Source organism: Mya arenaria, chromosome 5, assembly GCF_026914265.1.
Source record: "Mya arenaria isolate MELC-2E11 chromosome 5, ASM2691426v1".
NCBI classification, from domain to species: domain Eukaryota; kingdom Metazoa; phylum Mollusca; class Bivalvia; order Myida; family Myidae; genus Mya; species Mya arenaria.
Genome location: NC_069126.1, coordinates 72074800 through 72146888, shown reverse-complemented (window position 1 = coordinate 72146888; position 72089 = coordinate 72074800). Strand labels below are relative to the sequence as shown.

At 34.5% G+C, this 72089-nt stretch overlaps 3 protein-coding genes and 2 long non-coding RNA genes across 7 annotated transcripts in view; 2 read left to right on the top strand and 3 right to left on the bottom strand.

The window, feature by feature from the left end:
* Positions 1–1432: 1432 nt before the first annotated feature.
* On the top strand, positions 1433–10100 carry LOC128235934 (uncharacterized). The gene is made up of 5 exons (XM_052950721.1): positions 1433–1559; positions 2123–2194; positions 3729–3877; positions 8105–8339; positions 9656–10100. Exons 1-5 carry the CDS (start codon positions 1433–1435, stop codon positions 9694–9696), a joined length of 624 nt encoding a protein of 207 aa, XP_052806681.1. The 3' UTR covers positions 9697–10100.
* A 16616-nt stretch (positions 10101–26716) lies between these two features.
* LOC128233398 (uncharacterized) lies at positions 26717–33735 on the bottom strand. Its single transcript, XR_008260672.1, has 5 exons — positions 33595–33735; positions 31152–31245; positions 29508–29634; positions 28438–28567; positions 26717–27294 (listed from the first exon to the last, which is right to left on the bottom strand). It is a non-coding gene; the product is annotated as an uncharacterized LOC128233398 (long non-coding RNA).
* A 5792-nt stretch (positions 33736–39527) lies between these two features.
* Positions 39528–49450, top strand: LOC128233792 (uncharacterized). Of its 2 annotated transcripts, none has more exons than XM_052947644.1 (12): positions 39528–39738; positions 41127–41273; positions 42292–42377; positions 42584–42673; positions 43947–44234; positions 44862–45147; positions 45891–46127; positions 46444–46604; positions 46823–46927; positions 47168–47325; positions 47919–48083; positions 48325–49450. In XM_052947644.1, the coding sequence occupies exons 8-12, from the start codon at positions 46533–46535 to the stop codon at positions 48599–48601; spliced, it is 777 nt and encodes a 258-aa protein (XP_052803604.1). In that variant the 5' UTR covers positions 39528–39738; positions 41127–41273; positions 42292–42377; positions 42584–42673; positions 43947–44234; positions 44862–45147; positions 45891–46127; positions 46444–46532; the 3' UTR covers positions 48602–49450. The 2 variants fall into 2 exon arrangements, with proteins under 2 accessions (XP_052803604.1, XP_052803605.1); XM_052947645.1 differs by having other exon boundaries at positions 46320–46604.
* Positions 49451–49582: 132 nt separating this feature from the next.
* LOC128235933 (uncharacterized) lies at positions 49583–60273 on the bottom strand. The gene is made up of 5 exons (XM_052950720.1): positions 59993–60273; positions 58542–58617; positions 57752–57851; positions 51244–51392; positions 49583–50996 (listed from the first exon to the last, which is right to left on the bottom strand). The coding sequence occupies exons 1-5, from the start codon at positions 60271–60273 to the stop codon at positions 50670–50672; spliced, it is 933 nt and encodes a 310-aa protein (XP_052806680.1). The 3' UTR covers positions 49583–50669.
* Positions 60274–67551: 7278 nt separating this feature from the next.
* Positions 67552–72089, bottom strand: part of LOC128234154 (uncharacterized) — a 10562-nt gene continuing 6024 nt past the window's right edge. For both annotated transcript variants that reach the window (XR_008260890.1, XR_008260891.1), the window contains exons 4-8: positions 71889–72051; positions 70232–70946; positions 69641–69746; positions 68848–69018; positions 67552–68012 (exon numbers count right to left, since the gene is read on the bottom strand). This is a non-coding gene — a long non-coding RNA (uncharacterized LOC128234154). The remainder of the gene's footprint in view (positions 68013–68847; positions 69019–69640; positions 69747–70231; positions 70947–71888; positions 72052–72089) is intronic.

Below are 72089 nucleotides of genomic sequence, written 5' to 3'. Positions count from 1 at the left end.
TTTAACCGCTTTACTGCAGATTACAGGTTTGCATGTTGCCAATAATTTTACTACGATTTCATTAAAAAAATAGTAGTAAATATGCCGCGCCGCTTGGTATTATTGCGCCCAATGACAGAAGTATCGAACAAACGCACGCGATATCGATGGGAAATGCCATTGCACTTTATACAGAAATAAAGTGCAATTGATAAACAACAACCATCGTTAAGGAATGAAGTTTGAATGTAAATATTAAGCAATGTTGTTTGTGATACTGGTATTGTATTTCCATTTCAGATCACCATGAAAGCAATGACGATATATTGTTTGTGTCTTGTGGTCTTGGAACTGTCAGCTTATCTTTTTGGTAAGTAAACTTGTTGTTATATTAATCAAAGTACCAAAAGTATTGCAAGAGACCGTTGATAACATCAAACTGTACTTTGTCATGTTGCCTATTGAGACATATTGAAATGTTTCCATGGTAAAGATAACATTTTCAGAGCTTACGATATGTTCCATTATTTATATAAGGTGAAGCTCTAAGTTTTCACAATTCCGCTAATGACGATATCAAGGATAACACAAAAATCTGACTTTCTCTTCGGTCGACATTCTTATATTGAGTGAATTTTAATACAAATACGGTATAACTGACCCGAAACTTGAAAATAACTATTTATTAAAGATATATAATTATGTATACAATAATGAGAAAAAGACATTATACAATTGAATTTGAAAAAAAACTAATACAAAAGTTAGGGGGAAATATGAATACAAAATATTGAGCAAAAACCGTTATTTAAAAGAATGAGAAAAAAATCAATATACAAAATAATGAGAAAAGTCATTGCACAACAGATCGATCAATAAAAATAACGAACAAATACACATTCAACACGACGAATGAATGTGCAATAATCGATATATTTGAAACCAAGTAGTACAAATGATTAACGGATGTATACAAGTGACTAGGGATTGCCCTTAGTATTTTTTTTTCAAATGGGTATAAAATATCGAAACGTATTGGTATGATTGGTATGAAATATCCTTAATATATCGAATATTTATCAATATCCATACGAAACTGCCAAAGTTCGAAATGTCAAGGTTTCGCTAACAAATACATTATTCTTGTAAACTTTAAGTTTCGCGAATATATTATATTTGTTAATATTGTGTATGCTCAAAACCAACCTCATTCCATTGCATTGCCAATACATAAATACGTTAATTGTCATTAAATTGGTATATATATATATATATATATATATGTTTTTACAATGTTAACATTCCGGCCCAATAACATCATCAACAATAGACTTAGTACCTAACTTCCTTTTTTTACATGTTTTACTTGTTGTTGACTTCTTTCAACGCTTAGTACTAGAAAATTGGATTTTTAAAACCTCTGACAACGGATATAGACCAATTGCGTACAGCCATGATAGATGACACAGAACCGCTACATTTAAAGGTCTACGTCCACATCCTGGTGGTAGTCAACAGTGATGCCAGTGATAGCCTTACAAATGAAGCCTCATGGGTCTTGAACCTTGGACACTATTTTGGTTGCTGTGTCATTTGAGGACAGAGTTCAGACACTCATGGTGTGTGTTGCCCTGAACCACGTCACTTCGCTCTCAGGTCTCGTCTACACCTGCTGGACCATGGCATTAAAAATAAATCAGTTTATAAGCAGGTGGTTGAGAAAAAGCCAGGCAGGTGCCGGTCCCTCCAAGTCCCTGCACAAACACATTAACAAACACTACATGACATGCTAGTTTACTCCGGGCTGATGATCTGGTTCTCTAATAGACTTGGTATATGTCAATTGATGCGTTTGAATTTGATATCTTGGCCAGTTTTGATGAACTTATTAGGTGCTTTACTAACACAAAACCCCTAGTTACAGTCTACCTTAAGGTTAATGGTCTCTTAGACCTCCTCAACAACTTTCAGCCAATACATTGGGGTTATTGGCCTTGATTTGCCAAATATCGCTCTATTTAATAACTCTCCATTCCAAAACAATGCAAGCTTCGTGCAGGCGGCATTTGCGGAATTATGTTACAAGTGTTGCAACATCATGCCTTTTGTTCCTGTTTTTAAAATGCATTTCTGTTATTTTCAGACACGCTACAAATTAGTCACACTTCAACAAAGGTTGGCCTATCTTCTGTTATTCAGTGCACAAGTGACAGCGGTAATAATATGGTTTGGATTGTAGATGGCAATAATATTGGAATATGCTCTGGAATTACCGCCAACGTCTGTTTGCCTCCTTGTAGTGAGTGTTCATCAGTCATTGCAAGTCCAGCTGCAATCTTTTCATACTCTATTAATTCTGTTGGTCTCACAAACTGTATAAAATATGGATGCCAAGAAGGAAACACCGGCTTTCTCTCAGAATTTACAATGAAAAGAACAGGAAATTAAAACTTGAATATTTATGCCCTTTCAATTTATCTGATTTTGGTAACGCTTTCTGTTGCAAAATATTAATTAAGATTGTTGTTAATTTTTCATAAAAAAACAACATTTTTTATATAGGTTGATGTCAGTCAGTCAGTTCAGATGCTTGAGTTGAAAATGACTTTAGAAATTGGAACTAGTTGTACATTCGGATTGCTATTGTGATCAGATGGACCAAGGTGAAAATCACTATTACTACAACTATTTCAACTAGGACCGTGAAACTTTACTGCTAGTTTTTCCTTGACCAGCAGATGACCCCTTTTTCCGGTTTGGTTCATAACGTCAAAGGTACAGGTCAACAATTTTTGAAAAGGTTCAACCATTTCTCGCACAATGACTCGAAAATGGTTTGACTTATGACCATGAAACTTCAGTGATAATTTGCCCTTAAAAAGTTGATGATTCTTACTGTTTTGGGAGTCAAGTTCATACTCAACAGACTCATACACTTTTTATCGCAGCTCTTAATTTGAAGGTTTTTCTTCTCTTTCAAAGAAAATTTATGTAACCAAGTATAATAAATGCATTTTTTTTAAACTGCTTTTATCAATCAACCACAAATTTATGAAAGCGGCGTTCAGAAAGCATTATGTTTGACAAACATCTCTTGGTTCGATATAGCAACACATAAAAACATTAGCAAATTATACTACGAAAAAAGTCATATTATTACAAATAGTAAAAAGAAATTTATAGGATACCGTCTCAATTTAAATATTGATGATTTAAGAGCAACACTTTAACTGTATGGCCCATATTTGCATAGTTGCCTCACTTTACTTTCAACATGCCCCCAAAGTTCTCCCTCCGTCACATACGCTATAATTCAGAGTCATTATCACATCATGTGATGGCTTTAATCGTCTTTTCCTTTCTTTAAAACTGGTTTACTTTTATTCAGATAAAGGGTTTATGCAAGGCTGTAGTGGGGTGCTGCACCCTGACCCTTTGTAGTAACACCCTTCTGCCTTCGTGGATACTAGCATCTCTACCTTTCTACCTTCAAATACTTAAATGGGAATGATAAACAAAGTCATCGTTCGATTTGATATCAAACTTGCTATAATTTTACAAATGATAAAATTTGGAATTGAACTTGAAATAATGTCGATTAAAAGGGTAAAAATTATTTTTTCTCATCTTGATAAGATGTGAAATTTTCTTTCTTACTAGCATTTTGCCCTTTTTCTCCAGCACCCTTTTTAAATCCAGCTAAAAACCTATACTAGAATGATAATGTTACCTTCCTCCTGTTTTTTTAGACTTCAGTGCAGATAATTCAACTGCTGTTTTGAATCCACAAGAACCTACTGCAAACACGGATGGGAATGTCAGTATTACAACACCTTGCATATTTCCTACAAATTCAGACGCTATTACAATCAACTGGTATAAGGTTTTTGTTAATAAGGTAAAACATTAAGATATATTGTATGAATTATTTTCGTTTAGTTTGAATGATTTATATGACCTTGACCTTAATTAAAGATGTATCCTTTACAATCTAATACATAGCATACGGAATAAAAAATGTGAGGTTGGTTAAGGTAGGATTTAAAAATAATAACTGAGAATCCAGTAGGGTGTAAGCAGTGGTTTGTGGATAGTAGAGCAATTTAGGGTCTTCATTGTTTACTTGGAACACGCGACAACAACATGTAAGAGACTATGGTGAACTCGACACAACCAAACGCATATTTTAAATGTTCTTTCTTAACAAAGATAAACAGCATAATCCCTAGCCCATGGCATGCCACTAATTTCGGTTTGCATGTAGTATATTATCTGTACTTTGTGATGTTGTACTTTTGGCGAACATTCATAAACAAAATTGACATCGGCAATGCAGACGACCAGACATTTTATAGACTTAAATGGAAATCTACAACTGATTATTCACGAAAAACATATCTAATTATCTCAAATACCATAATATGCAAGACAAAATAATGTTTTTGAAGAAAATCGTGCCCTATCAACCATGTGTACTTTTACATTGAAACAATTTTAGGTGAACGACCACTAAACGTCCATCTATTTCTATCAATATTGAGGGGGTGCAATATATTTTTTGCAATGCTTCAAGGTTTTTAATTTGTGTTTCGCATAATTTTTGTTCAGATTTTTTTCATTATTATTACATGTTTTGCAATGTCTCAGTATATCATTCTTTTATATATGTGCTGATGGTCATTCCATTTTTACTCATGGATTTTTTAAAAAAATATATCAAACTATATTATTGGGTAACCAGGAACCAGTAACCTTCACATATTTGGGTATCGCAACTTAAACGAAAATGGTTGATTCATTTGTAATATTGTTTAAATGTAAAAGGTTAACCACGAACAAAGCGGAATGACATGTCGCAGTATGCATATGCATGCACAAGCCAGTTTGTATGGTCAAACAAGTAGCAATGCACCTATTTATATAAGATAATATATAACACATACAATTACCAGCAAAGCAAGCCAAAACAGAACGGATATAGTCTTGCTGAAACAAATATTTTTGTTCCAAGCTGGATTATATAAAATAAATTGAATATCATCACATCATCATTTGCGATAAAATTAATTATGTCCGATGTATTCGAGTGTGATTTGATTGAGTAAGCCTTATCTGAAAAACATGCTTGCATAACACTAGTGACATTCGAATAAAAACGTTGTTAAGTGAAATACTCAACTATATATTACTGCAATAGATACAAAATTGAATTTAAAAAACTGGCTTAAAAAGTTCATGGTCGTGCTTTTGAGGGATTTGACAGCAGTGATCAAAATTGCATTCCAGACCTATTTGGTCAGGCTTGTGAACTATACTGATTTGTGATTTACATAAAAGAAAATTAATCTGGGCTAGTGCTCTAAATCGAATTGATTAAGACTGATTGAACAGGTCTTCTAAACCCAAATTTCAGGGTATTGCATATTGAGTAAGCAACATTCGGAGAGTTGGTATAATAGAGCAACTTTTATGTGTGTCCGGCTAACATATATTACGAACTATTGATAATAGAAAACTTTTTTTTTCGATGTAAATGTTACTTTAATACTAATTAAAACGATTATTTGTGTAAATATAAAGTCTATATAATTATTACACAAAATCAATAATTCTAGCGAACTATAATACTACATGTACTGTTTTGTCGCGAATAAAAAAATGATTTCATTTTTCAAAGTTAATAGATAGATACATAGGGGATATTATGACAGAACGCTTTTCTGGTGACCTTTATCACGTCGAGTTCAGTGTGTGAACACGTATCCGTCGAGACGGCAGGTCGAGGCGGATGCATGTTAACTCATCGAACGAGACGTGATGCAGGTTACCAGAAAAGCGTTTTATCGTAATATTCCATCTATTATATACATTCCTATTTAATTATTCTTTTTTATGTTTCGGTTTCAATTTGATTTAAATTTACCGCCAGTTGTCAAATGCGCGTACGATCCGAATGTGTTATGTTGTTTTGTGTATTGAAATTAAGGGAGGCTAATACAGCGAAACGAAGTCAATGGTTACAGAATTCACTTTATTGAGCAAAATAAGTACAAAAAAGTTTGTGTTTAGGAAAAATTAACAAAGTGATAATACGAAAACAGTTATCAAATGTCACAGCTCAAAAAACAGTATATACATACATAGAGAACAGTTGTGTCCGAGCTGTAACGTTTTCATGAACTGTGAGGTCTTAAACACATCGGCACATGTTATTGGTACACAAAACGATGTGTCGCGTGCAAGACCCACGTCCCCATTCCAAATGCCAAGGTCACATTTACAGTCTATTACCTAAGAACGCTGCTTAAATGCTAATATAAAATAGTTGGTCGTGCTTGGGCTGTAACTTTGTCATGTACAGAGGGATATTAAAAATGAATTGGCAAACATGTTTGGTAAATATAGACTCGTTAATATATGTGTCTCGTTCAATACCCAAGACCCGACCTCAAAGTCAAAGGTCACACTTATGCTGCATATATGCACATAGGGTATAGTTAGTCGTGTGCGAGATGTAATTTTGCCATGCAGAGAGGGATTTATAAATTACTTAACATGTTTTGCATGCAACACCCGCGTCCCTACCTCAAATGTGATCGCTACACTTATAATATATGTTAATATATGTTAAATTCGCGGTAATGAGCCGAGTACAATTAAGACTTAAGGTCATCTTAAACTAAGACCAAAAGTCCCATTGATTATTGTAGCCGAATATCTTAAGGCGTATCGGAAACGAGCACTTCAGATCTGTTTAAAACTTGACGAATTTTCTACCCCGCGAACGATTTTTTCAGAAAAGTTAGACAGATCACCTTTTTAAGATGCACTCTTACTCCAAAATAAGATTTACCACAACTAATAATATTGTTCAAAATGGATGAATAAATGTCGAAAACAATGGTTCTTATGAAGGTTACCGAATTTGGAAGAAATGAGCAAACAACATGGTATCTCTATCTTATAAAAGTATGGTAGACAACAGTAAATATTTTAGCATTCATCAATCATTTAATAATTTTTGCGCTTTCTGCTATAAAATACAAGGTTATAATCTTGATATCAGTAATTAATATTTTCCATAAATGTATTATTTAGTAAGTAGTTAAAGGTTTATCATTCAAAATGTATGTTTGTTATACGTGTGTATGTATTGATTTTGAATAAGAGTGTCACTTTAAAGGTAAAGACAACGCTTTATAAGCTAAAAATAGTATACACACTGTTGTCGGACTTGATTGGTTTTGGTGTATTACAGTACTGCTTTGTTTTCCTTCCTTGCGTTGAGACCTACTTAACGTTATTTTGTGTCGTACTAAAATGCTGACCGATGAGCTGACGATATAGAAATAGGGGGATACTGCTGACTATAAAGATAAAGAAGGACATTCTTACTAGTGAAATGAAAGTAGTAAAAAGAGGTTTGAGTGTAATATTAGTGTGTTTCTTATTAATTTTTGCAAAAGGAAACCGGCTAACTATCTTCTTTGTCGTTCGTTATAGTTTCAACGAATGTTCTCAAAAACTCTGTTCCTGTTGGTCATATATTGATGCCCTGCGCTAAATCTTACAATACAGCACATGGCGTTTTGTTACCTTTTTAGCGGTAAAATATAACACATGTTTAGTTAAACTTTGCCAAACTCAGTTATATTTTGTACGGTTATGATATTCCTTTCAAAAAACTGCACTGACTCAGGAAATACCAAACAACATATAAATCAAAAACAATATCTCAATCATTCAAACTCTGAGGACACTTGTCTACCATGGCCGAGTATCTTTTTTAAGACATTTTTTGTTAAATTTTGGTCAATAATAGTTTTTGCACGCTGTCGCCAAGATATTGACAATATTTCAATGATTTTTTCGACATACAAAGTATTTCTATGAGGACAAACTGTGTCAAACAAACAAGAACTTTTGTTCATGTTGTCGTCTGGCAAATCTTATTTGCAAGAGCATATAACTAGATCTAGTGTAAATTCATTTGACCAATAGAAAAGGTTTCGAATTAAATATTAAATAAAAAGTAATTGATGCACTCTAAAATTGATGACTCTGAGAATTGTAATTTATTTTAATAATAATGGCATGTCTTACTGCAGTCTTTCTTATATTTTAGGCCAACCAGGCCGAGTTGCTAGACGCTAGTAACGCAGACATCCAGTCTTACAGTGAAACAGATGCTACTGGGTGCAGCACTTGCGGTACTAAGTCGGCTGGTAAAATGACTGTTGGGGTGACATACAAAGCCCCTTCTTCAAATGGAGATGAAATCAAACTGCAAGTTGAGATAATTCATGCAGATTATACTGATCACTTATACTACACTTTTGACCAGTCATATTACCTCGCTGGTAAGTTGTCATTAGATTCATTCTCAACGTGAGATCAAATAATAATTAAATTCAAAACTGTTCAAAGTGTTTGTCTTTTTATATATGAGGAGTATAGCTTGCCCTTTATAAATTTTACATATAATTTACTATGTTAAAATGTGTAAAATCATAAAGCAATTTGACCGTCTATCCGTCATTTCTCTCCACCACCGCCCCCCCCCCGCCTGCGTTTTTCGACCAAATACTTGCAAATGCTTATGCCAAGGGATCTCAAACTTGGTAGCCAACTTTTGCATTACCAGCAGATGAACACTGGGTACTGGGAGGCAAGTTTGTCAACGGTCGATGTCGTGTTGACCTTGAAATCCGTTTCCGATTAATTACTGACGAGCACTAGGGCCCAGGGAACTTTAACTTGGTAGGCATGTTTGAAATGACCAGTAGATGAACCCTACTGGTTTTCATTTAAGTGGATGAAAGGTCATGGTCTTGGTTACCTGACATGACAACAGTTTCCAATCAATAACTGATAAACGGTGGAGCCCCGGGACCTCAACCTTGGTTTATCATTAATCAAAACTTAATATCATTAAAAGATAAAAAAGAATTGGGCATAGAAAAGCTCATGTCTATAGGCAAAGGTCTAGGCCACTCTTCATTGGTCATTTTTTAATATTTTGTTTTTACTTGCCTCTAATAAAAAATGCCAGCAGTGATTGTTTAATGTCATGAAGATAATTGCATTATGATAATCATGACAGTCCCAAACATAAAACTTCTGAATATATTAAGTTTTTACAAAAACATATCCTTGTCTTCCTTCTTAAAGCGGAAATGCTGGTTTTTATTGATAAACTTCATGTTGTAAAATTTGTAGTATCTGTCTTTGTGGCATGGAATGTATGTCTTGTATTGATTGTCTGTAAGGTTGGATCATTTTGCCTTTAATATTTATATGAAAAACTACAGAAACAAGCTCAGTAGCCAAACAGAACATATTGCTAACATGAACGACATTTGAAATGGTCATTCAATAAATGGTGGCGTAGTAATTTGGTCATGTATCCATGCTGTGTTTAATTTAAAAGTGTTTTCATTTTTTTTTGGAACATAATTGCATTAATAGAAGTTCATTTGTTAATGTTAAAAAATGTCTACACTTATAGAATTTATTTAATAATAGAATTTTACAGCTACGTCATTAGCTATAATTTTGCGCGAGGGGCGACCAACGGGTAGCGGCGTATAAAACACCATTGTTGTGCAAATGGTGTTCTTAATTTTGTTTTGTAGTTTTGGATCTGCGGTTTTGAAGACTGATTATATCTTTCTAGCCAAAGACTACGACCCCAATTGGTGGACAGCAAGGACATAGAAGAGGGTTCTCTGCATAAACAATTGGCATTGTGTAAATGCATATTTGTTGTATTGACTGTGCATGAGCATATTTTTTATATCGCTTAGGCACAGAATTCCATGTGTATATTTGTTTTTATTTCTTATACAGACATTCGTGTTTTCTTATAGAAAGCGTGTATTTTAAATTATGTTGCTGTACAGCAAGAATAGTTTATATACAGAGCAGATTATTTATTATAGTAACTCTATGTAACTACTTTATTTTACTACATGCCCAAACCTCTAAGTTTGCGGGTATATGGGAGTGATCTTGTCTGTCCGTCGGTTGGTTGGTCGGTCGATGTGTCGGTTGTTGTTGTTTTTATTTTGACACAGAAGGGTCAACGGATTCAAATAGTTTTGTTAATATGTTTAACTCCATAAAATACAGTCAGCTTTGTCCATCTATGCCCCTTCTCCGATTGAAAAAGAACAGACCAGCGTCGATGTTCGCTATGCTGAGCTCTTGTTGAGCATTAGTCTGTCTGAAATGTTCATGTTTCCGTCAATAAGATCTTAAGGTTGTGTATGCTTGTTTTTTGTACTATACTTGAACGTATTACTAAGTTTTAATTTAAATTATGATTACTTTTGCTTAATTAATTTGTATAACGAGGATGGTACAATCATGTACAGATTAAGATAAGTCATTCATGAATTATTGTTCATAATTTACATTACTTTGAAATAAGCTAAAAATGTGATGTAGATAATAAATAAAAAGTACTATTGTTAATGATTATCCAAAATAGAAATTGCTTTACTTGCATCTAACCAGGAATTCCAGCATATGCATAAAAGGTATGTTGATTAACAAGCTGTCTCTTCATACATTATTGTAAGTGTGTTGTTAAAAGGATTTAAGGAAGATACAGATTTCTCATGAACGAGAAATTGCTTTTCTTATTGTCATTATTAAGACAGCCAAGCACAATTTATAACAGCCCTTATAGTTTTGTCTTTATTTGTTGTGCCTAAATTGGTTTACGATATGTGTGTAGTATATTGTTTATCATTGATAAAGATAAAATTTTGTAAACAGTTGTGGAGAGCAAAAATGATAAACTTTAAATTCAATAAAAGCTTGTCAGAAATCATTTTAATATATGCACAAATTCTTCAGATAATCTCATTTTTTATCTTAATAAAAATAATATGTTTATTTATTATATCAAAGTGTTTGTATTTTCAAAATGGTAGTAATTGTAAATATTTAGGACGGACTGTTCCTTACAAATGCATTAAACCATTTTATCTTAATATGTTAACAAAGCGTTTGAATGGTATTTACATAATGTTTTCCTAAACTATTACTTAGTAATAAAACGTCTGCATGTAGGATGAAAATGTATGTACCTTATATCTGCGTACCATTAATATGTGATACAAAATGATACGGCAAATAAATAATGTTAATGGGAAATATTGAATGGTAACTGATATTTAATCAGCTGCTCACAGCCCATTTTATCCAAGAGCCATAAATATTTACACAGTGTCTTGATAACATGGACAAAAAAAAACTCCCCTATGAATAGAAAAGGTAGCTTAAGTGTGGTCATCATATGAAATATTTAACCTTTAACATAACACTTAAAATCATTTGCCCTGTAGTAAATATTGGCCCTAATGAGTGTATGACATTTCAAATGCTGTGCTGTAACCAGGGTTGGATCCAGGAATACACGTTACATGGGGCGTCAATTAGGGGCGTAACCTTTTGAAAAGCGCCCCTCCCTCAAAAACCGAAATTACTTGGTTTAAAGTGTTTGCAGGGGGGTTGGGGTTACTCGCTCAAGAAAATTTGAACAATTTCTAGTCCGAAATGGTGCATTTTGGGCGCATTTTATTACATGTTTCTCCTTTTTTGAAATGACAAGTAAACTTTGACGTCGGGTGCGCCCCCCTCCCCCCCCCCCCCGGATCCGCTCTTGGTAACCAGTGATAGGGATCATAATTATTATGGTTTGGATGTTTTAAACCGACATCAAGACACAATTTAAATTGATAACTCATATTGATAACCAGTATACAGTGTGACATACTTAGAGTTCATTGCGCTAGACGTATATCATAAACAAATAAAATGAGATAAGTCAGTCTTTCGTTATGCCCTCGACGTGAACTTGACAGATGTATAACACCCTTATCTGACTTAAATGAAGTCATATCTGTACGAGCATATTTTATACGAAACAAATGTTTCCATGCTGTTATGCATGGGTTAAAATGGAATGCCCTTTTGTTTTCTGAATAAATATGTTACATTTATTTATGCACTGCATGCATTTAAAGATATTAAAGTTACAAAAATTGTATATATGGTCAAGTTTCCCTGTTTATATCATTCAAAAAGAAGTTTGATATGCTTACCATCTGTAGTAGACTACGCATTCATTGTGGACTATTGAAATCCAATTGCTTGTGCTTGTAGGATTGTTAGCGGGGGTTTCCCTCGATAAGAAGAAGTTATGAAAAAAGCTTATTCAATCAAGGTTTATTTTGGCAGGTTTACTGCAACTTAAAGGTTTTATATTGAAATACAATGTTTGAATACCTTATCATCGAATTATAGAGGTTAACATTTTGGTACTCGTTTGGTATGTAATAAGCTGTTTATCAAAAGACATGAGAATGCATGTAGACATTCCTTTTGCACTAATATCAAATATGAATGTATGTAGTTGCGGTTTTTTATGTCGTTGTTAAATGTTAAATACATGTCCGTTTTGTGCTCTATTAAGAGCCTTTTACTTCTTTTAAGTTCATAATTCCTGTTTTGTATGTTTTCATACGTATTGAGTTGTTATTTGCATTAGAAGATTTAATGCCTAGAGACAAAGCAACGTGATGCCATCCTGATTGCAAAATATATTTTATTTTAAGATCTAATGGTGTACACATTTTGGTAATCCAAAGATTACACATTGCATATCATCTGTTTGTGATGTTGTTGGTTTTTGCTTGCATGTTTTGGGGTAGGTGGCGTATTTGCAGGGCAGTTAGGATTTTACTTGTTGTTATAATCATTACGCTGGCTGTATGTCAAAACTGTATTTTGTCTGATTGATTTGAATGACCCTGAATAAACGTCGTCTATATCTTTAGTCGTGTTCTATAAATATATATATATATATATATATATATATATATATATATATAATGTGTGTGTGTGTGTGTGTGTGTGTGTGTGTGTAACAATAGCATAGTATCTAACATGCATTTACTGTATCTACACCACCATGGCAATAACGTAATTATAGCTTAAGCCTAATTGTTAAATTCTTTTTCAGTTAGTTTTTGTTCACATGATGCATTTATAAATCTAGCGTTTGGAGTTTGAATATTGGCACCTGTAAAATTATATTGAAGTGCATATGTAGTTTACCGTACCAAATTCGGTTGAAATTAATTCTTGAAACGGACGGCAATTTTTTTTTAATTGAAACCAAATTACATTATTTAATCTCTCAATAACTTATTATTTGTTGGCTCGATTTTCCGCTACTCATTTTCAAATGATAAGCAATTACGAAGTAAAAAGCTCTCACAAACAAAATGATTACCGCAAAAAAACTCTTATCTCAAGCATACACTTACAATGATATCTTAAACCTGGTATATGACCTGTCAACAATGAAGTAGCACTTTAAATCGGGAAGTAAATATTTTAAACCATCTCAATGCAAATGTTAACATAAAATAACTCATATTTCAGACTAGGGGTTAGTTCAAACGGCTGATTGCGAGTAGAAGTCATATTTTGGTCAAACAATTCCATAGTTAAACGATGTATAACAAAACATTTAAACACATTATATCAGATTTTCATTGGTGTTTACAATGCACCGAGTCATTTCATTTAGAGTTCATGAACACAAAAATTGATTTCAGCTATTTTGTAATGGTCCCCTTTACGATTTTTTCTTCCTGATCGATGCTAGATAATGTTCACACATCAAGCGTGATTGCTGAACGGGACAAAACTCTTATGACGTCGACCAAAACATGTTTTTGATTTATGTCCCATAGCAAAAGTTGTATTGCTAAGCGTGTCTATGCTACCCAGACAGTTACCATATTTTCAATATGTCCATCAGACCACTTATGATTCCTCTTGACATCACTCGAAGGATTTAAAAATATAATGGTGATATTTTTACCACTTTGATGTTATATTTAGAGTGCGTGATCCGGACCCGTATCTTCAAGGTTTATGCCTAATTACTAAAGGGGTCATTGCGATTCGGATTGCATCAACCGATCAAATGATCCCAAAGTAATTTGTTACAAATATTTAGCACATCGGTGGAACGTTCAAATAACATGTTTCCCCCATCGCATACCTTTGATGTCAAGGTCACACTTAGTCGTACATAGAGCAAAGCTGGACAGCTGCTGCTTTCTTTCTTCTCCTTAACACCCAAGATAATTAAAGAATTTCAAAATAAATCTTCACAATTTTTCCCAGTCCCATGACAGAACAGAACCCAGCAATGTTACTCTCCTTATTATGACCTGTTTGTTATTCAATATCTTCGAGCATTGGTGTTCATTTAAGGATAGGTGGCATTTTTTTCTTGTATTTATGCTGTATGAATGCAGCAGGGCAGGCGAGCAAATTCCATGAAGCACGCTAGCGCTTCTTGGTCATTTGCTCGCTTTGCCTAATGCGTCTATACAGCACAAACGCAAGAACAAAATGCGATCAATACTTTACATTAAATTTACATTTTAAATAATTATTCATTGCCCTACTGCGTTCATACAGCATACACGCAATAAAAATGCGATCAATACTTATATTAACATTTTATATCATTATGCATTACGATTCCAAACTAGCAGTACCTCCTGTAATTGAGTATTTGTTCATAGAGAAATTTAATCGACAACAAACGCTTGTATGAAGGAATAGCGGATTTTGTAACGTCGTATATCATTTGTTAAATGACGTCGCGCTAATCCAATTGGAGCGCAATATTGAAATGAACAATGACGTCATAACACCTTGCGTGTAATACAATATAAACGTCAAGATTTATCTACACAAAGGACTAGGCAAGAGTAAATACAAAACGTATAATGAAAAGATTCTATATTAATGAAAATGACAACATCATATTAAATAAAAGCTTAGTGATAGCTTTCACCGTAATTGAAATTGTGAATTATAACAGAACACAAAGCACAACTCATACTGCTGCTTTGCCTACGCATGACATATATTATTACGTTATATACTACATTTTTACGTCTAATGCAATTTAATTTTCACGCTTTACTGCAAGTGCAGAGAGACACATAGTTAATGACCTTCCACAAAATGTTTTTATTGGGTAAGTCAACAATATAATTATTTCAAAATTGTGTATTCCATTTTGTTTTAAGGGGCAATTGTTTTCTAGAGTTAAACCAGTGCTACATCAAATGAAACAATATTCAGTATAAGATAGACAAAGGAATATTGGATAACATCGATATTTGAACATCGGCAGTGGATATTTGGGTAAAAATATGAAATTATTAAACTATGACCATTATTCATATTTCAAACTTTTGGACATTTTCAGGTAAAAATTCATTAAACCATTTTGTTCTGTCAAAAAATGGTTCGTGTCTCATGATTCCATTGATAGAATATCATTTTAATTGGCATGATTTGTTACTACCATAATATAAATATAAATAAATCAAATCCTCGTCATGTAGTTGATAATAAAGTGAATAATATAAATGAAACTGATACAAAAAAAGAATACCGAACTTATATATTGGTTTGGAGGAAGATACACATTTCCAAATTCAACTGATTTAAGTATTATAATGGTTAATCTCGTCATGTTTCTTTTAACCTGATATCCTTTGAATGCATGTACCTAAATGCAAAGAACCAAGGAACATATACACATTTTGAAAAGATTTTACTCTCCATGGCTGTCATCAAATTAGAGATGATATCTGCGCTAATTACGATTGGTTTTCTTCTGTAATACTTAGAATAGGGACTAATCGAAATACATGTTGTGTTTATTTGCGAAATGGCCTTGCTTTATCTTGCGCGTTAGCAAACGATATTTATAAACGTGTTATATGCCGTTAAAAACCTATCCCAATGCTATGGATCCTATGACATTCAAGCTCTAAAAGTGACATTGATCGTTGAGCTGTGACAAATCGTATGTTTAGGGTTAGCACTTGTACCAGGTACCAAATTACTTTTACATCCCTTAAAGATTCACAAGGTTGGAGGCGTGACGTGACCATTGACACTATAAACATATCTATATGCAGAAGCTCATTACCTTTTACGTTTTTATTCACCTTTAATGGAACTCGTTCATGGTTTGTTAAATGTTTTTGTACGTAAGAAAGAAATACGAAATGAATTATTGAAAATCAGGAGTGTCCAAACTAAGATACTGACAGCTGGAACCTATATATCTAGATATTAGCTCAAATATTGTCTTTGAAGACTACAATTTTGGATACCGTTACTAATGCGACTCAGCAAAAGTTTATAGCGAGATTTGTTTATGGATATAATTAGATGATATTACCAATGTAATCGATAAAGGTTAAAATAACCATCATGTACTGTATAAGTGTAAAAGTTACTATTAAATAAATGTGTCCAGGTACATAACCGGAAAAAAACAAAACATTTTGGTCCAAAACTATGAGCGACCTCATTTGAGCTATGACCGACTGCGTTGAACTGATGTGTCTTCTCTTAACAGGGTAAAAAAGTGCCAACTAACATTATAATCTCCAATGAAACCAAAACAAGTTGCAGCATAAAAACCTATATACTTTTAATGACACTATATCGTAACCCTCATAAACTTGTGAGCTTCACAGTAGATGTGCAGACCATCCACTCTCGTGTATTTTCTTAATATGGTGAACATGTTAATGGAAATTAGTCTTAAAGCAACATAATCTATATATTAACATACTTTTACAATGTACATGTTTTTCATTTCCAAAATAAAAGTCAAATTTTGTACAAGACTTGATTGAATAAAGTGGGCGAATGTAGATATTTTGCGGAGGTAAACTGAAAAAGGATAGTTTGTAATCCACATAAATTGTGTCGTGTAGTAAAGCGGTAAAATAAGTTAAAAACCTTTATTTTCATTATGTTGCTTAAGTGTTAATTCTTTATAAATATCACACTGTAGTTATTGTTCACAAGCACCTATTTCAACCGCGACCATGATTCTTTTGTGTAATTAAGCTTTTTGAAAGCTGCAGTTTAATCTTATTTCATATTCCTAAGCAGTGACAGTTTTTGAGTATTGTTTTGTAACGGGAAATAACCGATACATTGATTGTTATATATGAAACTGGTTGGCATTGGTACCAATCATTTCCAACAAAATTGCGGGTTCCTGTTAACATGTTTTATAATTTTCAAACTGATGTTATATCATGTTTTCCGACGAGTGGCATCCTCAACTGGAAGCTGAGCTGAGTGTTGAGCTTGTGAGTCATATACGGCAGACCCATTTTACACCAAGAGCAAAGGGCTCGGCAGCTTCACGACATAGGCCCAGCCATAAACTGTTGACACTTAATTTCCATTATATTTCCGTTTATTTCAAGATTATGTTTATGAAACAACAAACTCCATCTCAGTACATTTGGATGATTTCTTTTTTCAATTTGTGGAAGAAACTGAAAGGCGTATGATCACTGAAGACAAGAATTGTTGAATGTGAAACAGTTATATATATTTTGAAATGTTGAAAAGCAAAAACAAGCGCAAAGCACTCTTTTTATTGTGAAGTATTTTTTCTGATATTTGATAAACTATTTTTGTTTTATATTATAAGTACAACACCTTCACCAATGTCAATGGCTCTACAGCAAACTTCAAATATTTGTCAAAAGCTTATGCCGATGCCTATCAAAAGCAATATGTCGGGTGTCACTTCAAAAGATCCTTTTTGTATTATATACGTCAATGGTACTACAAATACTGAAATAATTTCCGATAATAACCAGCAATACCAAGACATTGCATCCGTTGTCATGGGACATTTACATCCAGTTCTGACCTTTGCATTTATAGGTTTAATATGATTCTTTCGTATAACACGTTAAATTAGCATGACAAAATTCACTTTAACAAGAGTGATAGTTAACCATTCTTTTATTAGTCGATCGAAGAATGCTCTGATTTTCTGAAGATGGGCATTCCATGTGCCGGAGTAGATGATCACCATATTTACAAGCAGCTAAAATGTAACTGGCCAATTCTTCTTCCCAAATGGTATAACATGTACTGGTACAAGCCATCAATTGTTACAAAGGCTGAAATCTACTTAGCTTGGTCAGTAAGTGGAACTTGCCATAAGCATTTTAGGAGGTCAAAGTTATTGACATATTTCTCTCTTCCCACTTTCTCGATACAAATATCAATCCGCGGTATGGGAAATGAGACCGATTCGGTCACATTAATGTATCAACACTACTCACTGTATTAGGACATTCGGAACTCCTCGGCCATTTTATCGAATACAACCTCGGATGTATGCCGATATATCAGTTGAAGTAGTTCGTAAATTTTTGAATTATATCATTAATTAAATGTAGTGTTTTAGAGTTGCATTTATTGATCTAAGTTTAAATTGATTGCCAATGAAGTAAATTATTTCAAACGTCATTAAGATTCTCAAGAGTTAAGTCATAAAGTTTACATGCTAAATAAAATTACTACGCGATCTACTTGCAGCGGACTTAAACGTACCACTTTTTGAGTATGTAAACCGTCCAAATACATCCGAGGTTGTTTTCGATAAAATGGCCGAGGAGTTCCGAATGTGTATTAGGACACTCATTTCGGAAAAAATGTACGGGGGAAAAGGGCCGATAAACTGCTACATAAGAGTTTAAGAAGCCGCTCCTATACCTATTATTAGTATTTTAGTACGGTTAGGTGGGCAAGTATTACCCTAAAGTGACACAAAACAATCAACAACAAAGCTTAGAAAATGGTAAGATTTTTTTAATGATATACTAGTATGAATTAAAAACAATCTATGTGTATGAGTCAAACGAACATTGAAAATTCAGAAGGGGGCTTACCCATGTTTCGCACTACTTCTTGACCATAATTTATATATGGACACTAGCTATAACAATCTACTCAATGTTTTCCTCTACCAGTTCAGTTAATTCCCGCTCTTGGGTGACCGCCACAACTCTGATCTATAGTTTCCTCCTTTTGATATAACGCTAGGCAATTATAAAGTATGTACCAGTTCTAACTCCGTAATGAAGACAGCTTGTAAGTTTTACCGTTTAAAAAAACTTTAATTACAATTAGAAAATATATTAAGTGAAACCAGACTTAAACTGAGTTTAATTATTCATACAGTATTACATCATCCAGTTAAACCATATCTTGTATTTAAGATCACTACAAATATTTCTTTCGCTGGTGAGCACGTTCCGTAACAAATGAGGTTCAGCTTTCAGACGGAGACACCCTGCTAACGAAAACCGTGGCGCTTTAACACTCAGCCGTAGGGTTGCGAAACGCTTCTGACGCAACCAATGATAGAGCCACCCAAAACGTTCGCGGATGGCAGAACCAAAAAGTTGAGTGGCAGTCTTGTGACGGCCACAAAAATACCATTACAAAATAAAAGCTGTCATCTTGAATAATAAAACTACTGGCGTAAAGAAAGGCTGTGAACAAAGCTTTAAATTTTGCAATATTAAACTATTCGAAACGACGGGCCACCTATACATGACTGATCTTGACCTTAAAACAGTGGAAGTTGCGCAGAATTACAAAATGGTTGAATCATTCGAATACAGAAAACTTAAGACGAAAAAAGGCAGGAAAAAACGGATATAACGTCGCACCAGCGGTGGGGAAATCAAATACATCGAAGAAAGCTACGCATGTTTAAAGTTAGTAAAGGTTCAATTATGTCATTACCAATCTGAATTGCACTTTCGACAAATGCAAATCTAGGGTCAATTATGACATTTCTACCCATCCTAATGTCAACATACTGATTATGGAATTGGGAAGGTATATAGGTGGCATTTGATAGTTTACGAGATATGCCACGGACAAAACCTAAGCAAGAAAATTAACAAAGGGCAATAACTCTAAAAATATGGCAGCAAGAGTAACGGTTCTTGTGCACTGCACTTGCCCTCAATGAGATCTATCTAGCTATGAAGTTTAAAGTTGATACCTCTTATATTCTTCAATATATGCCCCGGACAAAACTAACAAAGGGCAATAACTCTAAAAATATGGCAGCAAGAGTTACGGTTCTTGTGCACGGCACTTGCCCTCAATAAGATCTATCTAGCTATGAAGTTTCAAGTTGATACCTCTTATATTCTTCAAGATATGCCCCGGACAAAACTTTAAGCATGAAAATTAACAAAGGGCAATAACTCTAAACATATAGATGCAAGAGTTACGGTTTTTGTGCACTGCACTTTCCCTCAATCAGATATACCAACGGAATAAGTTTCAGGTTGATACCTCCTATAGTTTACGAGATATGCCACGGACAAAACCTAAGCAAGACAATTAACAAAGGGCAATAACTCTAAAAATATGGCAGCAAGAGTAACGGTTCTTGTGCACTGCACTTGCCCTCAATGAGATCTATCTAGCTATGAAGTTTCAAGTTGATATCCCTTATGTTCTTCAAGATATGCCCCCGACAAAACTTTAAGCATGAAATTTAAAAAAGGGCAATAACTTTAAAACTAAGAAAGCAAGAGTTACTGTTATTGTGCACTGCACTTGCCCTCCATGAGATCTATCTACATACATGTATGAAGTTTCAAGTTGATAACTCTTATATTCTACAAGATATGCCCCGGACAAAACTTTAAGCATGAAAAATAACAAAGGGCAATAACTCTAAAAATATGGAAGCAAGAGTAACAGTTTTTGTGCACTGCACTTGCCCTCAATAAGATCTATCTACATATGAAATTTCAAGTTGATACCACTAATAGTTTAGGAGATATACCCCGGACAAGCGAAAATGGGACGCGGACGCCGCCGCCGACAAAAGTAACCCCTATATGTCGTCTTTTCGGGCGACACAAAAATGGTGTCAATAGGTCTTATGTATTTAAGTTTCCCCCCTTTTATATTTTTACCATTTGTAGAAAGCAGGAAGTTTACCAATGACACTTAAAGCAGTTGAAATAATCTCTTAAATCAAGCCTATGGCCTGTCAATATTGAAGTAGTACAAAAGAAGCACTTTAAATCAGGAAGTTGAAACATTATAAATCACCTCAAATCGACAAACGAACAAGTATAAACTCAAATTTTATAACAGGGGTTAGCTCAAACAAGTGAATGTGAATACAATTTGCCATTTTGTCAAATAAGTTCATAACCGACTTGTGAGTTACAACATTATTTAACACAAAAAAGTCGGGTTTAGTAAAGGTTTACAATACACCTAATCATTTCGATTAGAGAGAATGAACAATAAGAGTTGATATCATGCATTTCGTCATGGTCCCCTGTTATCAATTGTACTGGATAATGTACACATATATTTAGCGTGAATCTTTAAAGGGACAAAACTCAAACTATGTCACTCTGTAAATATGTTTCCACTTATGTCCCATTGCAAATGTTTGTAAGCTTGTATGTGCCCCCGTAAGTCTAATACGGGTCGGGTACAATTCGTATCTGCTTGTATCAACTCTTGAAAACGCACAAAGGATTACAAAATACCATGGAAAAATCCTAACCACATCGAAATGACTTTAAGAGTTAATTGTCTGGCCAGGTACCATCAGAATCAATGTTACACTTCATTTAGGGGTTAAGCATCAAGCTCTCCTTTACAAGATAAATCATATGCCCGCTCAATAACAGCTTAAATGTTTGGGAAAAAGGTTTTGTTTAATAATAACTAATAAACTTGATATTTAATGATAATCTTGGAAGCACATGTACATGACAAGGGTCTCTGTGACCAGTGCTGGACAAATCAGTATTCCACCCCGATGGGGTATAATTCACGCGCAACAACGGGCAAGCTTAAATAATATTATGATAAATTATATGCAGTTTAAATGACGACAAGTAAAACACACCTAGTTTGTTAACATACATGTAGTAAATATATGAACTGTGTTGTGCTGTTGCTCCACGTTTCTGGTTTGTGATTGTTTGTTTTTGTGTTCTATGTCTTTGGCTTTTTTCCCGTGCCATTAAAATGGGTTTATGTTAAAAACTTTAGGCTACTAAGCTTGTTTCTGTAGTTTTTCATATAAATAATGTAAAAAGCTAACTTTATCCCAAAATTATGATTTGAACAAACAACAATAAACGCCGCAGTGCAACGAAACCAGGTTTTCAATGATTGACAGAAGAACTTCAGCCTGTGTTGGGAGAATTATAATTAAGTTGATTTGTTGTGTGTTTTGTGTATGTACAAGAACATGCCAAATTGGTAAGAGGATATACACAGAAGACAGGACGCATGCATAAGAATGGAAATGAATATTAAAGGGAAAGGTTAATCAATTAATAAAGATGAGTATGTTACTTTGTCATGGCACATCTAGATATTGTTATAATCAGTGATTTTAGTAAATCATCAAACTCTGTTGCTGGAAAATGAAAATGATTTTAAAGGAACTTGTTCACAAACTCTTCCTAGACCAAGTATGGTCAAGATATTTCGACCCTTACTTAAACTATTCAGTTTCATAGGTGAGTTTGACGCCTCCCATACCAACCTTGGTCAAGGTATTTCAACCCTGACTAAAGTTATTCAGTTTAAACCATTCTTTTATATTTAGAAACAGTGACCTTGACCCTAGAAGCCCTATATGCAATCCCATGAAAGGTCTCTATAAACTCTTCCAATATACCAAGTTTAGTAAAGATATGTGAACCCTGACTAAAGTTATTTAGTTTCAACCATTCTTATATTTTTTAGAAACAGTGACCTTGACCCTAGGGAACCCAAACGCAATCCCATGGAAGGTCTCCATAAACTCTTCCTTTATACTAAGTTGGGTCAAGATATGTCAACCCTTACTTAAGTTATTCAGTTTCAACTGTTTTTCTATTTTTAGTAACAGTGACCTTGACCTTGACCCTAGGGACCCCTAACACAATGCCATGTAAGGTGTCCAGTAACTCTTCCTTTATACCAAGTTGGGTCAAGATATGTGAACCCTAACTAAATTTATTCAGTTTCAACTGTTTTTCTATTTTTAGTAACAGTGACCTTGACCCTAGGGACCCAAAAAGTAATCCCATGAAAGGTATCCATAAACTCGTCCTTAACACCAAGTTGGGTCAAGATATGTCAACCCTAACTTAAGTTATTCAGTTTCAACCATTTCTCTATTTTAAGTAACAGTGACCATGACCTTGATCCAAGGGACCCCAAACGCAATCCAATGAAAAGTCTCCATTAACTCTTTATTTATATTAAGTCTGGTCAAGTATGTGAACCCTGACTAATGTTATTCAGTTTCAACTGTTTTTCTATTTTTAGTAAAAGTGACCTTGACCCTGACCCTAGGGAGCCCAAATGCAATCCAATGAAAGGTATCCAAAAATCTTCCTTTATACCAAGTTGGGTCAAGATATGTCAACCCTAACTAAAGTTATTCAGTTTCAACCGTTTTCTATTTTTAGTAGCAGTGACCTTGACTCTAGGACCCCAAACGCAATCCCATGAAAGGTATCCATAAACTCTTCCAATAGACCAAGTTTGGTCAAGATAGGTCAACCCTTAATGAAATTATTCAGTTTCATAGGTGAGTTTGACGCCGCCTGGCTGCCCCCCCCCCCCGAACAACGACATTCGTCATCCTATTAACCTGTTAACAAAGGACATAACTATTTAAGATCTGTAGAACTACAATGTTCTAGGAATGTCAATAAAGTATTTAAATTACTGCAAGCAATGAAGTCAGTTATAAAACAATGCACGGGATTTTTTATACCATGTGCTTTCGATAGGGATGAACAATCCAACCCTCGGGCACACTGCTGGATACACATTCTATATACTTATTGTACATTAAATTGTCAACAGTAATATTTTTCTGTTTACTCTTTTCTTCCTTTTTGGAGTATTCATCGTTTGAGTTATAGCTATGTTTTCTCTTTCGTAATAGCCAGCAGGGTATAATATTGTTTTTGCTCATAAAATTTATCTACCAATCAAATTGTCTGTACATTCACCCATCCGCACGTCTGTCTGTCTGCATACAACAAGCAAATATGTGTATGCATTACCATCAAACTGTATAATGTCAGAGATTTACCCAAATGGAAGATACTAATGTTTCTCACTTATGTCCCTATGAGCAACAAGGACACCGGTATGAAATTATACAAACATAAAAACAACAAACTAACACAATATAAACAATAACCAAATGAGTCCATAAGCGGATGTTTTGAGATAATGGGTTTTCTACAAAAAGGGAAGGATTCAATTGTATAAACATTCAGCTGGTGTTTGACTCATTTGGCAAGATAACTATCAGAGTTGCCCGCTGGCCTCAAGGTTCTGCACATGACAACAGAATGGAATAAGAACCTTATCATCAAGTGACATGCCCCCAGTGGCAAGAAACATCTTCAGGGATAAATGTAAATACATATTTGTACAAGTATCATCTTCAGGTGTTAACGTTAATATCTATACAAGAGGGACCCATCAGTAAAAGTATAAGTTTGTTAAGCCAACTTTTGATACATTTTGTCGGCAACAACAAGCCATGTCCTCATCACTGCCTCTTAGAGCTGCCGGCTGTGGGCAAAACGTATAAGGTAGTTAACCACAAACTAACATCTTCATATATAAACATCTTCATATATAAATGCAATGTGCGGTTTTATTCCAATGTTCTATGAACTATCCGGAGGGGCCCATTTTCATTCAGATGCTACGGTGATGTTTAATGGTTGTATACATGTTAAGAGTTCATTTTGGCAATCATCAGAAAATGGAGCGAGCACCAACTTTTTCGTAATAAGTTGAATCAGTAGTTCCACCCTTTGGGTAGTCATGTTGTACTTTCGCGCTAAAGTTAAACCCCCCAGGCATTAGTTTTACTGAAAGAGCTTTCAATGGTAAATTGTTGTGGCTTGATTGAATTTCTTATAAAAGCAAATAAAATCTATTAATGTTTGTAAAACAAGAGCCGTCTTAAGACAGCGCGCTCGACTACGCCGCTTTGACTTAGAATACAATAACGAAGTAATAATACCAAGTTTGATTTCTTTATGTCAAACCTAACTAAAATTATTTGATACATAAAGTGACTTTGATGCAGCCCTCCCACCAGCCCACCCAAACAATGACGCAAGTCATTCAAATAACTTGATTTCCCATTATGAAAATGTGGTTAAGAATATACAAATATGCCTTTCAAATGGAATTAAAAAAAAAATCAAAAAAACTCAAGGGCCATAATTTGTATTTAGGCTTAAAACGGAGTTATGTTTCTTGTTGTAAGATAGTTGTAAATAATTTTGAATTTTATTAAGTGCATTTAATGAACATTATAGAAGTTTTTTTTATTAAAATCCCAACTTGCCCTTAACTTTTACTTGCCTAAAACTTTAACCTAAGTCAATCAGGGGCCATAACTTGTATTAAGGATATGGAGTTATGTTACCTCATTGGGTGATGGTCCTAAACAACTGTGTGAATGTTTAAGTCAATTGAATGAAGGGTAAAGAAGTTATTAAACAATATCCCAACCTGCCCTAAAACTTTAACCTAAGTTCTGTAGTCAATCAGGGGCCATAATTTGTATAAAAGATAATATGGAGTTATGTGATGGCTCTGAACATCTGTGTGAAGTATTAAGTCAATTGAATGAATGGTATTGAAAATCCAACATGCCCTAAAACTTTAACCTGCCCTAAAACTTTAACCTAAGTCAATCAGGGGCGATAACTTGTATTTAGGATAATATGGAGTTATGTAACCTCATTGTGTGATGGTCCAGAACAACTGTGTGAAGTATTAAGTCAATTGAACAAAGGATATAAAACTTTAAAAAGTTATTAATAAATATTCCAACTTGCCCTAAAACTTTTAACCTAAGTTCCATAGTCAATCAGGGGCCATAATCTGTGTAAAGAATAATATGGAGTTATCTAACCTCATCATGTGATGGCCCTGAACAACTGCGTGAAGTATTAAGTCAATTGAATGTAGGGTATTGGAGTTTTAAGTGAAAATCCCAACTTGCCCTAAAACTTTAACCGGACGCCGACACTGAAACATGAACGTTTCTGGTACTTTTCTTTAAAAGACTGTTGATATTTTGATTATTAGAATTACCGTGGTATGTTTGCATAGTACAGCACTTTACTGGGATGACCTCGTTAAGTTTTTTTTATTTATAATGATCAACACAAAAGTGCAACTTTTGTTACTGACTTTGTTTCATTGGTTGTATATTATAAAAAACATTTAACGGAAAGAAATGCAACTGAGATTTGTATTTGAATATTGTCACATAAATATTATAACTGTGCACTGAATAGATGTCAATATGATTTGTAAGCTGATTACACTGTATTTTCAAATTCAGATTGTGCTATTAGCTTCAACTGCCTTCAGAAAATGGCAGCCTTAACTGTCAAAGGATAAAGGAATTTGATACAGGGTAACTTGAAATTATGTTGAAATCGGGCGAGCAGTTTCTGAGAAGAAGAATTTCAGATTTACCTTTCGGTTGCCATGGCAACCAGAGTTCTGCATGTAACCATTTTTATTGAAGGGAATCAGGACAAGGACCACCTAAGGAACATTCCTGTGAAATTTGGTTAAATTGACCCAGTGGTTTAGGAGAAGTTGTATGAAGGTAAATGTTGATGACTGACGGATGAACAACGGACAATCACCCTATCACAATAGCTCACGCAGAGCACTTGGTACCCAGGTGAGCTAAAAAGAAACACAAAGAAATTACAAACAGTCCACTTGTACATTCAATTATTGTTTAATCTGTTTCAGTGCTAGGATCAAGTATGTAATTATGGTTTACGCAATTAGGTCCTTTAACTTTTCATCTGTCACTTATTTTTACATTTTACATAATTTTATATATTAAAGTAACAGACTTGTAATCAATTATGTATACATGTATATATATGTCAGCAATTCACCACATCCTTCAAGGCCGCTTGATGTCTGCATTAACACTAATTTAGTTTATTTAAAGCAATGTTTAAGAGGTTTACTTTGATGATTGCGTATGTGAGGTTTTCCGATAAAGAATGATCTGCTCATCCAGTAAGGCTCTGAAATTAAACCTCTTTAAGCTTAATGAGGCAAAACTCAGTTTATAACTTAACCACAGCACACCTGCCTTCATTTCTGTCAGAGCAATTGGAGGTACATTGTTAATTGTCTATGTGCAATCACAGATGAAAGTTGGTCTCCCTCACTGGTTGTGTAGAAGCTGTTGTCTTAAAGATGGTCACTAGGACTGTCCATCTGTCCATGAACTGCTGTAAGGTGTGGTCATCTACAGTCACCCAGGAGACACAGTTCTGGCTGGGCTCTAACCACCTGGTATAGAAAACATGGTCTATCACATTTCACAGTTGATAGTAATGTATAAACATGTAAGTTGTAATATAACGCCAAAAAGAAATGGTACTGTATTTTAATGCTCTTTAAATACTGGCAAAAATAGCTCATAACAGCATACTGATCTGTGCATGAAGTTGATATTGTTTGTTTAACAGTAAGGTTAAAGCACCTATTTCAATTTTCTTTTTTCGAATTGTTTTAACCTCATAAGACATTGAAACCTAGCAGAAGGTTACAGCAAACATCACATAACCATCAGGCGTTTTAATGCTTTTATCTAGGAATTAATATTCAGCCAAGACTGTACTTCTGTATGGCAGTAAAAAATAAATTAAGTGCTCTGAAAAACATAGGTTTTCATAGCAACACTTCTCCCATTCTAGTGATTTAATCCATTTAAAAATCAGAATTTAAGACATGAATGGTAATCAAGAGCTGAATATTCTTAATTGTTTTCTTATTTAGCATGTGTAAAGATACATACTCAGTATCAAACATTCCAAACAGTCAATGTACATTCAGTTACATAGGAAGAAACATAAGTTTAAAGTTTATGACAATTCCAACAATATATAAATAAAATTAATGCATGGTGATGTCAGTAACGCCAAGTCTACTTGTAGATTAACTTGTTTGAGTTATTTGCAATAAGCTGTGACCATGGATAAATAAAAAACGATACCTGGATAATTCAACTATGAGGGTCTCAAATTTGAATCAGTGATGGGTGAAATATAGCTAATACATGAGACTGTCTTTAAGCCTTGTGACAACAGGGGTCCTTGCCTTTAAAGTGTGTTAAGCAAGAATATATAACTCCATGGTATTAGCAGGATAGCTCCCCCAACCAGAAGTATTATATTGGTGATAATAACAGACAAAATATTCCAATCAAGAAAATACAATTAAAGTATTTAGTTCATAATAAGTTCTGTTGAGTTCATTGGTCACAAAAGCTCATACCTGGTAACTTAAAAAAGCATTGCCAAGTACATTATCTGGGTAGAAACCAACACTGGGGCCATGAGAAATTACACTTGTTGAGGATCAAACCAACATTCACCCTCTCATCTTCCTTTGACACAATACTCAGCCTGTATATAAAAAACTATTCTATACCAGTCGTCCGCTGCCTGCCTGGCATGTGTACAGTTGTCTAGGGCCTGGTCGCTGCAGGAAATCTCCTGTAACCATGGTAATGTCTGTTGGAGCTGTTAACTGTCACTCTCACATGCACGATCATATAAATCTGCAGGAGATGTATTATTGTAATCACTCACATCTTAAGTTCATAAAACTTTGTTTACAAACAAGAGCACTAGAGTGGATCAATATTCAACTTATTAATATTTATTACAGAGAGTCCAACTTATCACTATATCTGTTAAAACATATATTTAGAGTTTCCTCATTATCCTTTATTTGTATAGCTGTTTCACTGAAATGGGATAATTCCTCATTATCTACTTATTTTTACGTACTGTACACATGCATGCAAATATTTTTCTCTTTTTGTTCCTCACATTATATTTACCTTCAGGAATGGAATTATCATATTAAACTAGACGGTTGTTTTTGTAATGAAAGACAAATAAACAAATGATCCCCCTCCCCCAACCTGCACATCATCTCAATATGGTGAAAAATTTGACAATTTATTTCAAAGACTTCAAGAGGATATGGAGCAGACACAAAATGATGTCATATCACCTTTGACCTCTAGTGTGACCTTGAACTTGAACTAAGCAAGTTGTAACATGCGCTCTGCACATTATCTTTATATGGTGAACATTTTGTGGCGAGTTATTTCAAAATCCTTCAAGGCTTTGAGGCTTTGAAGAGACATAGAGCGAACACGAAACGCAGTCTTATGACCTTTGACCTCTTAGTGTGACCTTGACCTTGAACCACACTGGTTTTAAAATATGATTAGCACATTGTCTAAATATGGTGAACATCAGACAGAAATTAAGTCATATGATAGTCATGTGACCTTTGATCTCTAAGGGTGACCTTAAACTGAGTTGGTTGTAACATACGCTCGGCACATCGTCTCAATATGGTGAACATCTGTGTCAGGTTAATTCAAAATCCTTCAAGCAGTTCAAGAGATACGGAGCGACACCAAATGTAGTCATATTGCCTTTGAACTTCATCTGAGATGGTTGTAACATCAGAAGCAATTCTACCTGAGATACAGGTGACCACATCATCTTCTGTTGTTCCATCAGCTAGATTCGCTTCCCTTTTTATCCTGTGTAGAATGTCCCCTACATTGTATATCATCCTGTACTTGGACAGAATAGACTCTGGAGCCTAGGAAAAGGATCAAATTCATATTTTATATAATATGAGGATATTTGTTGACTTACGTATAAGACCATAATGCCTGTTACACAGAATAATGAAAGAAAGCAATATTTTCATGGAGATAAAGTGTATTGCAGAAAATTAGTGTAAGCATTTGTATTTCATAAAGATACATTAAAACAGCAAATAAACAGCAAATATGATGTATATATATTATAAGTTACGGGGCTAGTAGGTGACCCGATATGGGAAATACAGGGTAAAGGAAACCATATCAGTTTGGAGTGAAGCTTGAACCCGAATATATGGTTTCCTTTGCCCCGTATATCCCAATTCGGGTCACCTACTAACCCTGTAACATATATGTCACGTCGACAACATGTTAACATGTATATGTTTCCTTTATTCATCGGAATATTCAATCGGAATCGGAAAATAGACGCCATTTTGGTACAATATAAATTTGGTGACCCAATATGGAAAAATATGGGGTCACCACGTGATCAGTCCTGAACCAATGGCGTTGCGTCATTTATGTTGGAGGCATGATATATATATGAGGCAGCTGGATGCTAATATTAATACACCTATCCTTTTTCCTTCTTTTAAAATGAACATAACACAAGGTTGTTTATTGGTCCTAATTGTTATTGCCATCTGGTGTCTGTTCTCTGTTTAAGGAATACTGATCAGCCAAAGCACAACCAATCCAGCCCTTTTTCTATGAACAATTCCCTTAGTTAGCGATTAGCGATGTTTGAGCAAACATGCTATCACTTTAATTTTGGTCTTTAATTGGCAAGAGTACATACGTCAAAAGTATGTCACTTCATGTATAATTCTCAATACATTTTGATAAGGCGTCTTCACATAAAAATACTGCGCTGAAAGTTTCTCCAAATGGAAGAATTCATACAAATATCAAACGCTGAGCAATCTAGAGAAGAACCAAATACAACCTAAGCTATTCGTATGTGTTCCTAACTCAGTGTAAAGATTGCTTGTTTATTGTTCTCATATGGATGGGTTTATATTTTATTAAGTAAATAAATAAAAAAATAAATGATTTCATAGTATCAAATGCGGCATGTTGTGAACTGTTGTAAGTGTGTACGGCAATAAATACTCTTGCAGATATAACGTACCGGGGGTAGTAAATAACAAACGAGGTTAACATGTCTTTCTTTAACGCATTAAAAAATACACATTTAATAAGCAATCCCGCTTGGCTCAATATTCTCGAGGCTCAAAGTATTTTTGCCGGTCCCTCGAATATCGAGCCAACGGATTTCGACTGTACATATATTGTGTATTTATGTATACTGCAATATGTATGTGGCAATGGAATAAATGTTGGTCATTGCATTGTCACTGAAACATGTGTACTCAATTCATGTGAACATCTTGAATATATTTTAGCTGTGTCAAGGTTAAAAGACTTGGACAAAAATGCCAATGACAACAATTTAAAAAAAAAATGAAGCTTATAAACCACAAATCGTTTCTGACAGCTGATAAATTACCTGGAATATTTTAAAGTTGAGGCACTGTTACACAAAGCAGGATAATATGGACAGAAGAGGTCTGGTGTATAGACGTTAAGCTATGTTCAGGACACTGTAACAGAAGAACAGGGCATTATCAAACATTATTAATCAACTATTACATATTTGAAGCAACACTGGGACAATTGTAATACTAATACTTGACAATTGACGACAATATATGCCAAAAGTAGCCCAATTTCGACAAAGTCGGCCAATAAGAGCTTCTGCTGTTTTTATTGGCAACTAAACTCGCTACATAAAAAATAGGAAAAACAGACCGTTTTCATTTGCTGTCAAACCTGCCCTAATATGAGATTGCTGTAAATAATTTTACAAGGCAGCCATTTTTTTTCAGTTTAACTGACTGTTTGGTGATGAATTTCACTACTTACTTGAATGTAACCATTTTTCAATCGTATGTAAAAAAACTTATTGTTCCTTATTACATTTGTCACCCAAACTTTTTTAAATAGGATTAACTTATGGATTGTAACAATAGATCTAAATTAATTAAGTTGGCATTGTTCTGTAAAACTATCTTAAAATACTGAAATTCAGATGTCTCATTCTCCATACTCCGATTAACTACAAGAACTGTTCATACCGGTAATAACAATACCATTCCATTGTGTTTTAATACTTCATATTTTCACTAATATTATTTAGTAAAGGTTTTTTCTTTTCTTATTTTTGTGTTTGATATGTTTGTTAACTGTTTTATTTGATAGATATTAATTAATATATGTTTCATTGTTTTGTGATATCACATGCATATTTTATGTCATGATGAAAATAAAACTTGAAACTTATTTTAAAAATTGTGTGCCTTGTTTGAAACAAATTTGGAATTACTAACCTAAATACTTCAACTACTTTGTACGGTTTGATATTACTGTTGTATTAAACCTGTTGGTGGATTTTATGACAATTATTTTTTTAGGTACCGACAGATTGGATAATGAAGGTGAAAACAATTTTGAGCCTTTGGCAAATGATTTACGAAATAATCACAGAAAGATTGATTTCCGTAGACTATACAATGCAATTGATTTTATTTATAAGTCTGTACAATGTCACTTTAAACAATACACAGGAAAGTCATGTCTAAAAAAAGAAGAATCCATGAATAAAAAATGGAAATAATAAGGTAAGGTCTCAGAATGTTTTAAACCAAAATGGCGCAGTATATATATATGTATATGTAATAGTTAATTAATTAAATACTCATTAATTAGGTGATTTCATATTGGCTGAGTTATTTGCCCCAAGTCAGCAGTATTTGCCTTCCCCTTCGGGCTTAAGCCAATACAGCTGACCTTGTACAAATAACTGGGCTAATATTAAATCACCTAATTAATAACATTATAGTACCATGGTGTATTCATACCTAAGGAATGTTCTAGCAGAATGGACACACTCTGGAGGTCTGATATGGACAGGAGATGTCCAATACAACTTCCTTCAGGGTACTAACATCATGCACTTGTCACTTTTGATAAGTCAATCAAGGGGCATAACTTAACAATTAATAAAAGATTGCTAAACATGTCCATATTGCCACTTGTAGGCTTTTAGCCAGGTTTTGGAAAGGACAGGGTTCTACATTGTATCGGGCTGTTCAACATCATGATTTTTTATAGAAAATAATAGTAATGTTTTTCATTGGAAGTAATATTAGGTTTCAACAAGCAAATATGTTAAGTTTGTTTGTGTTATCATATTAAAGTTTTAATCAAAACAAAATAGTTTCTTGACAGTCTTACAGCTGCACTTTCACAGATTGACCGTTTTGACAACATTTTTTTATTTTTTGTCTTGGAATGAGCCAATTTTTGTGAAAATGTTTGGAAACAAGTGATAGAAGACTGCTGACAAAAGAACAGATTGCAGTTTTCATATTTTCATTTGAAAATTGATGTTTTTATGACTACAAGCGTTATTAATGCTTTAAGAAAATGAGATTTTCTACAGTCTACCTCACAATTGAGATCTATTCTATTGTGCGTTATCTTATATGACCAAAATCAGCTGATTGTGAATCTGTGAAAGTGCAGCTGTAAGCTTTTACCTCTATAAAGGCAGAAGAGAACCCATGCTGTAAAAAAAAGTCTCCATGAAAGCAGAAGGGTGTTACCAATAAAGGACCCTTCCACTACTCTTCAGCTAAAACTCTACCACTAGCAAAACATGTCGAAGTTTCATGTGAAAATTTTAAACAGTTTTTGAGTTACAGTCCAGGTTTAAGAATATTTGTCAAAACAGCAAAGTAAAACGGGTGAATGGTCGGTGCTTCTAAAACCCATACACCAAGCTTGTAACAATATGAGAATCTGAATTTTGAGGACTGAATCATGAAGGGAATCATAATTCTGATTGAATTAGATAATGTCAATCAAAACATGTTTTTAACATCAACTACCTGGCCAGTTTCAGGTCTGTAGATTTCTGTGAGAAGAGTTTGTGGAGTTTCTACTCAATACGTGACTTCACCATGGAAACAGACTGCTCTAAATTCCGGGCATCGTTGACAGACTTCTGACACTGGACGAAACTGAGGAAGTATTCCTTGTTCCTCTCCTGAATATGTACATTGTGAAACATTGGTTAATAGATTCTCGACATGTGAATTTGTAACCTGTAAAAACTGTAAGTGAGCAATTCTCTAATTAAGAAATGAAGTTACACAATTCTGTTATAAGATCCTTGAAAACATGCAGAGAACAAAATTCATTTTCAGAAAAGGCTAAAATTCATTTTAGGTCCGACAGGCTACACCCCAAGAACCCCTTAGCACCCATTGAGGGAGGACCCCAACACTCCCACACTCTTTAGGGGATATACTCTCCTACTCCTAAACATTTCTGCAACCCTGATTGTGCATCTAGAAACACAATTAAAAATGATGAAAAAAGTTTCATGTGAATATCTTGGTTACCTAAGTTTTGAACATGTGATATTTTTTGCATGACTTTTTCCAACTATTTAGTGACATTACTTTGCAATAACTGAAGGAAGAGTTATAGGACTTGCTATACATGTGTCTAGTGTCTCCTGCAAAATATGTGCCAAGTTTCATTTGAATATCTTGAACATTTTTTTAAGTTATGGCAAATATTTAAAAAAAAATCACAACAATGCCAATGACACCAAGGTAATGACAATAACTTGACTTTTTGTTTTTCAAAACACAGTTGAGCTGATAATTATACCAATAATGATAACAGGTTATAAATTCTACAGTCAAAGGGAAGTCACTAAGATTTGCATTTTTACCATTTCTCATGATAGATTTGCCTCCCTTGCCTTAAATGTTGAAATTCTCACTAAATTATCTTTTTTTACACTTCTGTATTTAAACACAATGTTGATATGGTTATTTCTATTTTAAATATTAAAAAAATAATGAGTTGGTTTATTTCATATAATTAGATTGCCAACTTATTTTGTCGTCAGATTCTGAAGTGGTAGTTATACTTCCTCTTTATTTCCTGGATGGGCCTCAAATCTGTGCATATGCATTATGACATAAACAACGAAGATGCCCGTTAAAATGTTGAAGGTAAAAACTTCTGAGTCTTTAAAGGAAGTTTGGGTCGAAGTATTTCTCCCTAAAAATGGGCTAAAACTTCCTTCTTGCAAAATATTTATTTGTTACACAGCATGTGGAAAATAGTGGATTTTTTTCAGGGTTGAGACTTAATCTTTACACAGAGATAATCTTCCAAAATTGACGGCAAGCAAATTCAAACTTTCAGTTTCAAATTTAAAATATTTCTGCAGGTATATATTTTTGACAAGATTAAAAACTATACACCTGATCTTGGTGAAAATGTGTCTGCATCAGTAAATGAACTGATCTGTATTGATAAGTGATAACAAATAAAATATCAGTATGGTGCAAACTCTTATTTATTGGTCAAATAACTATGCTTTGTCCGAACTTACAAACTTTACCATAATTAGAATAAATCTTGTTTGTTAAAAGTCAGGTCATTAACCTTGTACATTCATAAGGAATGCAAAAATCCTTGGAAGTATTTGTAGCTTAATACTTTTCTGATAGATACCTGCAAAAACTGATGTACCCTATTGTATAAGGACAGCTGTCTGGCCAGATCCCTCACTTCTCCACCATCATACTTGAACCTGTAAACACAGTATTACAGTTACCAATGTTAGATGACAACTGATGTACACTCTTGTACAAGGAGGGCTGTCTGGCAAGATCCCTGACTTCACCACCATCATACTTGAACCTGTAAACACAATATTACAGTTACCAATGATAGATGACATCTGATGTACACTCTTGTACAAGGACGGCTGACTGGCCAGATCCCTGACTTCACCACCATCATACTTGAACCTGTAAACACAGTATTACAGTTACCAATGTTAGATGACAACTGATGTACACTCTTGTACAAGGACAGCTATCTGGCCAGATCCCTGACTTCACCACCATCATACTTGAACCTGTAAACACAATATAACAGTTACCAATGTTAGATGACAACTGATGTACACTCTTGTACAAGGACAGCTGTCTGGCCAGATCCCTGACTTCACCAACATATATTATTTGTTTGGATTTATTTTTTTAAATAAAGCTTATACCAGTACGGTAGGTTTTTTTCTTACAACTCACTGTGGATGCAGTTTTTCCAGTGTAGATGTTCACTTCCTAAAGTCCTCTATTTCTATAACCAACCTGGCCGCTACAATTCAAGCCCCCCCCCCCTTCCCACTCCACCACAACTCACTGTGGATGCAGTTTTTCCAGTGTAGATGTTCACTTCCTTAAGTCCTCTATTTCTCTAACCAACCTGGCCGCTACAATTCAACCACCCCCCCCTTCCCACTCCACCGCAACTCACAGTGGAAGCAGGCCCTCCTTCTCCAGCTCCCAATATTTATATGCACTCAATCCCGCCAACTGTCAACTAAAAAACTTTAATAGAAATACCTTTACCCTTAATCCACACTTACCATGGAATCAATCTCTAGTGCAGGTGTCTTTCCCTCTGTTTCCTCCTCCCTGTCACTTTCTCTACCCATCCTGGCCAACAATCCACTATAATACACACCCCTACCCTGTTTCTCCCCACTTACCGTGGAAGCAGACTCCAGTGCGGGTGTATTTTCTTCAGTTATTTCCTCCCTGTCACATTCTCCACCCATCCTGGCCAACTATCCAATAAAGTGACCAACCCTTTACCTTGTTTCTCTCCACTCAGTCAATACAGTCTCCAGTGTAGGTGTCTATCCCCTCCATTTCTTCCTCCCCGTCACATTCTCCACCCATCCTGGCCAACTATCTACTATAACACAAACTACTTTACCTGGTTTCGCCCTACTTAGCATGGCAGCAGTCTCCAGTGCCGTTGTCTTTTCCTCTGTAAGGCCCTCTTAGTCACATTCTCCACCCATCCTGGCCAACTATCTACTATAATACACGCTACTTTACCTGGTTTCCCCCTACTTAGCATGGCAGCAGTCTCCAGTGCCGCTGTCTTTTCCTCTGTTAGGCACTCTCAGTCACATTATCCACCCATCCTGGCCAACTATCTACTATAGTACACGCTACTTTACCTGGTTTCCCCCAACTTAGCATGGCAGCAGACTCCAGTGCCGCTGTCTTTTCCTCTGTTAGGCCCTCTCAGTCACATACTCCACCCATCCTGGCAAACTATCTACTATAGTACACGCTACTTTACCTGGTTTCCCCCAACTTAGCATGGCAGCAGACTCCAGTGCCCCTGTCTTTTCCTCTGTAAGGCCCTCTTAGTCACATTCTCCACCCATCCTGGCCAACTATCTACTATAATACACGCTACTTTACCTGGTTTCCCCCTACTTAGCATGGCAGCAGACTCCAGTGCCGCTGTCTTTTCCTCTGTAAGGCCCTCTTAGTCACATTCTCCACCCATCCTGGCCAACTATCCACTATAGTACACGCTACTTTACCTGGTTTCCCCCAACTTAGCATGGAAGCAGACTCCAGTGCTGCTGTCTTTTCCTCTGTTAGGCACTCTCAGTCATATTCTTTAAACATCCTGGCAAACTATCCACTTACCATGGAAGTAATCTCCAGTGCAGGTGTCTTTTCCTCCTATTCCTCTTCATCATCATCACCATCTCCACCCGCTGCCTCTCGACTATGATACTCCTCTGTCTCCAAGCCTTTCCTGATAAAACAGACTTTGTACATGAGTTAAAGCAAGATGATAAGAGTTAGATTCATTTTGGTTTAGTTTAACTGTTGCCAGGCTTTATTGACTAATGATGTTTTATGTAACTTCCACTTACTGTCATCTAAAAGAGTTAGTCCTGTATGTGTTCAGAAACAGGATGTAATTGGGTATTATCAAAGAATAAATCAAGATGGTTTGGTTTCTTTATCATACTCCAGAAGGTTAGTGTTTCCATTTTAGCAGGGTTAAAGGAGACAAGGAGCCTTGCTTTTAATCAATCATGACTGCTCGTGAGATAATGATTTTAAGTTTCAGCACAATCAGCAGGATCATTAACAATCATTTTGCTTTGAAAAAGTTTTCAATAGTTTTTCACATGAGTATTGATTCATAAACTGAGATTTACCGCAAATCACTTTGTATATGACACTAGCATAGGTAGGATGCAGGCAAAAAATTGAGAAAAATTGGGGGAAAAACTTAATACCACTTATACCATAGATTGGATGCAGTGAAAAAATGTCATAATCGGCAGCCACCATATGGGTTGACGAATTTTGAATGGTGAAAGTACTGTAGCGAGGTTTATTAAATAACAATGGCACAAGTGGTATAAAGCATATAAATAATCAATTGCAATACTGTAGAGCTTTTGGAGTCATTTCATACCACGGAGTTACCATACCTTGAACAGCTTTTCAGCTGTAGAATTGCCAGCCGGCCCCATCAATGGCATACTTTAATCTTATAAACAGGTTTCACTTTGGTTAAAAATATAAATATGTGCCTGTCAAAAGCAACAAAAAGAAATGAAAAAAGACAATCAAGGGCTATAATTTGTGTTTTAGGGTAATATGGGGTTTCGTTACCTAACTGTGTGATGGCTGTTACCAACTGTGTGAGGTATTAAGCCAATTGAATGAAGGGTATAGAAGTTACTAGTAAAAATCCCAACTTGCCCTAAAATTTCAACCTGTCCAAATGTGCCCTAAAACTTTAACCAAAGTTCCTAAGTCAACCATGGCCATAATTTGTATCTAGGATAATATGGAGCTATCTTACCTCATTGTTTGATGGCATTGAATAACTGTGAAGAATTAAGTGAATTGAATGAATAAGTAAAATGCCAACCAGCCCTAAAACTTTAAGCTGACGCCAACACTTAATGAGCCAGTAGTTAAGCCTCCTTATTCTCAAATTGTCAATCTAAAAAAGCTAAAATTCATTTTCAGTCGGCAGGCTACGCCCACAGAACCCCTTCACTCACATTTGATAGGACCTCAAGACTCCTCCTACTTCCATTGATTTTTGTATCTAGATACAAATTGAAAATTATGTAAATATCTTGAATGGTTATTAAGTTAAGGCCAAGTGACTTTACAATATGTAAAGCAAGAGTTATGGTACGTGCTGTACATATGCCTTTCTATACTGTCTCATGTGTACCATTTTCCATTTGAATATCAATAATATTATTATAAACTTGTCTGTATTTTGAAAAACAAAATGTCCTCGGTTTTTTTAATTTATGACCAAGGTAACGCTTACCACAACAACGCCAATGACTTTTTGTTCTTCAAAACACAGACGAGCTGTTAATAACAATAATAATAACAGAGAATAAATTCTACAGTCAAAGGGAAGTCACTGCGATTTTCATTTTTTCATTTTCCATTGATATATTTGCCTCCCTTGCCTAAATTGTTGAATAATTCTCACATGTTTTATCTTGCTACTGTAATAAATAGTTTGACACTGTTATTTCTATAGAAATTGAAACGTTAAAAAAATGAGTTGGTTTAATTCATAACTGATACTCCCATCTTAATTTTTAAGTTCTTCCACTATTTTTACGAAAATAAATAAATACTTTCAATGTTTTAATACGCCTGGAAGCAAGCACAATTTTGGCACATATTATGTCATATACTGTTATATAGTTTTTTTTTAAACACAAAAGTTCAATAATGGTGGATTTCCATGAGACAAAAACTGCAGATTTCGGAGAAAAACTTCAATATTTGATGCCAAGGAAATTCATACATCCAGTTTTAAATACTTTTTACCAAAAAACCTGCTATGGCCTAGTTCCGAAGGCCTATGAAATTGAACGGAGACAATCACGTGATAGTTATGAATAATCAATGAGGTCAGCATATCAACAAAGTCAAAGATGGACGTTGGAGAAAAGAGAAAGAGAGGAAGGCCTAGATTAACTTAATCGACCAGAAAGCGGCGAAGACAGGACAATGTTAAAGAGATGTCATCTTCAAGAGTGTATTTAGGTATTCATTTGGATAGATGGAAAGCCTTGATACTACAAATGGGATGGAAACGGACGGCGATGTAGCTAAACATCTTCTCAACAGGTTCGTGTTTTACTTTAGTCACGGGTTTCGTAAACCTTAGTTAGTTATTTATTCATGGCTATCTTTCGGGCGGGTATACAGACCCCATTCCCCAGAAAAAGGGGTGTACTTATCCCCATCATTTATTTATGGCTATATTTCGGCAAACTTTCGGGTGATTATACAGACCCCATTCCCCAGAGGAAGGGGTGTACTTATCCCCCAAAATGTTGGTCAAAATTCCGGTCCATTATCCAAAATAATGAGGCAAAATAACTTCACAATTTATAACCTTTCCAACAAGAGCTGTCACTGAGTGAGTGTGCCGCTTTTTAAGATTGCAAGTTTTGGTGAAACAACCATGGATCACTGTGAAATCAGATAAAATGTAAAACCTTAACTTGAATTTCTATATCCCAACATTAAAGGCAATAGTTTGCAGTTAATATATGCAAGTTTATAAAGACATAATCAAGCTGATTACCAGGTATGATTGCAAAGTTCTGCAAGTCAAATGAAAAGAACAAATTGCATTTATTATTGGCATTGCAATATGTAATTTTCATATATGTAAATTACATGAATTTGCATTCAATGTGCTTTTTGGATTGATTTCCCTGTCAACTTGCACATACCCATTTTAGCAAAAATAATGCTCAAGTCCTCTCACTGAAAGACCCGGCCCCATCCCCCAAATGTAAAAATTCAGACCTTTTAAAAGCTAAGAAAAATTATACTTTAGTTAAGAAACTCCATTTCTTTTGGTCATACATGTACTCATGGCTTAATAGAAATTTCTACATAATTTAGGATATGAAACTAATTAATACGTTAGAATACATTTAAGGTACAAAAGTAGTCCAACCATCACTAATACAAAAAGTAAATAATGCGAAAATTTCTTTTTAATTAAATTTTTTATATAAATATTCAAAAAAAAATGTTAAGAGCTTTTTATAAAAAGGTGAATTATTCCTTAAATTTCTATGTATTATCATAGTATGGTATGATGTTGTTTGTTTTTTTACTTCCCTAAAATATATCATTATATTATAATAGTAGCATCAAAAAGGCTTTATTATAAAATTTAATCCATGCAAAAGTTATATACTAGTAAAATTGAACGTAGTAATAATCTCAATTAATGTTATGTCAAACATGCATTAACACATCTAGTGTTTTAATGATGGGTGACTCACCTCAATATAAATGTAGACTAGCCAGAATATGTTAAATCATTTAAGCCATACTTCAGGCATTATGGAAATTAGGGAGGAACTTTATAACTCAAGAACACATTTAAAACAATGCTTTTCTTATCCAATTGGTTAAACTCTATTCACAATTACCAAACTTCCCAATCATCGATTTGCAGATTCATACTAAGTATGTTATTATAATACTTTTAGCTATGCCGGTATAATTGAAACGGATACAAGGAGTAAAATGACAAGCACAAAGCTAACATCCACCCCCGCAAGTGCGTCATTTATAGACGTTGAAAAGACCCCTTCAGTTTCTGAAGTCTCGGCTCCTGAGTCACAAATGGCCAGCAGGTAAACAATTCCTTTGATATACATTAAAGGCACATACTCATTTATACATCTTATTACTGACATCAAGCAGTATATAGGAACATAAATCTAAGAGAATCTTTTCCGAGTAAGGAAAATGCAAATATTAAAGATTTTACTTAAATGCCCAAAACACACTATCAAATCTTAAGATGTGTTTAAACTAGAACATTGACAAAGATTGAAACCATTAAAAATGCTATTTTTTGTATGCTTTAAGCTTTTTGTTTAGAAATTCGATGAAGTTTAATCACATTACTGATGCTAAACAAGATCTTTTACATTGAATTATAGACTTTTTAATATTTAACTTTTTCTTTTTGTATGCCACATTAGCTTAGTGAACATGTTTTTTGCTTTTTCCATAACATTAAATTTGGTCATACATTTTTTTACACGTAAAAGCAAATCTACAATTTTGATATCAAACAGTAAATATTTACATGACTAGTGTTTACATATGCATTATTGTATTGTTCTACCGGTATGTGAATGAGTTTCTTTAAAGGGATGCATATACAAAACTATACAAGTTATAGAAATTAATGATTAGGGTTTTCACCTTCATCAAATTTGGTTTTTTAATACTAGAACTCATTACTCATCATAAATCATTAGCAGTTTTCCTTACTTATTAGCTGTGGTGATCAAATTCCGAAGGGGTGTGGCTGTTAGTATTAATGTTAATAAAATAAATAATGTTTAAACTATTTTAGTGAAGTGGGCATTCTTACATCAGGGCTAGAGGAATTAAAGTCTTCAGAAGAGAGTGCAGCTGAATAAGTTCCAGTCTTGACAAATCAAATCTTTAGATGTGTTACTTTTAAAAACAAAATTATTTTATTGTGATTAAATGATTCTGATTTTTGTTGTTCCAGGTACCTTAGAATAATAGAACAACTTCTTGATTTTAAAGTTGTATTCATTATGGATACATAAATTGAGTCACATTTGGATGATGTATCAGTTTTGTGATGAAATTTGTAATATTGCTTTGAAGGAAATCACCAAAATCTCCTGCAAAGACTGATGAGGCCATTCAGAGATTTCAAAAAGAAGGAATCTGTCTTTCCTGGACCCATTTGAGTAAGTTTTTAGCAGATGCAACAATGTTGATATTTGTTAAAAATTATTTATTTAATAAATAGGTATCTTATAATAATACATTATTTACATAGAACAGTGAATCCACAATTTCTATTTATTGCAATTATCAATGGTTATAAGGAGTGAATAACCCAGTGCATTGAGATAATAGTTGTTAAAGAAATTGTTGTATTTCTGGTTTTCAGCATCACTATTGACATCACACTTCAAGAATCTGATGAGGAGGCTGGTGATGATCCAGATTTTGAACCCGACTTCAACATGTCAAGTGTACTGTAAGTACAGTTATTGCAAGAAAATTATGAAAAAATATAACTTGAACTTTTCAAATATAGAAAATAAAAGGTAGCATTTTACTTACTCCAAAATCTGTGAAAAAGACCCTGTTTTGTCAAATTTTTTATAATAACTTATAAAAGAGCTCTTGTATGAATATGATCAGTGTTTTCATCATTGGAGCAATTATTTTGAATGACTTTTACCTCATTTTTTCAATATTTTAACAATAGAACAAAATGGAAAAGTCCCTATAGCTATATATCTCAAATAACTTTATATTTTTGTTTTGACTTGCTAAATGATCCTCACCAATTAAAGTATAAATATAATATGATAAAAGACAGCATAGTCTTAGCTCATCTGACTTTGAACACATTTTCGCAACAGCTTAAAGCTGCACTCTTACAGATTGACAATTTTTACATTTCAATTAAGTTTTGTCCCAGGATCAGCTGTTTTTGACATTAATGCCTTCATTTGATGCATATAAGATAACTTACCAAAAAACATATCTCCATTGCTTGGAAAACAGCAAAACACTCTCTCCTTTAGCGTTTGAAAGACTTTTAGCTTAAAATATCAATTTTCGAATGTAAATATGAATAACTGCACTTCCCTCTCATGTCAGCAGTGTTATATTCGAAATATTAACTGAAAATTTGACTATTGAAATCTAACACAAAATTGAAAAAAAAAGTTGTCTTCTCAGTCAATCTGTGCAAATGCAGCTTTAAAGATCATAAACGAGAAAGTAAAAGAGAGGTTGATACTTTGTATGAGAAATATGTAGAGTAGTGAAAGCAGGTGTTGACATAGGAATTGATGTAAGAAGGGGCCCTACTTATGAGCACACTTTTTTGCAGGGGGTCCAGGCCCCCCCCCCCCCCCCCCCCCCCAAAAATTGATGTCTTGTCAGAAATGGTTTAATTTGAGCGGTTTTCAAAATTTTCTGTGTTTCGGGCAAGTAGACCCTACCTGACCTGACAGAGAGATATTTCTGTTAAAACAGAATATGTATGTAAATAAATTATTCTTTTTAATGACAATCTGAAATGTCACGTTATCTTATATATTTTTCCCTTCCACGCCACGCATTTTGAGACTGTTGCTCTAAACACAAACTTGTTTAGGCCTGATTTGAAATAGTGATGACTTTGATGATTTGTACATTTTTTATGCATCATACTGCTTATAAGTAATAAGTGAAACAGAAAACGTGATATTACACTTTCTTGCTACAAAATTTTTATTGTATAATTTGGTGTTTAGGCCTGAGAACCTCCAAAACTGCCCTGATGTGACATTTGAAGAAGCAGTATTAGGTCAGGAAGAGGCTGAAGAAAGTGATGGTGAGGAAGCCGAGGTAGCAAGTCCTGCAGTTGGCCAGAAAAAGATAGTAAATGAAGCTGATATTGATGCGCTATGTAGCACCCCCACCTGTATTGTATTCCTCGACCAGCTTTGGCAGATATGAAAGTTTCCACTTGTCAGATATGCGGCTCCAAAGACATCGAGATGTTGGAGAGCTTTAATGGATCTGCAGCCATCATAGAATGGGTAAGACCTAATTATTGAAAGAGCATGCTTGTGAGTTATTGAAGGTAGTGCGGTAAACAGGGTGTTTCGATTTTCCAAACTACAATTATACATATATAAGTAGATTGCCAAGTTATGTAATGTTTGTACAGGATAAAGTAGTGAATATCCAGAATAAATATAAATAACTGGGGGGGGGGAGCAGCTTGGACATTCTGCAGCTTGGACATTCTTTTAACTGATTTATTGAAATGACACATTTTAACATTTTGTGAATTTTGACCCTTATTAATAATTGTTTTCAGCATCTTTTAAATGGACATATTTTAACTTATCTACTTCTGTCGGTACTCTCATATGAAAAGATAAGCTTTTATCAATTCTGGCGAATTTTAATAACCTTTTAATTTTGTGTATATTTACAAAGAAATAGTTAAAGGTGAATTTACTAAATTGCCATCTATCTGTGGGGGTGGGGGCACAACCCTATCCCCATTGAAGACCCACCACTGTATTGTCAATTATATTTCTTGTGATTATGTACATTACTAACATTTATGAAGCTGTCATTGCAGGCAACTGAATAGTTTACCCCTAGTATGTTACTCACCAAAGTAGTTTTAGAATTTGTTTTTTATCTACCAATAGGTATGTCAGGTCAAAAGGCCACAGAATTACACGCTGGTGCTCCCAACCAACACTGAACAGAGGGGTTTTCTCCAGTGACTTTCTTATCTCTGCAACAACAGTCCTCTCTGGCAACAACTTTGGAAAGATGAAACTTTGGGCAGACATGTTGCAACTGAAGTTTCCATCAGCCACAAAGTTCTTCCGAATTCAGCGGACATACCTTGTGCCTTCTGTGGACCGATACTGGAGTCTCACCAACGAGACCTGTTCCAATCTCTTCATGGAAAGGATGTAGTCATACTAGGTGTGTTGTTAGAAATGTTATGAGTTCATCTTGGGTCAATTATTACAGCATACCTTGACATTATTCAGTTGATTTTATACTATGTTGACCACATGATTCCATGTTCGTATAACTTGTCAAGTGCCTTAAAACTGGTATATATTTATCATCAGCAGATGTCACTGTTTTGTTTTTATCTCAGTTTTTATGGGGGTTTGTTGTCATTCTTCTTAACGTGACACTCATATTCAAAATAAACACATACACGTATACTACAAACATAAATTTTGAGTGTCAGATAAACTTTTAACTACTTACTAAATAATGCACTATGGAAAATATTTATTACTGATAATAAGATTGTAACCGTGTATTTAATAGCTGAAAATGCACAAATATTAAATGATTGGTGAGTGCTAAAATATTTACTGTGATCTACTATCGTCTCATAAGGTAGAAATACTGTGTTTTCTGCACTCTCTTTAAAATTAAACTCGGTATCCTTCATAAGAACCATTGTTTTCGACCTTAATTCATCGTTTTTAGTATATCAAAACATTTGTATTAATTGTGATAAATCTTATTTGGGAGTAAGAGTGCATCTTTAACTTGTCCCTATTATCATATATTCATGCATGTATAATCTGGTTGATATATAGCTGTGTCCTGTCTGCTCCAAGTTGCAAGGACCAGTTAGAAAACTTTGAGTAAAGATGGCAAATCCGATAAACTGTTTCAATTCAACTATAATGTTCATTTTTCAGGAGATGGCCGAAATGACAGTCCTGATCATTCTGCCCAGTATTGTTAATATTCTGTCATGGACAATGAAACGAAGAAGGTCATTATTCTAAAAACAGTAGACAAACGTGAAACAGACAGAAAGTCAGTTGCTATGGAGAAGGTGGCACTTAAAGCTTGCCTCGAGGATCTCTTACAAAACCAGGTCAACATCACAGAGCTAGTAACAGATGGCCATTTAGGAATCGCAGCAATGATGAGTAAGTTTTCCAGTATTATTTAGGTAAAACGTGTAAGCTATCATATCCATATTTTATAATTAAAAAAGAAAATTGATGGTACATTGTAATTTTACTATACAATTTCACAATAATACAACTATTAAGTCTCTCTGGTATGCACATGTATGTGAGTGTATTGAATGTTAAACCAGAAAAGCCCACTTATTCCAGATCACCAAAACCTTTATTTGACTGGCAGGAATCAAACACTGGCCTTCTTGCAAAAACAAGTGGGAAAACATTATGGAAAATAATTATGAGTTTATGGCCGTTATGAAGTTGATCAATATTTCAGACTATTGTATTGGGGCTAAACATTGGGCTTTCTCCACTGAATAAGGATGTTTTAGGCAGAAAATATAACAATTCTCCACAATCGGATATATGCTTGTACGATTAAACATTCTCATGATATTTGGCATGAGGCAAAGAACCTTGGGCAAAAAAATATTTAAGGTAAGGCAGCTTTATTCGGTGATATTTGAAACTTGTTCGTAAATTTACTAGTAATATAAGAGTTTTAGCACAGTAAGATGAACAGGAAGGTTTTGGAGTCACACAGTTTTGGAGTCACAATTTTGATGGTCTTAGAACTTATTACTTCAACTATTACATAAATGTATAAAAAGATTTGTTTATGTTACTAATCAACGGTTTTTAATCATCATTTTCAGATTGTGCTGAAGAAAGAGCATTCAGTTCTTCGACCATGGGTCAAGGACATTGTTAACCACTTTTGGCACTGTTGTAAAGTTGCCCAGACAATCAAGGAGTTTGTGGTAAATACATAAAGAATTGTATTCATTTAGTGTTTAGAATGCCTTGTTTTCTTCTGATAGTGTATCTTTGTATTCTTTTTTCAAACAAGGCCTTATATTTGTATCATGAAATGTATCATGAAAGTGCAATGACTTAAGATGAAAGTATATATGTTGGTATATTGAGAAGTTTTGATAATTCAGAAATGACATTTATTGATGGTAATAGTAGATAATGAAATGTTTGAAATGCTGATTCAGGATGGATACTACGCGTGTAGTCGTGGGCCTCTGAATCCTGAGGAGAGAAATAAACCATGGCTGAACAAGAAAGAAAACTGCAGTACCCTTGAAGCCCTCACAGCCATTGTCCTTGACAAGCACCTTCTATCAAAGATAGCAAACTATCTGAACTCCAGGTAAATAAATTTCATGTAGCAAGCTTTGACTCTTTCCACATATTATATAAGTCTTAAGTTTCAGGCTATTTATGTAGGAAAACAGTAATTAGCATTTCATTAAGTAACTGCATCAAAAGATCTGAATTTGGTCCCATCTTTATGACATGAAGTCTGGGTCCTCAGCGAACTTTACTTTCTTCAGTTTGTGCAAAGTGAAAATATTTATTTTGGTTTCTGTTTCCATCTTTTGGATGAGTGTCAGTATGCTTAAACTATTTACTCGCAGTTGAAACCTGTGTTTACTTGCCAGTTGAAATATTGTTATATTGACAGAATTTTCCAGGTTGTGCACAAGTACTACTTATAAACACAGCTTTTGCTCATTCCTCTTATTAAGTTTATGCTTGAGTGTTATTGCATGCATGCGTGTGTGTGTGTGTGTGTGTGTGTGTGTGTGTGTGTGTGCAAATTTTTTCTGCCCAGCTTATTGCCATGTAACAGGGTTTTATGTTTACTGGTGACTGCTTGCCATTTCCCTGCAAGTTTAGTTGTATAAATATGTAAGTTAATTAAGTTAATTTAATTGCTAATAAAATGTATACTTCTTTCAGAAGTACAGCTGACCTGGAAGGCTTCAACCAGCACATCCTTATGTATTGTTCGAAGTGGTTCTCGTACTCGCCACCTGTTTACCGCATGAGAAACCTCATAGCAGCAATCGATCACAACAATCATTTGGAAAGGGAATTTCAACATAACAAAGATGGCTCTGTTAGGTAAGAAAATGAGAAGTTTGTCATACACCATGCTCTGAAGCACCACAATGACCGGAATTTGGGAGTGTAAGAATATGCATAACTGAAATATGTGGCTTTGACCATAATCTACAAAGAGAAGGTATAAAATTGTACATCTTTATATAATCTCTTTCAGCTTTGATTTCTATACTTCATGAAGTGTATAAATGTGATCTAATCTTATTTTGTAAAAAATAAATATTTTTCGTTTTGTTTGAAGGCTAAATCGTGTCTGGAACAAGAAAAGTGGAAGATGGGCCGTATACCCTGTGAAAGAGAAGAAAACATTTCTATACATAGAGTCACTGAAGAAGCAGATATTGATGTGTCGCTTGACTGACAATGTCGGGATGAGTAGAAGAGCTGTGATGGAGGAGCAAGACCCTCGACGAATATCTAGCCACCTTGGTCCATTATCTCCCAAACCAAGCAGGGAATTGTACAGGGAATTGTACAGGGAATTGTACAGCGAACAAGAGTCTAGGTTTAAAAAATGACATTTTTTACAGGATTTCTACTTGCTCTGATTTTCATGAAACTAATGACAATGGTTTATTTACTTGTTTGAAACCGTAACACATGAGGTCAGAATAGATGTTCAAACTTAATCAGAATGTTCACCTTGATATAATGTTTAGGGAGAGAGTTTGTCACATACTCTCAAAAACAAGGTCACCTAGTCAAATCTTTAGAAATATTTGGAAATACTAGAAGCAATTTATGTACCCCGACTGTATATATGTACTGTATGTATGTAAATGTAAACTCCAATATGTAAATGTGTGTATATTTTTTTTCTTCAGCTAATTTAGTTACACTACCTTCTAAATGTGAACACTTAAGAAGTATAAATAAATGTTTTGATTATGTATAAAAGTGAATGGTACTTTCCCAAAGCCTTTGGTAAATAGGGTATAACAAAAGCAGATTAGATATTATAAATGTTGCACATTTTATCTTCATTTTATATGTGATAACACGGTGATTTTTTTTGGTGCAATTTACTGCCTTCTAAAGGCTGTTTCCCCTTGTGAAAACTTTTCCATTTTTCACAAAAATTTATTATTTTTTCCCAATTTGTAAAATGAATAATGTTGATGAATAAAAAAGCAATGAATGTCTTGAAAAATAAACAAAATCTTGACACGACCAACTCTTTCACGGCATTAAGTATACATATCATTATGAAGGTGAACATGTATATTTGCCATTATATTTGCTATTTTTTTCTGATTTTGTATTTTTCCCAATTTGGACTTTTTTGCACAGGCAGTATAAATATTTCCTAAAATATCGCTGTGATAATGATTGTGAAGTTCTCCAAAAATAACATATGTCAAATTGAACAGTTGTTTTTCATGAAATTGATTATCTTTCTTAAAAAGAAAAAAAATAAGGCCAAACAAAAAAGTGTTTGTTTCAGGTAACCCGGCTGACCCTAGTATGTTTTTCAAAAAGAAATGGCTTCCGAACATAAACTGTCAACATTTTTGACATAATATAGCTCCATAACAGCAATACATAAGAACATTTGGTAAAAAATGATCTTAACCAAAGCATTTTTGAATATTTTTTTTTAATAAAATCCCTACCTAACCTGCCTTATAATTTAGGGGATATTACCCTAAACAAACATCTTTTAGACCATTTCAGTGCAGTGTTGTGGTTGGGTCTTTTGTGGTGTAGCAAATGGACTAGTGTTGTCAAGAAATGTCTTGTCTATAACTTTACAGTAGCCACATAATTCATGTGTTCATTTTTACTTTCAAAAAATAATAAGCACATCAGGAGCAACTGTTACATACCAGCTATCATACTTGCTGACCATCCTGAACAACTCTTCAGGAGCATACAGTAGCAGCTCTTCTTTGAATATCAATGGGGTTTGACTGTTTATCAATGCATAATATATCGGTAACATCAAATTTGAGTTTTAATTCAAGAAGAAATGAACAAACTGTGATCTTCATGGTTTTATTTCGGTTATTTATCTGTTCTTTTTTCGTTTGAAAGATGTTTATTGCAAAAATTTCTTTATTACTAAAGTAATAGGCTGTATCAAAAATGAACCTGCCATTATTCTGTTTGATTGTTTCTAAACAAGGTTGACAAAGGTATCAGTTACATCTTAAACATGAAAATGTGAAAGTTGGACGCAAATGGACATATTACTTGAGTATCATTTGAATGAGATTTTTGAGAAGAAAAGAAAATATTAACAAAAACATATTAGAAAGCAGACAGTACAAATTTTATTAAGAAAATCAGTCATTGACAATAATATACAGAACAATTCATGGTCATACTATGTTTTATTATCACATTTGAACATTTTAAATGTCAAGAAAACAGATCAGATCCAATAATATTTGTAATTGAACAAAATAGTAGTAATAAAGTATCGCCATCACACTATAAACATAAATTCAGTTGTTCATAGATCAGATTTAATGCAAAAAAAAAAATATTGCTAAAGTTTTGAGTACAAAAAAAGACGAAATCCGCTAAAAGGAGGAAAATTGTCATCCCTGTTGATACCATGCAAAATGTGTGTCCTACTGCACCCTACTTGGCACAAAGCCAGTATATTGTCCATATGGATCCGGGAAGGTTGAATTTTAGTTTTATTAAGATTCTTACAGCAGTATGAGAAAGACAAGCTTCCCGGCGGCAACAAACTCTCTCCCTCTGTGTCGGCATGTCCCGGCAGTTTCCGTACACACACCAGCTTGGAATTATATTCCCTTCCTCGGGCTGAGGTCCAGCACCTTCGGGTTGGTTGCCTCCAGGGGCTGGGGCTGCTAAAACAAGCAGCATGAGCCCTGGCTCCATCTCCATGGCCCTCGTAATTGCAGCCTGCAGTTGAGGCTTGGTCAGCTTGCTCACTTGTTTCTAAAGATAATTTAATAATATCACAATTAAAATTTACAACTTTAAAATAGCGATTGGCTGACTAGCAATATTGCTCAGCTTATTTACATTTATTTCAAAATAATGCTAACATGTTCATATTTCACTCGCAAATATGGAAAATACTTGAAAAGAATAAACACCAAACAAATGCATCATTGTTGAATAGCAAGAAGGTTGTACCACAAGTACAATAATGAATAATTATTATAAAGTAAAAATAGCATACCTTCATCCCTTCTTTCTGCTTTGCTAAAACTTTCCCGCTGTTGTTTCTGAGTGCTGGTGTCTTGGACCGGCGAGTTCTAGTAGTTGGTCTTTTTCCTTTGTAGGCAGCTCTTCTAGCACTTGTGCCTTTGCCACGCCTAGCAACTGTACCTGGCTATATACATGAATATTGTATAATTAACTTATTAGCTTATTGATATAATAATCGATATGTAATAAAGGGGAACATAATTAGTAAAAGGTGCTGTCATGCTTTAAACACTGTATTATAATCTCTATTAACTCGAGGTAACTCAAGTTAATTGTTTTGTAAAAAGGTGCACTTCTTCAGTTGCAATGGCAGCTTTCCTGGGGGAGAGGGGCAAGCAGGGCCCCCCCCCTTCACACACACACAGAACTTTGGCCAGCAAGTTAAATAAAGTTGTCTAAGATAAAGGTATTAGCCATGTAATACAACTCGGGTATATCGACATATATCACCACTAGCCGTAACAGATCGCTACGAATATCGGATGTATTCGGCCTGTACCGGATGTTGCTATTTTTAGAAACAGAAGGTATTTCCCTGCTATTCATAGGTCAATAATGGAATTTCGTAGTTTTTGGAAACTCGGTGATATTTTTGTTATGAATATACGTTTAAAATAAACTAGAACTGTAAGCCAAAGGCTAACGAATACCCCCCAACCCTTCCCTGTCTAGGTTGTTTGCCCTGGCCGTAGTTATGGTATCATTAGAAAGCACAAGGCAATACATTTATTTAGTTTAAGGGACAAGAAAAACAATGCAGTATTCAGATTATATCTAAGGGAGATAACAAACCTGTTTCTCTCATTTTCACCATAAAGGGGTCATGACTCCTGGCAGGATATTCCAAAATGAAGGTGGACGGGTGAATTTGGCAGTCTGCCAACCCAATTTCTGTTTACCCCCCCCCCCCCCCCCCCCCCCACACATGAGTACCAAGGAAATAATACAGGTGTAAAAAATCACATATACAAAGGTTCACATAATGGTCATGGATATCCATGGATATCTGAAAGTTTGTTGTTTCTCTCATTTTCACCATAAAGGGGTCATGACTCCTGGCAGGATATTCCAAAATGAAGGTGGACGGGTGAATTTGGCAGTCTGCCAACCAAATTTCTGTTTACCCACCCCCACCCCCCCACACATGAGTACCAAGGAAATAATACAGGTGTAAAAAATCACATATACAAAGGTTCACATAATGGTCATGGATATCTGAAAGTTTGAGAAAAATATATTGAAAAATGACAAAGGAGTAGGCCACCAAAGCGAATATTACCCCACTCCCACCCACCTCAGGGGAGATAACAAACCTGTTTCTCTCATTTTCACCATAAAGGGGACATGATGAAAAATGACAAAGGAGTAGGCCACCAAAGCGAATATTACCCCACTCCCACCCACCTCAGGGGAGATAACAAACCTGTTTCTCTCATTTTCACCATAAAGGGGTCATGACTCCTGACAGGATATTCCAAAATGAAGGTGGACGGGTGAATTTGACAGTCTGCCAACCCAATTTCTGTTTACCCACCCCCACCACCTCCCCCCCACACATGAGTACCAAGGAAATAATACAGGTGCACAAAATCACATATACAAAGGTTCACATCATGGTCATGGATAGCTGAAAGTTTGAGAAAAATATATTGAAAAATGACAAAGGAGTAGGCCACCAAAGCGAATATTGTAACAAATTTAAGGCCTGTATGCACCTAACTTCAGGACTTTTGATGGTCTTTTTAAGGACAAAATCAATTAAAGGTCTTTTTAAGGCCATGCAAACATTCTGATTAATACAGGTGCACCAAATCACATATTCAACAGTTCATATCATGGTCATTGACATCTGAAAGTTTGAAAAAGATTTATAGAAAAAATGAGAAAAAATGACCAAGGATTAGGCTAGACAAAACTGTATAATTTTTGCCTATTTTAACTTATTCAGGGGCCATAATTGAAGACATGATCATGTGATTCCAACCACAATCACAGGGGCAAATGTTCTCACCATGGCTAAAAGTTTGAAAAAGATTCATTCAAAAATGACGAAGGAGTAGGACGAACAAAACTAATTTTACCCAATTTAACTCATTAAGGGGCCACAACTCCACTCAGGATCATGTGACTCCCAACAAATTCATGGAGGCAAAGGTTTACATCATGGCCATTAATATTTGAAAGTTTGAAAAAGATTTGCTCAATAGCTTCAAAGAAGAATCCTGGACAAAGCTAATTTTGCCCAATTTAACTCATTAAGGGGCCACAACTCCACTCAGGATCATGCGACTCTGACCAAATCCACGGAGGCACAGGTTTACATCATGGTCATTAATATTTGAAAGTTTGAAAAAGATTTGTTCAATAACGACAAAGATGAATCCCGGACAAAAAAAAACGGACGGACAGACGGACAGACGGACAGACAGACAGACAGACGGACAGACGGACAACCCGATTCCAGTATACCCCCCCAAACATTGTTTTGGGGGGTATAATAAACACCAAAATTGCACTCTGACAGTTGATTACAATACATCTAACAACTTGAGTCATTACAGTAAAACATGGATTATAAGTGAATGATACGGGTAAGAGAAGATTTTCTGTCGAAAAAAACAAACTGTCAACAATCATCATGGAACTGGAATATTCAGATATTCGTGTCAAAGGGTTATGAATGTAAGTAGACCTTGAACAGTTTTGAGCGTGTATGTGTTCAAAACGTTTGTGTTTTAATTTATCTTTGGAATTTGAGCGTGTATGTGTTCAAAACGTTTGTGTTTTAATTTATCTTTGGAATTCTTAAATCATTTTTATTAGCAGGCCTTCCAGCAGCCACTAACAAAAAAGTAGGAAAAAAGTAGGAGGTTTTCTGACAGAAAAGAAGGAAATAGTAGGAATATTTTTTACAAAAAAGTAGGAAAAGAAGGAATATTTTTGGTTAAATATGTAATAATTAATGGTTATTAACTTACCTAGAGGAGATGTTTTTAATGCAAAATCATACCATTCTATATGCCACATTGAATATTTTAGTGAATGATGCTTGGTCGGTTTCTGTTGCTGAACTGTGTGGTCATCATCCCTCAGCCTTTATTATGAAAGATGATGCATGTCAAAGTTGAACATGTTGCCACACCTTTCAACAACAGAAACCAGCCAGTTTGACATCTTTTGTTCATTTTCTGCAAATAAAACTAGCACAATGATCAAACTTTAATATTTTTGCGGACTTTATTTTCAAAAAAGTAGGAATAGTAGGAGTTTTTTAGAACTAGAACTCCGCGAGTCGGATGTGTCGCCTGACGAATTATTTACTGTCGACATTATAGCTGTTAGATTGGCATTTTATTCATTTATAGCAGAGTAACGGTTCTTGTGCACTGCACTTGCCCTCAATGAGATCTATCTAGCTATGAAGTTTCAAGTTGATACCTCTTATATTCTTCAAGATATGCCCCGGACAAAACTTTAAGCATGAAAATTAACAAAGGGCAATAACTTTAAAACTAAGAAAGCAAGAGTTACTGTTATTGTGCACTGCACCTGCCCTCCATGAGATCTATCTACATATGAAGTTTCAAGTTGATAACTCTTATATTGTACAAGATATGCCCCGGACAAAACTTTAAGCATGAAAAATAACAAAGGGCAATAACTCTAAAAATATGGAAGCAAGAGTAACAGTTCTTGTGCACTGCACTTGCCCTCAATCAGACCTATCTACATATGAAATTTCAAGTTGATACCACTAATAGTTTAGGAGATATACCCCGGACAAGCGAAAATGGGACGCGGACGCCGCTGTCGACGACGCCACCGCCACCGACGCCGCCGACAAAAGTAACCCCTATATGTCGTCTTTTCAGGCGACACAAAAAAGTAGGAAAAAGTAGGAAGTTGTTAAAAAAGTAGGAAAAAGTAGGAAAAGTAGGAAAAAGTAGGAACCTTGGAAGGCCTGTATTAGCTAAATGTTCAGACAGCATTGTTACATGTACTTATGTAGATGTTACATATTTTACATGTACTTATGTACATGTTACATATTTTTACATGTACTTATGTGCATTATTTATGTATATGAGTATGTAATTTTTAATTTGATTATTTTATCTTAGAAAAATATTAGACTTAACATTTTGTTTTGGTACGTGACCTATTTCTAACATACCATATTTCATGTACATACCCGTTATTTGTTTACAAATATATTTTCAAAGTTAACCTGTGAGCAAAAGTTGTGCATGGTTTGGGGCTCGAACCCATGACTGCTTGGACACTAGCGAAACTCATTTGCTTGGTGTAGGTCTCAACAAAACCCCAGACTGTCGTGAATCATTATCAACCATATGCACAAGAACTTCATATTTGTGCCTACCAACCCTTACCCTTGGCTAAAACGGATATTATTGCAGAATGTATAATACTTGTGCATTTGGATTTTATGGTGGTAGTTTAATTCTGCTGGTTGATAATCAGAAGTCTAATTCCTTTCAGGCAGAAAAATGACTGAATATTAAAATGTGATGATGATGATGATGATGATGATGATGATGATGATGATGATGATGATGATGAATTTTATTGATAAATTTCATAATTTTCATTATATATATGTTTCAGCTTGTTTTTCAGAATAAAGTCGAGAAATATTAAACTGTTTGTAGTTTATCTTGTATTATTTTGCCAGTTTAATTATCTATACTAGTTAGTTAGAAAGGCTTTAAAGTACAATTTTTTTCTTTTACAGCACTAAACATTCTTGATGGGTAAAGTACCTGAAGGGGCATGAAAACCAAATCAGCATTGACTCAGCATTGATTAGTTATCATCTGTGCACACTCTACAAGTACCTGTACAAACCATGGGAACAGATCAAACATCAAATGTTGAAGAGTGAAGAATAATTGTAAAAAAATCTAAATGTTAGAATACAAATTACAAAAAAAAACAGATGGGCAAACATATAGACATCAAATTACCCACAGAGATTGTTAACATGTTATAATATTAAAATAACATTAGTTGAGAATTTTCACTTTGACATTTGGAGGGGCATTTCCACCCGCTTAGTGTTCTTGTTTCTTCACATATTTTAGTTTAAAAGTACACTCATTTTTTTAAACTCTGTATTCTGAGTTAATATCATAAGTAAAATGCATTTATTTGAAAGAGTATGTTTTATGAATAAGTCTGTTTATAAATTTTTACAAGAAAAAGGTTGATTTTTAAGCATTTTATTAGCTATAAAAATGAATGGTTACATGACATTATGTAAATTTTCTTCAAAACTGGACGGTAAACTATCATAAATTGTCTTTTAAATTGTTCAATAGACATCATAGAAAATATCTAAAATGATTTCACCAGCTTGCCTTATATTTAACTATTTATTATGAATAGTCACAAGATCAATCAAAATGATTTTTTTTCCATTTGTATCAATATTGTGTTCGTTAGAACTTGAGTTTTTTGTTAACTGATGTTTATTTTACCAGAAACTGTTGTGTTTATTTCATAATCTCTGATAATGCAAAAAAAAATCAAATATAGACAAAATATGTACTTGTCGCTCTTGTAGCCCTTGGAGTTTGGGGGTGGGTGTAATGAAACATAAATAACTTTTTTAATTCACGTTAAAAGATCTTCAAAATTTGCATAAAAGTCCCATTGTGTACCATGATTATAACTATGTTGATGGTTTAAGGTTTTAGAAAAGTGTGTATTACATGGGTAATACCTTAAATCTTTTATACACCGTAATGCTACATTTGAGAGTGAAGATGTGTGGGGAAGTACTACACCACCCCCTTCATACATATATAAAACAGTAACTAAGTTCTTTGGTAAGGGTGCATGTACCAAAGCTGACCAAATAAAGTCATGCCCTCCATTTACCTTCAAAGCCAGTCTTTAGTCAATTTATTAAATTTAAAAGGACTGTTTAATAAAGGATTTAAATGCACAAACTGTTAAAAGCTGCACTCTCTCACGGATTGACCGTTTTGACTTTTTAGAACATAAAATTATGTCATCTGAAATAAGAAAATTGCTGAAAACTTCAATTCTTATCTCCAGCTTAGTAATGTATTAAGCCATACACCATCAATTTTCAGAGATAAATATGAAAAACTGATGTCTGATCTTGTCTCAGCAGTTTGATTTCACTGGTTTCCAGACATTTGGGCATATGATGGCTCATTCCAATACAAACGATGAATAAGTAGTCAAACTGGTCAATCTGTGGGAAGGCAGTTTTAAAAAAATATTAAATGCAACGATTTAGTAAAAGAAAAAACCTTTAGCACAATTGTGCCCCCCCCCTTCCTGAAACCACTTGTGATTTTTGTTTTCAAAGTGTGCAACTTACTTAAACAAAGTGTAATAAATTATAGACTGTTCTAGTTTGGGATTCTTCAGTCTGCATCATTCAATATATAAGATGAACTGCTATGATGATCGCGTTATCAACTTACGTTTTTTTGCTGCTTGTCTCTGTTGTGGTCTTTGAATCGACGGACCAGGCTCATCAATATCCTCTACATCAATCTGGGATGAAGGACTGCTTGGAGGTGACTGAAAATATGAAATAAAAACTCTTAACATGTTGTTATTTATTTCACCCCAGATCACCTGGTTTTAGTTTCAGCTTTTTCCACTAGTGAAAATGTTAATCGATCATATTAATGGTAAAAAAAAACAAATCGACGTTAACTTGTGTGCATGGCTCCAAACAATAACATAATACGATATCTCGGATAAATTGAACGCAATTCAATATCACGCAAATTTACCCCACCCACTTCAGTTCGACTTGCCATTTTGATTTAATAGTAGAACCAAGTAAATATAAACATAAAAAGGAAGTTCCTTGATAACTTTAATCAATAGTCGGTTAGTAATAAAAATAAAATAAGGCTCAAACCTCAGAGTCACTGGTAGAAGACATTTCTTTTGATCAAGTCGGCAGTTGAAAGAAAGACGCTATCGGTTGTTTACATACGGGTGCTTTATGCATGCATTATGCAAATGAGCAATTCAGAAGCTCGCTACGAACGGCTACGAACTGTGGCGGGTATTTCGAAAGTTGATAACTTTGATCTCGGAAATATCAACTATTACGAGTTTTCTTAGTAAAAATTTGCAATTTTTCTTCAAATGAATATAGAATGAATGTGTCTATCATATAATTTTAACTTTATTTATACACATGCATTTTTCTCATTACCGCTGACAATACAACTTTAATAAGTATATTATATGTACCTGCAATAACTGATGTACACTCTTGTATAAGGATGGCCAGCTAGCCAGATCCCTCACTCCACCATCATACTTGAACCTGTAAACACAGTATAACAGTTACCAATAATACATAACTTCTGTGACACTGTTTTTTTCTATGGAATTTCATGGTTATGATTTTGCTACTTTAAAAAATAGGTTAAAAATATACAGTCCTGGAGACACAGCCAAGAAGAAAAGAGTCATTCAACTTTGTGATAGTACATGTAGTTTTGTTTTTTCAGAACACAAGGTAGAAATTTACTTCTAAAGAGGGACAATCTATTTAGAAACTGCCTCTGGGTCAGATTGTATGTTTAAATGGAATAACCCTCATAGGAAGTCAAAGAACAATGAATAATAGTGTTTCAAAGTAGCAAATGTTATTACTAACGACAAGGCCTTGTCATTTGCGAATGCTCCATACAACTGTCTTGTAGAAATGTGCCAATCTCTGAACAGCTCTCTGGTACATGTTTCTACAGGAGATATTTTTCACCAAAAGACTGGTTATCAACTTTTCTGAGATATGCCTATATAAATTCTGCCCAGATTTGGTTATGATTGAACAATGGCTTTTAAAGTTATTGATCAGACAGGACCAATTTTAGGTAATTTCAATAATAAAAGGGTGATTAATCTTAAGTGACTAAAGCGATATGGCTGGTTATCAAACTTGTCCATCATATTATGCCCACATACATTCTGACCAAACTTGGTGATCTAAAGTTTAGGGTTCTATAGTTATTGATGGGACAACAAACTTGACGCTGCCTGCCAAAATGGCCGCCCCTGACGACCATGTTTTTTACAAATCAACTTGGGTGAAGGAATTCGATAGAGGGTCATCAAAGGATCATTTCTGTGAAATTATTTTAAAATCGGGCCAGCGGATTCTGGGGAAAAGATAATCAAAGTTTTCCATATAGACATACATAGTGAAAAGCAGCCCCGCACCCTAGGGGCCATGTTTTTTTAAGAAACAATATGGGGTGAAGGAATTTGATATACTGTGAACTTAAAAATTATGTTGAAATCAGGCCAGGGGTTTCTGAGAGGAAGATTTTCATGTTGTTTCCTTTTGGCTGCCATGGCAACCAGACTTGCATGGAACCACTTATATTGAAGGACTCTGAAAAAAATTGCCCAAGGAACATTCCTGTAAAATTTGGTTGAAATTGTCCCAGTGAGTTTGGAGGAAATATTGTTTGAAGGAAAATGTTGACGACAAGACGATCAATGGACCACAACAGACGATGGACAATCACCCTATCACAATAGCTCAAGCTGAGAGCTTAAATAAAGATTTTTTTACTTTCTCCTACCCAACTTCACCTCCTGTCCACTATCATTCACCCCCTGACCCCACCCCACAAAACATAAATTTCTCCCCACTCACAGCGGAAGCAGTTTATAATGCGGTAGTCTGGCACTCAGTTTCCAGTTCCCCATCTTTATCTTCACTCAATCTGGCAAACTGTCGGCTATAATACAAACCCCTTATTCCCTTTTCTCCCAACTTGTCATGGAAGCAGTCTCCAGTATGTCTTTCCCTCAATTTTGTCCTCCCTGTTGCTGTCTCCACCCATCCTGGCCAATTAACAGCTATAATACACACCTGTTTACCCATTTTATTCCCACTTACCATGGGAGCAGTCTCCAATGTGGGTGTCTTTACCTCCATTTCCTCCTCTCCATCACTTTCTCCACCCATCCTGGCCAACTATCCACTATAAATCACACCTGTTTACCTCGTATCCCAAAACTTACCATGAAAACAGTCTGCAGTGCAGGTGTCTTTCCCTCAGTTTCCTCCTCCTCCTCACTTTCTCCACCTGCTGCCTCTCGACTATAATACTCCTCCTTCTCCAAGCCTTTCCTGATAAAACAATGGAAATTTGTACATGTGCAAAATGATAAAGATTAGATTCATTTCAGTTTAATTCATAATCTGAGATCTAATTTACTTGGGGCCATTTCAGAATGACTCCTAGGAGTTATTTCATACCTAGGAGAGACTCAGCAGTAGAATGCAGAGTTGAAAATCACTCCAAGGTATGAAATAGCACCTAAGAGTTCTTGATGAAATGCTCCCAAGGATTTTCTGTATATCTGTCATAAAATAACTAGTAACTGAAAAAAATATCAGTTATATTGATATAATCTAAACGATGGTTGTTGACATTGAACCATTTGATTTATATTTCATCTATATATAATTGCACATGGTTGTATAATTAATGGATAACTCCGACCAACTCATACACACCACCTACAAAAAGTGACCAAACATGGCTGTCTATTAGCGTCGTGTAAATAAGTTGCTTAATAGTAAATGTTAATTGCTGTTTTAAGCATTAAACTTATGTTTTAAAGCTGCACTCTCACAGATTTACCGTTTTGACAACTTTTTTTGTTTTCATTTGGAACGAGTCAATTTATGCGAAAATGCATGGAAACTAGTGGTATAAGACTGCTGACAAAAAATAAGATCACAGATTTTCATATTTAAGTTCAAAAAATGATGTTTTATGCATTTTTCTTAAACTGTTAGTAATGCTTTTAGCCATAAAACATTAATTTTCGAACGTAAAAATGAAAATCTGCGATCTGATCTTTTGTCAGCAGTCTTATATCACTGGTTTGCATATATTTACGCAAAAATTGGCTCATTCCAAGACAAAAAAATAAAAAGTTGTCAAAATGGTAAATCTGTGAGAGTGCAGCTTTAAACTTATGATTTTTGAGTTTTAATGAATGGAATTTCACAAAATGAAAGTTTAACATTTACAATGCAGCAAACGAACATACTGCGTACAGGCTTTGATGGCATCTTTCTTGTTGTGGAGACACCTCGCACATTGAGAAATCTTAACATGTACAATGTTTCAAACAAGCATACCGCACCCGGGCTTTGATGGCATCTGTCCTGGTGTGGAGACACCTCACACATTGAGAAATCTTAACATGTACAATGTTTCAAACAAGCATACCGCACCCGGGCTTTGATGGCATCTGTCCTGGTGTAGAGACACCTCACACATTGAGAAATCTTAACATGTACAATGTTTCAAACAAGCATACCGCACCCGGGCTTTGATGGCATCTGTCCTGGTGTGGAGACACCTCACACATTGAGAAATCTTAACATGTACAATGTTTCAAACAAGCATACCGCACCCGGGCTTTGATGGCATCTGTCCTGGTGTAGAGACACCTCACACATTGAGAAATCTTAACATGTACAATGTTTCAAACAAGCATACCGCACCCGGGCTTTGATGGCATCTGTCCTGGTGTGGAGACACCTCACACATTGAGAAATCTTAACATGTACAATGTTTCAAACAAGCATACCGCACCCGGGCTTTGATGGCATCTGTCCTGGTGTAGAGACACCTCACATATTGAGAAATCTTAACATGTACAATGTTTCAAACAAGCATACCGCACCTGGGCTTTGATGGCATATCTGTCCTGGTGTGGAGACACCTCACACATTGAGAAATCTTTAAACACGTACAATGTTTTAAACAAGCATACTGCACCTGGGGCCGTATTCAATATCTATCTGAGTTCTCTTAGATTCATCCTTATCTTAGTTTGAAATCTTAAATCGGTTCTTAGATTGAAAGTGTGAACTTAGATCAAAATCTAAGTCTTGTTCTAAGATTCTCTCTTAGAACCACTCTCAGGTTCGTCACCAAGCAGGCGGTTCTAAATATAGATATTCTGTTGTTTCCCAGCGCTTAAAATAGTAACAAAAATGCGGGGACGTTGTAGAAGTTGTGCAGACGATGTAAACAAAGATGGCCGCAAATAACGAAAAGAAGAGAAACCCAAAATTCTCAAGAAAGGCTATACATCAAGTAAGTACATCTTGTTATTTGCCAAGTTATTGAAAACTTTCGATAAAATTATCATTTAAATGAAGAAAAAATATGCAATTCATATTCATAATCAATGTCACGTTTTACCCATGGCTATTCATTTTACTTTGAACATATTATTAATGAAAGAGAACAATTGATTCAGTAGATATATGCATATCATTAATTTTGTACAAAAATCATGCCTAGTAATCCAGTAGCAGATTTTCCATGCGACACCCCGCCCCCCCCCCCCCCCCCCCCAAGACCCAACACACACAAACACTGTTGCCTAGAAATTATAGGTATCTGAAGTTAATTCCTGCGTCAATATATTGGAAAAAGAAAAGTACATAAATATGCCACACTTAATCATTAAATATGCTGCTGAAACTAATGATCCTCCCTCTCCCCCAGTTATGTACTGACACTGATTATCACTAATTTAGCAAAAATATGACTAACTGTGCTAGCATTACATCTACCATGAGTTTAAACCTATTTAAAAATTATTATGCTATACTTGGGAATAAATTATGCGTTTCAGAAGAGTTGTTCTTAATTTTTAATGAAAGGTAAGAAGTTTATGTACATGACATGAAAATATTTTTTTGGTAAATTTATGTTGACACATGCAAGGCATTTTATGATATTTTGTATTTTTCAAGCTTGATATCTATTATTTAATTAATTTGTTTTTTTTTATATATATTGATAATCAAAATCAAAAATAATGAAAGGTATATCATGTAGGTATATTCACTTATCAATAAAACAAATTACCCTTAAGGAATCACCTCAGAGACAAAAAGACAAATGTGGGAGGGTGTGGAGAGAAACTTAAATGCCCTACAGGAATTCATCGAACTGTAGACCTGCTAACCAAGAAGTGGGACAACCTTACTCAAGTCCATCGCCCGAAATTCATGGTTTACAAAAGACAGCTTCAGCTGACAGGTTCATATTTTTTCTCATTTTACATACATTTCTGAAATTGAATAATAAGTAAAATCAATTAATGATATTTATTAAATGAAGTAATCAGTTCAAAGGGATTACCACTGTACTTACAGTTTCAATAGCAATTGTCAAATCATAACTGTATTCTGATTCTCTTTTTTAGACATATCAATATATTTAAAAGTGATTTGAACACTATCACATACTAAGTATGTATATAAGTGTTTTGTTAATGAACTCTTGATTACATTAAGAATTAATGGAAATGAAAAGTAATGACTCAACTCAACTCATCTTGTTTGTATTTCCACCACACTTGGTGATATTCATATTATATACAAATAGTAATTAATAATAGAAATGACAATACTGTACAAAAGTCACAAATAATGTATCAAAAGTCATGGAAGCATGGAATGATTTTCTGCAGGAAATGGCCAAAATACAGCCTCCTTGTCAGAGTTGACCACTGCTGTTATTATTATGACGCTAATTTCTGTTGTCGTCGAACTACTACCCGAAGACGGCACAGCGAAGATTGCTAGAGGGGGTCATCCCTGTGAATAAGATGACAAGTACCTAAATCAGACTTCCGATGTTTATTGTCCAAGGTTAAATGACAACTTATAATAAACTAAATATTAAAGTAAATCAACATAATTATGTAAATACATGAATATGTAACAATAAGGAATATTAACAATATTTGGGGAACAACGCTTAGCAATGTGAAAGGTACCAATAAATATGAATGTATTAAATAGAGAAACAACTTGAATGACTAATAAAGTAATATAAAGTACAAGTGAATTATAAGGTCAACAGTGGGTATTTGCAACATAATTGTAACAACAATATACATAACTTATTTTAGCCTATTTAAAGAACTTAATTTAATTCCAAGTTTTAAGTAAAAAATATAATAACAATCTAATAACAGAGTAAAACCACATACCTGTGAATAAGATGACAAGTACCCAAATCAGACTTCCGATGTTTATTGTCCAAGGTTAAATGACAACCTGGACTGGGAAGTCATGGGTTTAAATACTAAATTTGAGGCTAAGTTGCCAACAACTGGCACTGTCATCTTTAGAGTTTTACTCGGCTAAGAATTAAGAGTTTCCTTTTAGATAATCTTTGTTTCTTTGATCTAATATGGTTATCACAACTTGTCTGGCTTGCATAGGTGTTTAAGCCTAATTCTTATGATTAGCAAAACCAAGAACAAACAAGAGCTGTCACAGTATGTGACGAATGCCCCCGAATGTGACATTGACCTACGAACAAGGTCAGTACATGAAAAGTTTATCTTGCCTTAACGTGTCAAATACATATGTCAAGTTATTTTAAATTGCCTCTGAACATAAAAAATACCACCCATACTTGACAACCTACACTGTTATGTCCTTATATTCAGAATTCCCTTGTGAATAAACACTTAGTGTATCTTTCACCTTAGAGGTAGGGACATGGGTCTTGCACACGACACGTCGTCTTCGTATGTGGAACACATGTAGCAAGTGATTTTAAAATCTGTCCATACAAGGGAAAGTAACAGCCCGGACACGACAACCTATACTCTATGTCCTTATATGCAGCACTCCATTGTGAATAAACACTAAGTGTGACCTTGACCTTTGAGGTAGGGACACGGGTCTTGCAGGCGACATGTCGTCTTGGTATGTGGAACACATGTGGCAAGTTATTTTAAAATCTGTCCATACAAGAGAAAGTTACAGCCCAGACACAACAACCTATTCTCTATGTCATTATATGCAGCACTCCATTGTGAATAAACGCTAAGTGTGACCTTGACCTTTGAGGTAGGGACACGGGTCTTGCACACGACACGTCGTCTTGGTATGTGGAACACATGTGGCAAGTTATTTTAAAATCTGTCCATACAAGGGAAAGTTACAGCCCGGACACGACAACCTATACTCTTATGTCCTTATATGCAGCACTCCATTGTGAATAAACACTTAGTGTGACCTTGACCTTTGAGGTAGGGACACGGGTCTTGCACGCGACACATCGTCTTGGTATGTGGAACACATGTGGCAAGTTATTTTAAAATCTGTCCATACAAGAGAAAGTTACATCCCGGACACGACAACCTATACTCTATGTCCTTATATGCAGCACTCCATTGTGAATAAACACTAAGTGGGACCTTGACCTTTGAGGTAGGGACACGAGTCTTGCACGCCACACGTCGTCTTGGTATGTGGAACACATGTGGCAAGTTATTTAAAATTTCTGTCCATACAAGGGAAAGTTACAGAGCTGGACGGACGGACGGACGGTGCAATTTTAATATGCCCACCTTCGGGGGCATAAAAAGGTGCTAAAAGATAGTGACAACAGTCAAAAGTAAGAATTAAGTGTTTGCTTGAGAAATTACTGAAGTATATGCAAGTTGCAAATATGATGACAAAAATACAAAATATAATATATAATGTTTATAATATCAAGTTATGATATTGTAAGTTATCTAAGTCAACTCTATATCAATAGACAATCATTTCTATACTTAATATGGTTGGTCTATTTTAAAATTAAATGTTTATTTTTTATTGTACTTAAAACATTTATTATACAATATTTTGCAACAAAATATAATGCAAAAAGAATGATCATAATATTATCAATGTTATTGGCAGGGATGGCTGTGCCATGGATGGTATTAGTGGAGCAGAACTACTGGATTCAACATGTATACTGGCAAGGTATGTTTTTTTTTAATTAAGTAAAATTAATAATGGACAAAGATTGAAATAATTCATTGTTGATATACAATATTGTGAAGCACAGTTTTGTTCATTTCCTTAGCTAGAAACATGCTGCCTGGTACATGTCAAACCCACGTTTGTTATCAATAGATGGAAATTGTTACAAACCAAATTTGAGATCTTCATTCAAGTTTACAATAATGTGAGTTGCCAATGAATTTCACCTTGCTAAATTGTCATTGAAATAAATCACCAAATAGGTCAATAGGTGAACATAAGTTTACTGATTATATGGTGGAAAATGATATTTTATAAGTTTCACACCCTACCATTTACATAAATGAGTTGATGTGTGAATTTTCTCAAATAAATGATTATTACTTTAACTTCTATTTTTTCAGCCAAATCAGATCGGATGTTCATCTCCATTCACAGTCTGTATATGAGTTTGTAAATGATAACACGTAAGTATCTCACACAGTCACTTGTTGTATAAAATTTTCAATATGCTGTCAAGCTGTTGATGTGTCTTTGTTATAAAAAATTGTTCTTAACTATTACTAGCATATTCATATCTTTTTAACATTCATATCAATAACATTTGAATGTAACCAATACAGTTAAAACATTAAAATATTCACACATTACCATTAACTTACACATTCACATGACTGAGACATTCATATCATTAAGACATTTATATTAATAAGACATTCATATCACTAAGACAATCATATCACTAAGACAATCATATCACTAAGACAATCATATCACTAAGACAATCATATCACTCAGACAATCATATCACTCAGACAATCATATCACTAACACAATCATATTACTCAGACAATCATATCACTAAGACAATCATATCACTAAGACAATCATATCACTAAGACATTTATATTAATAAGACATTCATATCACTGTCAGATTCACATCACTAATACATCCATATCACTAACACAATCATATCACTAAGACAATCATATCACTAAGACAATCATATCACTCAGACAATCATATCACTAACACAATCATATCACTCAGACAATCATATCACTAAGACAATCATATCACTAAGACAATCATATCACTAACACATACATATCACTAAGACAATCATATCACTCAGACAATCATATCATTAACACAATTATATCACTAACACAATTATATCACTAAGACAATCATATCACTAAGACATTCATATCACTAAGACAATCATATCACTAAGACAATCATATCACTAACACATTCATATCACTAAGACAATCATATCACTAAGACAATCATATCACTAACACAATCATATCACTAAGACAATCATATCACTCAGACAATCATATCACTAATCAGACATAATTTCAGATGTATACCGACATGTACATGTAAATATCTAAGGACTTAAGTAAAACATAGCACACATTCAGTGATTTTTTGGTGCAATTTACTGCCCACTTAGGGCTGTTCCCCCTTTTGAAAAAGTGTTCAATTTCCCCATAAAATGATATTTTCCAAAATAATTAATAAGATGTTCTGTGAATAAATATTTCCCAAAGTCGAGAAAATCCCAATTTGGTAGCAGGCGGTGTAAATAATGCCAAAATATATCACTGACATTCTCGTGTATAATTAAGTTTGGAAAATATGTAATAATGACTCATACATTCTGAACAACATAGTGATTTTTTGCAAAATTTAACAATAACATGAGAGCACATTTTAGCATTAAAGTTTGTAATACATGTCAGCCAGTGTTGGAGGCAGAGGAGGTTCCTGTCACGTTTCACCTTTCCAGACCTGAGGCTAGCACGAAATCTAAAGCTTTCATAACCTCGAAATCATGTAATCAATGTTGCTGTCTGGAATGTAAAGCAGTCAGGCAGCTGCAAAAAAGAAAATTAGGATTAGAAGTGGCTATTTTAACAAAGCAATTTAAAAAAAGAACAAAAAAGATCAATTATGTACATAGAATGCTGATGCCAAATTTCATTTAAATTACATACAAATATTTAAAGTTAAATTGTGTGGCATTAACCGTTTAAATTTGGAAAAAAAAACATTAAAGGACCTATCTACATTCTAAATATCCGATTTATGTCTGTTGCCAATTATCAGCACATTTTTTTAGAGCACTTTAATTACAGAACATACTAATGTATGTATGTAGGTACTAGTTTTTTCTCATTAAAGTCTTTGATTAAAACTACTGTAAACTTGCAGGTATTTGGTATTACATATTGTTGTGCATTGATGGAATTTCAGAAATTATGCAACTTGTGTTCTGCGCCGCAGTATTTTATCCCATAATTAAGTTCACGTTTCAAGAGTAAGGCTCGCAATTTGATTACATGTAGTCCATGCGCATTTTAATTAATGGATATTCCATTTAAAACATATAAACCCCAAAGGGGAATTCACTTAACAATTATACTATTCCCTTACAGAATCAAATTTACCCTCTAAGGGTCCAAATTAGCCAAAAAAGACACCCACCCATATACTGGAAAATTTACTTGCCTTTCCCCATGTGGGTTACATGTTGAACTGGAATAGCCGTAAGAATATAAGTGTTCATGAGCAGATATTGTATTTTGTTCAAAAGTAGTTTGCGTTGAAAACACCATTGATACTGAATTTGCTATTACTGTTACCAAATAAATAAATTTTATAAACATTAGCATACTTGGTAATGTTAATGTTGAAATAAACTGAGTGTACCAAAGTAGGATGAAACAAAGTGGTCTCTGTATCTAAGTCCAACAAGATTGTTAGCTTGGGGCTGTGGCCTGCCATCATCACCATTTCTTCCATCATTGTTGTCTGCTACGGCTGCCATGGGAATGGCTCGCTGCTTGCAAATGTTGTGCAGAACACAACAAACAATTACACCTGTTGTATATAATTTACATTTGATAATATATAAATTACATAAGAATATTGAGAATTAGCTTAATGTTTTTTTTTTAAGTGAAATTACTTTAATCCTGAAATGTGCATTTTATTATCATTCAAAAAATATCTCTTGTGTGGCCATTTCAATCTAAATACAAAAATTATCATAATTGTTTACTGCAACTGAACACAAATTCTACCAGGTGTATTGAATTAACTTTCATAAATAACTGTGTTTTTTGTAAATGTTTGCTGTAAATGTGTAATGTATAAATTCAAGGTGTTGCATTGTACATGTATTTTATATTCTTTAACATATTACTATTGTTATAAATTCATTTCATGTAAAATGTCAAGTACATTCTGTTACATTAAAACTGTCCATCTTGTATAATAATTCACCAGCACACTTTAACTGGGTCCCTCTGTTGTTGTGGCCTAATGGTTACACTTATGATATGAAATCCTATCTGTACATACATGCATTTAGACTAAATGTTGAGCTGTTAAAATATTATGATCATAATTGTTGTACAAGATTAAATGCTCTTTGAAAAGGAAGCATATTATATTTCATAACTTTCATAACAAGTTGGTCTGAAATTCTAAAAATGTTTACCTGCACACTTTGACTGGCTGCAGATTAATTTCTCTATGCAAAATTCCAAATCATTTTTTAGCTGTCTTATCCCCTCTCAAACAAGGATCTGGTGATTTTATGGCTTCTGAAACAGTTAAAAACTATCAATAAATAAGTCCTATAAAAGCCCCAGGAAACTGTAAGCCTTCAACCCAAAATACTTCTTTCCCCCATTTCCAATTTTTGAAAGTTGAAAATCAGACAGTATAATAATCATGATTGATTTTGAACCATATCAATTTGCTGTACTAAAAAGCTAAAGATATTTATTGTAATGTATGGATTACATGAGAATCAAAACAATAGTTTAATAAAAAAATGAAAATGAAAGTTTACTAGATGTTTTAAGTCAGACAAAATGTGTGTTAAATTATTAAATTTGATAATATTAAAAACTTTATAGCTAATGGAAATATTTCCACTAAAAGCAGCAAAAAATTACACTAGCATTCAGAAGAATTAATGATTGATTCTTTTCTTTGCACACTCATGCAGTATGAATGCTCAGCATTGATTTTGCGAATCCATGAAGCGCTAGTTATAAACATGTGTCATTTGATTGTACAGTACCTATTGTATGCTCGTTGTGATGGGGTCTGGGGCGTTAGGTATGGGGTCAACAGCCATCTTTTGGTTGCAAACCCACTATCTCCTAGCAGATAAAACCCATGGGCAATCTGGCCATTTTCGAAAAGTTGGTTTATGGTGCTTTTTCGCAAAACTCGACTGTCATGGACAGACCCAGGCCAGCGGGCAACAACATCTATAATGATGTATGATCCATCTAAGATGACTTGAACATTAATGCTGTGGACACCTTTCCTATTTACATATATGTCTTCTTGTTCATGAGGTGACACAACATGTATATGAGTGCTATCTATGGCACCGATCACCTTCGGGAACCTGGCAATACCACGGAATTGCAAAGTATTTCTTTCACACTCTTCTTTTCCCTGCGGGAATTTAATAAAGCGCCTCACTAATGTAGGGAAAAACAATACCTCAATAACTTCTGTTAAGATGGGTGAAACAGTGGGCTGACTTACACCGTGAATGTCACCATCATTCAACTGTATTGGTCCAGTTGCAAGGTACCTTAATGTTATCAAAATATTTTGCTCAACACTCAAAGCTTTGTTCCGTGGTGCTTTGGGTTGGATATAGGCACGTAAAAGTTATTCCAAGAAGTTGATCCCGTTCCGGTCAAACCTACACCTATCAATGATTTCACTTTCAAGGAGCTGGTTCAGATTTGGAATTCGATCCATCAGAAATGATGTGCCTGAAATATACAAGTTCCAACTTTTCTTTGAACAATGCTGAGACAGAGATTTTTAGATCAAATTAAGAATAATCTATAGATTACACTGTGTAGCAGTGAACATAATTAGTTTTCTTTCAATTTCTAAGAGATATACACTTACCAATCAAAAGCATGAATGTTTTCACTATCACCGAAATTAAAACAATACTCAACACTGTTCACATTGAAGCATCCGAAGATTTTGAAGGGGGTAACATACGAAAAGACTTTGATTATGATAATAACAACATAAATCAAGACCCTCTTTAAATCACCCCCTTCACATTGGTATCCTATCTCTATTACATCCAGAAAATGTTTATTTTCTTTGCAAATTATGATTATAATTCGAGGTAACATTCTCCTTTCAAATTCTAAACATGTCTGACAGTTGAACAATTTTATCATTGACATTTGACAGTTGACATATTTGTTCGACCTTCACATTTCCATTCCCACACCCTATTGTACAGTAGGCTACAGAAAACCATTAAAACAAAAAAGGTACTTACTGCTGAGCGACAGGAGATTTTTTTTTTAAAATTCAACTCAACCAAAATCCCCGTAAAATACCGTGATCTTATAATGTAATGAAATATTTAAGAAAGGTAAACACTTCCTTAACTTCTTCAAACGATCTAAGTTGAAATCTCAGATTCTTGCAACTACTAAGTCCAAATCTTAGAATCTGGTAGAATTGAGTACGAATCTAAGAACAAAATGACCAATCTAAGGATGAAACAAATCTAAGATACAAGATCTGAAAAATGTCAGAAATACGTATCAAGATTCTGTTAACATACCAGTATGCCGTTTCAACCACCAACCATGTGGAAATACCTAGAGGCCATCATACTTAAAGCAGTGCAAATAGTACTGTAAAGTCCCACAGTACTATATTTCTACTTAGTCATCACTCACCTGTCTGGGTCACCTCTGCTGTGATTCTCTCTACCTCATGTTCAAAATTGCCTACATCTCTCAATGTTGTAGTTATCTCCCCTGTGAGAGCAGCTCTTTGCTCCAGAAAGGCTTATTGGTGTCTTCAAACTGTTCCCACCCACATCATAGTTTACTTTGTAACCTGGAGCAGATGTCTAATTAAGTTAAGGAAATGTTCAA

Coding starts and splice junctions, on each gene's coding strand:
- LOC128233792 (XM_052947644.1), top strand. CDS start 46,533: ATGCTTGTACGATTAAACATTCTCATGATATTTGGCATGAGGCAAAGA. Junction 47,326..47,918: donor GCAAACTATCTGAACTCCAG/GTAAATAAATTT, acceptor TACTTCTTTCAG/AAGTACAGCTGACCTGGAAG. Junction 48,084..48,324: donor AACAAAGATGGCTCTGTTAG/GTAAGAAAATGA, acceptor TTTTGTTTGAAG/GCTAAATCGTGTCTGGAACA.
- LOC128235934 (XM_052950721.1), top strand. CDS start 1,433: ATGATAGATGACACAGAACCGCTACATTTAAAGGTCTACGTCCACATC. Junction 2,195..3,728: donor TCAGTGCACAAGTGACAGCG/GTAATAATATGG, acceptor CTGTTTTTTTAG/ACTTCAGTGCAGATAATTCA. Junction 3,878..8,104: donor ATAAGGTTTTTGTTAATAAG/GTAAAACATTAA, acceptor CTTATATTTTAG/GCCAACCAGGCCGAGTTGCT.
- LOC128235933 (XM_052950720.1), bottom strand. CDS start 60,273: ATGGGTGGAGAAAGTGATGGAGAGGAGGAAATGGAGGTAAAGACACCC. Junction 58,618..59,992: donor GATGGGGAACTGGAAACTGA/GTGCCAGACTAC, acceptor CTGTGTTTACAG/GTTCAAGTATGATGGTGGAG. Junction 50,997..51,243: donor AGCAGAAAGAAGGGATGAAG/GTATGCTATTTT, acceptor AATTATCTTTAG/AAACAAGTGAGCAAGCTGAC.